The sequence below is a fragment of the Salmo salar genome, chromosome ssa01 (assembly GCF_905237065.1).
Source record: "Salmo salar chromosome ssa01, Ssal_v3.1, whole genome shotgun sequence".
Taxonomy (NCBI): Eukaryota; Metazoa; Chordata; class Actinopteri; order Salmoniformes; family Salmonidae; genus Salmo; species Salmo salar.
The window spans coordinates 84224629-84289130 of NC_059442.1; the positions used below are offsets into that span (position 1 = coordinate 84224629).

At 40.7% G+C, this 64502-nt stretch overlaps 1 protein-coding gene across 1 annotated transcript; it reads left to right on the plus strand.

Moving 5' to 3' along the window:
- The first annotated feature begins 33154 nt into the window (after positions 1-33154).
- LOC106611508 (galanin receptor 2a) lies at positions 33155-42274 on the plus strand. The gene is made up of 2 exons (XM_014211782.2): positions 33155-33501; positions 41512-42274. Exons 1-2 carry the CDS (start codon positions 33155-33157, stop codon positions 42272-42274), a joined length of 1110 nt encoding a protein of 369 aa, XP_014067257.1.
- The last annotated feature ends 22228 nt before the right edge of the window (positions 42275-64502 follow it).

A 64502-nucleotide genomic window follows, 5' to 3' on the forward strand; every position in this document is an offset into this window, starting at 1 on the left:
CCATGATATCTTAAAGGGGCACGCACACACATGGAATTTTAGTTTTATTTTCTGAGTTTTAATTAAACACGTGATTTATTTTGATAAAGGAATGTTCTGGGATGCTGGGATACAACATGTAGAAAATGTTTGACAGTTTTTCTTTAATTTGTCTAATGTAGTAAGAAACACTTCTTTGAAGGGTTAGTGTGACCTATGACCTTTATCATGGCTTTCCATTGTGGTTTGATCAGCCTCATTGGAAAGCCATTTGGATAATGAATTTAAGGTCATCTGTAATACTGATTTTAAGGTAATTTGTGTAATTGATAATTATGATGGAGTTTAAAGTTCTTAGACATATTTGTAATTTGAACCAATGACAAGAAAGAAAGGGCATAGCCTTTGACTAAGGGTAGGCTTCCTTAAGTCTATTTTCCTATGACCATAAGAGTTCAATAATTTCTCTTTGTGGAGTTTTTCAGAGTAGTTGTTTTGATCTGATTATGTGATTTGACATTTTATTTTATCTTTTGACCAGTAGTAGTATTTTTATACATTACCTAGCTAAGTTATATTTTCCCTTAGGTAGTCAGCTGTTGTTATATATAGATGATATCTTTGTGTGAAATTTAACACAACATGATATTTTTGTGTGAAATTTAACACAACAAGGCGGTAAAATCGATATTATAGTATTATCATTTTTTTAATTGAATAAGGTTATAATGTTAGTAAGAATAAGTTTTACTTATTGTAGACTTATGTTAAGTATATAGGACATATGTTAAACCTGAAGGCGTAAGAATAAATGGGGAAAATATTTTGGTCCGTTCAGCTTCTGGACATCAGACAGTGGAAAGACTGTCTGCTCCATTGGTTATAAAACATGAGAAGTCGGGAGGGCTGGCTTGCATTCCAGTCCTTAACTCCAGGTTATGTCTAGTTAATCTGTTGGGAAGAGATACAATGACTCTGTTGAATGTGGCCGTCACCCCCACAGAAAGCCAGAGGCCATAAAAGAGATTACTCCCACCTTTGAGGAATTGGTAGAGGGGGGGTGTAATTAGAGAAGGAGATGCACAGTGCAATTCTCCAATGTTGTGGCAAAGAAAGCAGCCCCAAGCAATGACTAGAGGATGTTATATATACTCGGCTACTATAACGAGTGATTTAGAGTGGGGGCCAGTACGGGCAGTTGAGGATTCTGCCACAGAGGTATTGTAAACCTATTACACATGCTCAGTTGATTTTGAATATACTAGATGCTGTACTTTTGCCAGAAAAGTTAGCTATTGGTAAGTGTGAGGCTCATAATAATGGAACAGATAGTATCAGCCTACCTAAATCACTGTTTAGATATGTGACAATATTGACACATGGGCAGAGCCATGTGTCAACAGGGTGGATGATAGAGCAGGTGGTAGAGCAGGTTAGGAAACACTTCAGGTGAGGAAAGACTTAGTGGACTAGAGGATAACTACTTTTTTTAAAATTGGTAGAATATCCATTCCAACAATTGGAAAGGGACTTCATTGAACTATTCTGAAGTGAGGGAAAGAAGGGGTGTTTAACAATAATAGATAAGTATATTAAATGGGTAGAAGCGTTCCCGACTTACTTGGTGGACATGATTAGGGTAGCTAAAATATTAGGTCCAGATATTATCCCTAGAGTTGGTTTACTAGGATCTATCTCTTTTAATAATGGATTATTTAGCTAATAAGGTAGACCATATAGAATGCCAGAGTTAGGGAGATCAGAACAGGTAGAAATAGAAGTTGAAGATATACTAGCAGAACACATGAGAAGACTGTTTGTTAACCAAACCCGTATGTCCAAGATTTTGTGTCCAACAGGTGAATTACAGGAGAAGGTGATTCATTCAATCCAACCAGGAGACTGGGTGTGGATCCAGTCCCTGAGGAGAAAGGAGGTTCTGTTAACCTGTCTGGGGTATGTGGGATGCTAGCGTCCCACCGGCGGGACACACTGCCAACAGCCAGTGAAATAGCAGGGCGCCAAATTCAAAACAACAAAAATCTCATAATTTAAATTTCTCAAACATACAACTATTTTACACCATTTTAAAGATGAACTTCTCGTTAATCCAACCACATTGTCCGATTTCAAAAAGGCTTTACTGCGAAAGCATAGCATTAGATTATGTTAGGACAGCACCTAGACAAGAAAAACCACAGCCATTTTCCAAGCAAGGAGAGGCGTCACAAAAACCAGAAATACAGCTAGAATTAATCACTAACCTTTGATCTTCATCAGATGGCACTCATAGGACTTCATGTTACACAATACATTTATGTTTTGCTCTATAAAGTTCATATTTATATCCAAAAACCCCATTTTACATTGGCGTGTAATGTTCAGAAATGTTTTTCCTCCCAAAACTTCCGGTGAATGAGCACATCAATTTACAGAAATACTCATAATAAACATTGATAAAATATTAAACTGTAATTCAAAGAATTATAGATACATTTCTCCTTAATGCAACCACTGTGTCAGATTTCAAAAAAACTTTACAGCGAAAGCACACTTTGCAATAATCTGAGAACAGCGTTCAGACACGAAACCAAACCTGCCATTTTGTGGAGTCAACAAAACTCAGAAATAATATTATAAATATTCACTTACCTTTGATGATCTTCATCGGAATGCACTCCCAGGAATTCCAGTTCCCCAATAAATGTTTATTTGTTTGGATAAAGTCCATATATATGTCCAAATACCTCCTTTTTGTTTGCGCGTTCGGTCGAGTACTCCAAATCCGCTGTGCTCGCGCATTAAGTTCAGACGAAAAGTCAAAAAAGTTATACAGTTCGTAGATACATGTCAAACAATGTATAGAATCAATCTTTAGGATTTTTTTTTATCATAAATCGTCCATAATATTCGAACCGGACAAGACCTTTGTCTTAAAAAAAAAAAAGGAACACAGCTAACTCTCACGTGATGGCGCGCCACTGAGCTCATGTCATTTTCTCACTCATCTACTTCCAGGAGCTCTTATTCTCTCCCTATTCATAGTAGAAGCATGAAACAACGTTCTAAGACTGTTGACATCTAGTGGAAGCCTTGAAAAACTACAAACCTCAGATTTCCACACTTCCTGGTTGGATTTTTCTCAGGTTTTTGCCTACCATATGAGTTCTGTTATACTCACAAACATCATTCAAACAGTTTTAGAAACTTCAGAGTGTTTTCTATACAAATCTACTAATAATATGCATATCCTACCTTCTGAGCCTGGGTAGCAGGCAGTGTACTACGGGCACGCCTTTCATCGGGACGTCAAAATACTGTCCCCTACCCTAGAGAAGTTAAGGCCAGATTGTTCAAGATGGCGGGAGGTTACTATGGTAGTGCGCCTGTGAGATTGAGTCTGACTAGGAGAAGGGTTGTCTTCTCTTCCCTAGCCGTTGAAACTCAAACATAGAAAAACAAAGTAAATAGCCAAGAAAGACTAGGACAGAGTCTCACTACAGTAGACTTTAGTTTTAACCTGTTGGGTCTAGGGGGCAGCATTTGCACGTCTGGATAAAAAAAATGTACCCGATTTAATCTGGTTACTAATCCTACCCAGTAACTAGAATATGCATATACTTATTATATATGGATAGAAAACACTCTAAAGTTTCCAAAACTGTTTGAATGGTGTCTGTGAGTATAACAGAACTCATTTGGCAGGCAAAACCCTGAGACATTTTCTGACAGGAAGTGGATACCTGATGTGTTGTATTGACTTTAAACCTATCCCATTGAAAAACACAGGGGTTTAGGAATATTTTGGCACTTCCTATTGCTTCCACTAGATGTCACCAGCCTTTACAAAGTGTTTTGAGTCTTCTGGAGGGAGATCTGACCGAACAAGAGCCATGGAACGATGATGGCCCATTAGACACCTTGCGCGCGAGTTCATCTTGGGTACCCTCGTTCCAATACGTTATAAAAGAGTATGCATTCGTCCACCTTGAATATTATTCATGTTCTGGTTAAAAAGGCCCTAATGATTTATGCTATACAACGTTTGACATGTTTGAACGAACGGAAATATATTTTTTCCCCTCGTTCATGACGAGAAGTCCGGCTGGCTTACATCATGTGCTAACGAGACGGAGATTTTTGGACATAAATGATGAGCTTTTTTGAACAAAACTACATTCGTTATGGACCTGTGATACCTGGAAGTGACATCTGATGAAGAGAATCAAAGGTAATGGATTATTTACATAGTATTTTCGATTTTAGATCTCCCCAACATGACGTCTAGTCTGTATCGCAACGCGTATTTTTCTGGGCGCAGTGCTCAGATTATTGCAAAGTGTGATTTCCCAGTAAGGTTATTTTTAAATCTGGCAAGTTGATTGCGTTCAAGAGATGTAAATCTATAATTCTTTAAATGACAATATAATATTTTACCAATGTTTTCTAATTTTAATTATTTAATTTGTTACGCTGACTTGACTGCCGGTTATTGGAGGGAAACGATTTCCTCAACATCAATGCCATAGTAAAACGCTGTTTTTGGATATAAATATGAACTTGATAGAACTAAAAATGCATGCATTGTCTAACATAATGTCCTAGGAGTGTCATCTGATGGAGATTGTAAAAGGTTAGTGCATCATTTTAGCTGGTTTTATGGTTTTGGTGACCCTGTCTTTGACTTGACAAAACATTACACACAACTCTTGTAAATGTACTGTCCTAACATACTCTAAATTTATGCTTTCGCCGTAAAACCTTTTTGAAATCGTAAAACGTGGTTAGATTAAGGAGATGTTTATCTTTCAAATGGTGTAAAATAGTTGTATTTTTGAAAAATTTGAATTTTGACATTTATTTGGATTCAAATTTGCCGCTCTTGAAATGCACCTGCTGTTGATGGAGTGCACCACGGGTGGCACGCTAACGTCCCACCTAGCCCCAAGAGGTTAAAGGAGATTTCCATTTTTCTTAGTGCCATGATATCTTAAAGGGGCACGCACACACATGGAATTTTAGTTTTATTTTCTGAGTTTTAATTAAACACGTGATTTATTTTGATAAAGGAATGTTCTGGGATGCTGGGATACAACATGTAGAAAATGTTTGACAGTTTTTCTTTAATTTGTCTAATGTAGTAAGAAACACTTCTTTGAAGGGTTAGTGTGACCTATGACCTTTATCATGGCTTTCCATTGTGGTTTGATCAGCCTCATTGGAAAGCCATTTGGATAATGAATTTAAGGTCATCTGTAATACTGATTTTAAGGTAATTTGTGTAATTGATAATTATGATGGAGTTTAAAGTTCTTAGACATATTTGTAATTTGAACCAATGACAAGAAAGAAAGGGCATAGCCTTTGACTAAGGGTAGGCTTCCTTAACCTCTCTAGGCTAGGCGGGACGAATTCGTCCCACCTAAGTAACAGCCACTGCCAGCCTGTGGCGCGATTTTCAAAACCTTAAAAATCCTATTACTTCAATTTCTCAAACATATGACTATTTTACAGCCATTTAAAGATAAGACTCTCGTTAACCTCTTGGGGCTAGGTGGGACGCTAGCGTGCCACCCGTGGTGCACTCCATCAACAGCAGGTGCATTTCAAGAGCGGCAAATTTGAATCCAAATAAATGTCAAAATTCAAATTTTTCAAAAAATACAACTATGTTACACCATTTGAAAGATAAACATCTCCTTAATCTAACCACGTTTTACGATTTCAAAAAGGTTTTACGGCGAAAGCATAAATTTAGAGTATGTTAGGACAGTACATTTACAAGAGTTGTGTGTAATGTTTTGTCAAGTCAAAGACAGGGTCACCAAAACCATAAAACCAGCTAAAATGATGCACTAACCTTTTACAATCTCCATCAGATGACACTCCTAGGACATTATGTTAGACAATGCATGCATTTTTAGTTCTATCAAGTTCATATTTATATACAAAAACAGCGTTTTACTATGGCATTGATGTTGAGGAAATCGTTTCCCTCCAATAACCGGCAGTCAAGTCAGCGTCAGAAATTAAATAATTAAAATTAGAAAACATTGGTAAAATATTATATTGTCATTTAAAGAATTATAGATTTACATCTCTTGAACGCAATCAACTTGCCAGATTTAAAAATAACCTTACTGGGAAATCACACTTTGCAATAATCTGAGCACTGCGCCCAGAAAAATACGCGTTGCGATACAGACTAGACGTCATGTTGGGGAGATCTAAAATCGAAAATACTATGTAAATAATCCATTACCTTTGATTCTCTTCATCAGATGTCACTTCCAGGTATCACAGGTCCATAACGAATGTAGTTTTGTTCAAAAAAGCTCATCATTTATGTCCAAAAATCTCTGTCTCGTTAGCACATGATGTAAGCCAGCCGGACTTCTCGTCATGAACGAGGGGAAAAAATATATTTCCGTTCGTTCAAACATGTCAAACGTTGTATAGCATAAATCATTAGGGCCTTTTTAACCAGAACATGAATAATATTCAAGGTGGACGAATGCATACTCTTTTATAACGTATTGGAACGAGGGTACCCAACATGAACTAGCGCGCCCGGTGTCTAATGGGACATCACCGTTCCATGGCTCTTGTTCGGTCAGATCTCCCTCCAGAAGACTCAAAACACTTTGTAAAGGCTGGTGACATCTAGTGGAAGCAATAGGAAGTGCCAAAATATTCCTAAACCCCTGTGTTTTTCAATGGGATAGGTTTAAAGTCAATACAACACATCAGGTATCCACTTCCTGTCAGAAAATGTCTCAGGGTTTTGCCTGCCAAATGAGTTCTGTTATACTCACAGACACCATTCAAACAGTTTTGGAAACTTTAGAGTGTTTTCTATCCATATATAATAAGTATATGCATATTCTAGTTACTGGGTAGGATTAGTAACCAGATTAAATCGGGTACATTTTTTTATCCAGACGTGCAAATGCTGCCCCCTAGACCCAACAGGTTAATCTAACCACACTGTCCGATTTCAAAAAGGCTTTACAACGAAAGCAAAACATTAGATTATGTCAGCAGAGTACCAAGCCAGAAATAATCAGACACCCATTTTTCAAGCCAGCATATAATGTCACCAAAACCCAGAAGACAGCTAAATGCAGCACTCACCTTTGATGATCTTCATCAGATGACAACCCTAGGACATTATGTTATACAATACATGCATGTTTTGTTCAATCAAGTTCATATTTATATCAAAAACCAGCTTTTTACATTAGCATGTGACGTTCAGAACTAGCATACCCCCGCAAACTTCCGGGAATTCGCTAACATTTTACTAAATTACTCACGATAAACGTTCACAAAAAGCATAACAATTATTTTAAGAATTATAGATACAGACCTCCTCTATGCACTCGATATGTCCGATTTTAAAATAGCTTTTTGGTGAAAGCACATTTTGCAATATTCTAAGTACATAGCCCAGGCATCACGGGCTCGCTATTTAGACACCCGGCAAGTTTAGCACTCACCATAATCATATTTACTATTATAAAAATGTCATTACCTTTTGTTGTCTTCGTCAGAATACACACCCAGGACAGCTACTTCAATAACAAATGTTGGTTTGGTCCAAAATAATCCATCGTTATATCCGAATAGCGGCGTTTTGTTCGATGCGTTCCAGACACTATCCGAAATAGTAAAGAAGTGTCGCGCGCTTGGCGCAATTCCTGACAATAAAATTCAAAGTATTCCATTACCGTACGTCGAAGCATGTCAACCGCTGTTTAAAATCAATTTTTACGTCATTTTTCTCGTAGAAAAGCGATAATATTCCGACAGGGAATCTCCTTTTCGGCAAACAGAGGAAAAAATCCCAAAGGCGGGGGCGGTCGGGGTCACGCGCATAAGCTAGTGTCTCTTGATGGGCCACTTGAGAAAGGCGATAATGTGTTTCAGCCTGGGGCTGGAATGACGACATTCTGTTTTTTCCCGGGCTCTGAGAGCCTATGGAAGACGTGGGAAGTGTCACGTTAGAGCAGAGATCCTTAGTAAATGATAGAGATGGAAAAGAAGTTCAACAAATGGTCAGACAGGCCACTTCCTGTAAAGGAATCTCTCAGGTTTTGACCTGCCATTTGAGTTCTGTTATACTCACAGACACCATTCAAACAGTTTTAGAAAATTTAGGGTGTTTTCTATCCATATGTAATAAGTATATGCATATTCTAGTTACTGAGTAGGAGTGGTAACCAGATTAAATCGGGTATGTTTTTTATCCAGCCGTGTCAATGCTGCCCCCTAGCCCTAACAGGTTAAGTCTATTTTCCTATGACCATAAGAGTTCAATAATTTCTCTTTGTGGAGTTTTTCAGAGTAGTTGTTTTGATCTGATTATGTGATTTGACATTTTATTTGTATCTTTTGACCAGTAGTAGTATTTTTATACATTACCTAGCTAAGTTATATTTTCCCTTAGGTAGTCAGCTGTTGTTATATATAGATGATATCTTTGTGTGAAATTTAACACAACATGATATTTTTGTGTGAAATTTAACACAACAAGGCGGTAAAATCGATATTATAGTATTATCATTTTTTTAATTGAATAAGGTTATAATGTTAGTAAGAATAAGTTTTACTTATTGTAGACTTATGTTAAGTATATAGGACATATGTTAAACCTGAAGGCGTAAGAATAAATGGGGAAAATATTTTGGTCCGTTCAGCTTCTGGACATCAGACAGTGGAAAGACTGTCTGCTCCATTGGTTATAAAACATGAGAAGTCGGGAGGGCTGGCTTGCATTCCAGTCCTTAACTCCAGGTTATGTCTAGTTAATCTGTTGGGAAGAGATACAATGACTCTGTTGAATGTGGCCGTCACCCCCACAGAAAGCCAGAGGCCATAAAAGAGATTACTCCCACCTTTGAGGAATTGGTAGAGGGGGGTGTAATTAGAGAAGGAGATGCACAGTGCAATTCTCCAATGTTGTGGCAAAGAAAGCAGCCCCAAGCAATGACTAGAGGATGTTATATATACTCGGCTACTATAACGAGTGATTTAGAGTGGGGGCCAGTACGGGCAGTTGAGGATTCTGCCACAGAGGTATTGTAAACCTATTACACATGCTCAGTTGATTTTGAATATACTAGATGCTGTACTTTTGCCAGAAAAGTTAGCTATTGGTAAGTGTGAGGCTCATAATAATGGAACAGATAGTATCAGCCTACCTAAATCACTGTTTAGATATGTGACAATATTGACACATGGGCAGAGCCATGTGTCAACAGGGTGGATGATAGAGCAGGTGGTAGAGCAGGTTAGGAAACACTTCAGGTGAGGAAAGACTTAGTGGACTAGAGGATAACTACTTTTTTAAAAAATGGTAGAATATCCATTCCAACAATTGGAAAGGGACTTCATTGAACTATTCTGAAGTGAGGGAAAGAAGGGGTGTTTAACAATAATAGATAAGTATATTAAATGGGTAGAAGCGTTCCCGACTTACTTGGTGGACATGATTAGGGTAGCTAAAATATTAGGTCCAGATATTATCCCTAGAGTTGGTTTACTAGGATCTATCTCTTTTAATAATGGATTATTTAGCTAATAAGGTAGACCATATAGAATGCCAGAGTTAGGGAGATCAGAACAGGTAGAAATAGAAGTTGAAGATATACTAGCAGAACACATGAGAAGACTGTTTGTTAACCAAACCCGTATGTCCAAGATTTTGTGTCCAACAGGTGAATTACAGGAGAAGGTGATTCATTCAATCCAACCAGGAGACTGGGTGTGGATCCAGTCCCTGAGGAGAAAGGAGGTTCTGTTAACCTGTCTGGGGTATGTGGGATGCTAGCGTCCCACCGGCGGGACACACTGCCAACAGCCAGTGAAATAGCAGGGCGCCAAATTCAAAACAACAAAAATCTCATAATTTAAATTTCTCAAACATACAACTATTTTACACCATTTTAAAGATGAACTTCTCGTTAATCCAACCACATTGTCCGATTTCAAAAAGGCTTTACTGCGAAAGCATAGCATTAGATTATGTTAGGACAGCACCTAGACAAGAAAAACCACAGCCATTTTCCAAGCAAGGAGAGGCGTCACAAAAACCAGAAATACAGCTAGAATTAATCACTAACCTTTGATCTTCATCAGATGGCACTCATAGGACTTCATGTTACACAATACATTTATGTTTTGCTCTATAAAGTTCATATTTATATCCAAAAACCCCATTTTACATTGGCGTGTAATGTTCAGAAATGTTTTTCCTCCCAAAACTTCCGGTGAATGAGCACATCAATTTACAGAAATACTCATAATAAACATTGATAAAATATTAAACTGTAATTCAAAGAATTATAGATACATTTCTCCTTAATGCAACCACTGTGTCAGATTTCAAAAAACTTTACAGCGAAAGCACACTTTGCAATAATCTGAGAACAGCGTTCAGACACGAAACCAAACCTGCCATTTTGTGGAGTCAACAAAACTCAGAAATAATATTATAAATATTCACTTACCTTTGATGATCTTCATCGGAATGCACTCCCAGGAATTCCAGTTCCCCAATAAATGTTTATTTGTTTGGATAAAGTCCATATATATGTCCAAATACCTCCTTTTTGTTTGCGCGTTCGGTCGAGTACTCCAAATCCGCTGTGCTCGCGCATTAAGTTCAGACGAAAAGTCAAAAAAGTTATACAGTTCGTAGATACATGTCAAACAATGTATAGAATCAATCTTTAGGATTTTTTTTAATCATAAATCGTCCATAATATTCGAACCGGACAAGACCTTTGTCTTAAAAAAAAAAAAGGAACACAGCTAACTCTCACGTGATGGCGCGCCACTGAGCTCATGTCATTTTCTCACTCATCTACTTCCAGGAGCTCTTATTCTCTCCCTATTCATAGTAGAAGCATGAAACAACGTTCTAAGACTGTTGACATCTAGTGGAAGCCTTGAAAAACTACAAACCTCAGATTTCCACACTTCCTGGTTGGATTTTTCTCAGGTTTTTGCCTACCATATGAGTTCTGTTATACTCACAAACATCATTCAAACAGTTTTAGAAACTTCAGAGTGTTTTCTATACAAATCTACTAATAATATGCATATCCTACCTTCTGAGCCTGGGTAGCAGGCAGTGTACTACGGGCACGCCTTTCATCGGGACGTCAAAATACTGTCCCCTACCCTAGAGAAGTTAAGGCCAGATTGTTCAAGATGGCGGGAGGTTACTATGGTAGTGCGCCTGTGAGATTGAGTCTGACTAGGAGAAGGGTTGTCTTCTCTTCCCTAGCCGTTGAAACTCAAACATAGAAAAACAAAGTAAATAGCCAAGAAAGACTAGGACAGAGTCTCACTACAGTAGACTTTAGTTTTAACCTGTTGGGTCTAGGGGGCAGCATTTGCACGTCTGGATAAAAAAAATGTACCCGATTTAATCTGGTTACTAATCCTACCCAGTAACTAGAATATGCATATACTTATTATATATGGATAGAAAACACTCTAAAGTTTCCAAAACTGTTTGAATGGTGTCTGTGAGTATAACAGAACTCATTTGGCAGGCAAAACCCTGAGACATTTTCTGACAGGAAGTGGATACCTGATGTGTTGTATTGACTTTAAACCTATCCCATTGAAAAACACAGGGGTTTAGGAATATTTTGGCACTTCCTATTGCTTCCACTAGATGTCACCAGCCTTTACAAAGTGTTTTGAGTCTTCTGGAGGGAGATCTGACCGAACAAGAGCCATGGAACGTTGATGTCCCATTAGACACCTGGCGCGCTAGTTCATGTTGGGTACCCTCGTTCCAATACGTTATAAAAGAGTATGCATTCGTCCACCTTGAATATTATTCATGTTCTGGTTAAAAAAGGCCCTAATGATTTATGCTATACAACGTTTGACATGTTTGAACGAACGGAAATATATTTTTTCCCCTCGTTCATGACGAGAAGTCCGGCTGGCTTACATCATGTGCTAACGAGACGGAGATTTTTGGACATAAATGATGAGCTTTTTTGAACAAAACTACATTCGTTATGGACCTGTGATACCTGGAAGTGACATCTGATGAAGAGAATCAAAGGTAATGGATTATTTACATAGTATTTTCGATTTTAGATCTCCCCAACATGACGTCTAGTCTGTATCGCAACGCGTATTTTTCTGGGCGCAGTGCTCAGATTATTGCAAAGTGTGATTTCCCAGTAAGGTTATTTTTAAATCTGGCAAGTTGATTGCGTTCAAGAGATGTAAATCTATAATTCTTTAAATGACAATATAATATTTTACCAATGTTTTCTAATTTTAATTATTTAATTTGTTACGCTGACTTGACTGCCGGTTATTGGAGGGAAACGATTTCCTCAACATCAATGCCATAGTAAAACGCTGTTTTTGGATATAAATATGAACTTGATAGAACTAAAAATGCATGCATTGTCTAACATAATGTCCTAGGAGTGTCATCTGATGGAGATTGTAAAAGGTTAGTGCATCATTTTAGCTGGTTTTATGGTTTTGGTGACCCTGTCTTTGACTTGACAAAACATTACACACAACTCTTGTAAATGTACTGTCCTAACATACTCTAAATTTATGCTTTCGCCGTAAAACCTTTTTGAAATCGTAAAACGTGGTTAGATTAAGGAGATGTTTATCTTTCAAATGGTGTAAAATAGTTGTATTTTTGAAAAATTTGAATTTTGACATTTATTTGGATTCAAATTTGCCGCTCTTGAAATGCACCTGCTGTTGATGGAGTGCACCACGGGTGGCACGCTAGCGTCCCACCTAGCCCCAAGAGGTTAAGTAAATTAGACACATTTTTATGCCTGTGTGCAGCGCTTCTAAAAATGAATTTATGTGCGTACAGCCCCCAGCAAGGCAGTGTTGCAGCACGAGGTGGAATAGGCTATTTACGATTCGTAGTTCTTTGACTTTGTGCGATTTAATTTACCAGCTATGAAACAAAACAGCAGAAATAGACATTTTACCCGCCAATGCCAAAATCTACCTGCATTTGGCAGGGGGTGTGTGTTAACTTTAGGCCCTGTTAGGGTTTACCGAGAATGGTGCGACAAACAAAAACATCCAGTCAGCAGCAGTCCTTTGGGCTAAAACAGCTTGTTGATGAGAGAGGTAAAAGGAGAATGGCAAGAGTCATGCACGCTAACAGGCAGGCCACAAACAGACATAACGGAGCAGTACAACAGTGGTGTGCAGAACGGCATCTCGGAACACAGAACTCGTCGGGGTCCTTGTCATGGATGGGCTATTGCAGCAGACGACCACAGCGGGCTCCACTCCTAACAGCTAAAATAATAAGTGGCTCCAATGGGCAAGCGATCACCAACACTGGACAATTGAGGAGTAGAAAAAGATCACCTGGAACATGACAGCAAGTTAAATTTACTTGAAATGGCCTGGTCAGTCCCCAGACCTCAACCCAATAAAGCATCTTTGGAATGAGCTGGAACGGGCTGTTCGCAGCATGAATGTACCGCTGTCCATCGCGTGATGCCATCGTGTCAGAATGGAACAAAACGTTTCCAACACCTTGTAGAATGCCCCATAGAATTCTGGCTGTTCTGGATGCAAAGGGGGTCTGACCCGGTACTAGATGGGTGTACCTAAAAAACTGACCGGTGAGTGTATAGCTACACACTCAGATATAAGAGTATGGTTACAATACAGTGTTGTTCCCTGGTGTACTAAAAGTCAAAGGTACACATAAGGTACCTTCAGAGGTACACATAGGAACTCACATGGTCCTGGTTGGTACCTTTTAGGGTACATGTGCAGATAATCTACTATAACGGTACATTTTTCTACCCAATATATTCAATATAATGCTGCGTTCATAACCATGTGGGAGGTGGGAATTTACTAGTTGTGAAGTTGGACGCATTCATGTGCTTTGAACTTGTTGACTTTACAGTAGAAGCCTCAAACAAGGTTCTAAAGACTGTTGACATCTAGTGGAAGCCGTAGGAAGTGCAACATGACCCCACAGACACTGTAGTTTGAATAGGGAATTAATTGAAATCCTACAGTCCACTTCCTGTTTGGATTTTTTCTCAGGTTTTTGCCTGCCATATGAGTTCTGTTATACTCACAAACATCATTCAAACAGTTTTAGAAACTTCAGAGTGTTTTCTATACAAATCTACTAATAATATGCATATCCTACCTTCTGAGCCTGAGTAGCAGGCAGTTTACTATGGGCACGCCTTTCATCCGGACGTCAAAATACTGCCCCCTACCCTAGAGAAGTTAAACCACCACCTTTGCCATTAGAATAGCTGAGAGAGTCACTTGGGTCCATGTTACCCACTGCAAAAAGGTATGTACACATACAAGCACTGCTGATCACCCACAGAGTTAGGAGAAGAACTGAGTACCAACAGGGTTCGGGGGTTACCTCCTTAACCTCTATGGGCTAGGTGGGACGCTAGCGTGCCACCCGTGGTGCACTCCATCAACAGCAGGTGCATTTCAAGAGCGGCAAATTTGAATCCAAATAAATGTCAAAATTCACATTTTTCAAACATACAACTATTTTACACCCTTTGAAAGATAAACATCTCCTTAATCTAACCACGTTTTACGATTTCAAAAAGGTTTTACGGCGAAAGCATAAATTTAGAGTATGTTAGGACAGTACATTTACAAGCGTTGTGTGTAATGTTTTGTCAATTCAAAGACAGGGTCACCAAAACCATAAAACCAGCTAAAATGATGCACTAACCTTTTACAATCTCCATCAGATGACACTCCTAGGACATTATGTTAGACAATGCATGCATTTTTTGTTCTATCAAGTTCATATTTATATCCAAAAACAGCGTTTTACTATGGCGTTGATGTTGAGGAAATATTTTCCCTCCAATACCGCCAGTCAATCAGCACAACAAATTAAATAATTACTATTCGAAAACATTGGTAAAATATTATATTGTCATTCAAAGAATTATAGATTAACATCTCGTGAATGCAACCGCATTGCCAGATTTCAAAATAACTTTACTGGGAAATCACACTTTGCAATAATCTGATTACTGCGCCCAGAAAAATAGGCTTTGCGATACAGACTAGGCGCCATCTTGGAGTCATCTAAAATCAAAAACACTATGTAAATAATCCCTTACCTTTGATTATCTTCATCAGAAGGCACTTCCAGGAATCCCAGGTCCATAACAAATGTAGTTTTGTTCGAAAAAGCTCATAATTTATGTCCAAAAAGCTCCCAGGGTTGTGGGTTTGATTCCCATGGGGGGCCAGTACAAAAAAAATGCATGAAATGAAATGTATGCATTCACTACTGTAAGTCGCTCTGGATAAGAGCGTCTGCTAAATGACTAAAATGTAAATGTAAAATGTTAACCTTGTTCTGAACACTAGAGGTTGACCGATTATGATTTTTCAACGCCGATACCGGTACCGATTATTGGAGGGCCCAAAAAGCCCGGTACCAATTAATTGGCCTATTTATATTTTTTTTTTTTATTTTTTTAATATATATATTTTTTTTGTAATAATGGCAATTACAACAATACTGAATGAACACTTATTTTAACTTAATATAATACATCAATAAAATCAATTTAGCCTCAAATAAATAATGAAACATGTTCAATTTGGTTTAAATAATGCAAAACAATGTGTTGGAGAAGAAAGTACAAGTGCAATATGTGCCATGTAAAAAAGCTAAGGTTTAAGTTCCTTGCTCAGAACATGAGAACATATGAAAGCTGGTGGTTCTTTTTAACATAAGTCTTCAATATTCCCAGGTAAGTTTTAGGTTGTAGTTATTATAGGAATTATAGGACTATTTCTCTCTATATGATTTGTATTTCATATACCTTTGACTATTGGATGTTCTTATAGGCACTTTGGTATTGCCAGTGTAACGGTACAGATTCCGTCCCTCTCCTCGCTCCTACCTGGGCTCGAACCAGGAACACATCGACAACAGCCACCCCCGAAGCAGCGTTACCCATGTAGAGGAAGGGAAACAACTACTCCAAGTCTCAGAGCGAGTGACGTTTGAAACGCTATTAGTGCGCACCCCGCTAACTAGCTAGCCATTTCACATCGGTTACACCAGCCTAATCTTGGGCATTGACAGGCTTGAAGGGGTGGGTATAATTTTTGGAACGTTCCAACAGGAATCTGTTCCAAAAAACGTAAAGTAAAAGTTTGCCAACCAACAACGCATACAAAGTGGCAACGCATACAGACCTAGCTAACTAGCTGCCGAATAGGCATCAACTCACCATGTAGCTTATTCTTAATGTTTGTCCATAGGCAACCAGAGTGAGGACAGACATTTTTCGGAATAAACGTGATGAGTGAAAAACGCAATGAAATAGACCACTCACTACCCGGTATCTTATTCTGCTGCTATACAACTTTGTATGTGTTGTTTTTTGGCAACCTTGTTATTTACGAAGTTTTTGGAATAGATTCCTGTTGGAACGTTCCACAAATTATACCCACCCGGCTTGAAGTCATAAACAGCTTGAAACACAGCGAAGAGCTGCTGGCAAAACGCACGAAAGTGCTGTCTGAATGAATGCTTACAAGCCTGCTAGTGCCTACCATCGCTCAGTCAGACTGCTCTATCAAATCATAGACTTAATTATAACATAATAAACACACAGAAATACGAGCCTTTGGTCATTAATATGGTCGAATCCGGAAACTATCATCTCATCTCGTGGAGTGCAATGTAAGGCAGGAGGTTAGAGCGTTGGACTAGTAACCAAGGTTGCAAAAACAAATCCCTGAATCCCCCCTTAACAAGGCAGTTAACCCCCGTTCCTAGGCCTTCATTGAAAATAAGAATGTGTTCTTAATCTGACTTGCCTAGTTAAATAAAGGTGTAAAAAAAAAATTAAAAAATAAAAAAAAAATTAAACCGGCAAATCGGTGGCCAAAAATACCGATTACCAATTGTTATGAAAACTTGAAATCGGCCCTAACTAATCGGCCATTCCGATTAATCGGTCGACCTCTACTGAACACCTCCAAAACAAAGGTCATGTGGTTTGGTAAGAAGAATACCCCTCTCCCCACAGGTGTGATTACTACATCTAAGGGTTTAGAGCTTGAGGTAGTCACCTCATACAAGTACTTGGGAGTATGGCTAGACGGTACACTGTCCTTCTCTCAGCACGTCAAAGCTGCAGGCTAAAGTTAAATCTAGACTTGGTTTCCTCTATCGTAAATCTCCTCTTTCACCACAGCTGCCAAACTAATCCTGATTCAGATGACCATCCTACCCATGCTAGATTACGGAGACATAATTTATAGATCGGTAGGTAAGGGTGCTCTCAAGCAGCGAGATATTCTTTACCATTCGGCCATCAGATTTGCCACCAATGCTCCTTATAGGACACATCACTGCACTCTATATTCCTCTGTAAACCCATCGCAAGACCTACTGGTTGATGCTTATTAATAAAAACCCTCTTAGGCCTCACTCCCCTCCTATCTGAGATATCTACTGCAGCCCTCATCCTCCACATACAGCACCCGTTCTGCCAGTCACATTCTGTTAAAGGTCCACAAAACACACACATCCCTGTGTCGCTTCTCTTTTCAGTTCGCTGCAGCTAGCGACTGGAACGAGCTGCAACAAACACTCAAACTGGACAGACAGTTTTATCTCAATCTCTTCATTCAAAAACTCAATCATGGACACTCTTTCTGACAGTTGTGGCTGCTTTGCGTGATGTATTGTTGTCTCTACCTTCTTGCCCTTTGTGCTGTTGTCTGTGCTCAATAATGTTTGTACCATGTTTTGTGCTGCTACGATGTTGTGTTGCTACCATGTTGTTGTCATGTTGTGTTGCTGCCTTGCTGTGTTGTTGTCTAGGTCTCTCTTTATGTGGTGTTGTGCTGTCTCTCTTGTCGTGATGTGTGTTGTGTGTGTGTGTGTATATATATATATATATACACACACACGGCTCAAAAAAAAAAAAGGGAACACTTAAACAACACATCCTGGATCTGAATGAATTAAATAATCTTATTAAATACTTTTTTCTTTACATAGTTGAATGTGCTGACAACAAAGTCACACAAAAATAATCAATGGAAATCCAATTTATCAAGCCATGGAGGTCTGGATTTGGAGTCACACTCAAAATTAAAGTGGAAAACCACACTACAGGCTGATCCAACTTTGATGTAATGTCCTTAACCTCTATGGGCTAGGTGGGACGCTTTCGTCCTTTATTTAACTTCCCTGGGCTAGGTGGGACGCGTCCCACCCAAGTCAACAGCCAGTGGAATCGCGTGGCGAGATATTCAAATACCTCAAAAATGCAAAAACTTCAATTTTTCAAACATATGACTATTTTACACCATTTTAAAGACAAGACTCTCGTTAACCTGTTGGGGCTAGGGGGCAGTATTTTCACGGCTGGATAAAAAAACGTACCCAATTTAATCTGGTTACTAATCCTACCCAGTAACTAGAATATGCATATACGTATTATATATATATGGATAGAAAACACCCTAAAGTTTCTAAAACTGTTTGAATGGTGTCTGTGAGTATAACAGAACTCATTTGGCAGGCAAAACCCTGAGACATTTTCTGACAGGAAGTGGATACCTGATGTGTTGAATTACCTTTAAGCCTATGCCATTGAAACACACAGGGGTTGATTAATGTTTTGGCACTTCCTATTGCTTCCACTAGATGTCACCAGCCTTTACAAAGTGTTTTGAGTCTTTTACTGTGAGATCTGACCGAACAAGAGCCATGGAACGGTGATGGCCGATTAGACTCTGGCGCGCAAGTTCATGTTGGGTACCCTCGTTCCAATAGGTTATAAAAGAGAATGCATTCGTCCACCTTGAATATTATTCATGTTCTGGTTAAAAAAGGCACTAATGATTTATGCTATACAACGTTTGACATGTTTGAACGAACGTAAATATATTTTTTCCCCTCGTTCATGAGGAGAAGTCCGGCTGGCTTAGATCATGTGCTAACAACACGGAGCTTTTTGGATATAAATGATGAGCTTTTTTGAACAAAACTACATTCGTTATGGACCTGGGATTCCTGGAAGTGACATCTGATGAAGAGAATCAAAGGTAATGGATTATTTACATAGTATTTTCGATTTTAGATCTCTCCAACATGGCCGTTTGTCTGTATAGCAAAGCATATTTTTCTGGGCGCAGTGCTCAGATTATTGCAAAGTGTGATTTCCCAGTAAGGTGATTTTTAAATCTGGCAAGTTGATTGCGTTCAAGAGATGTAAATCTATAATTCTTTAAATGACAATATAATATTTTACCAATGTTTTCTAATTTTAATTATTTAATTTGTGGTGCTGACTTGACTGCCGGTTATTGGAGGGAAACGATTTCCTCAACATCAATGCCATAGTAAAACGCTGTTTTTGGATATAAATATGAACTTGATAGAACTAAAAATGCATGCATTGTCTAACATAATATCCTAGGAGTGTAATCTGATGGAGATTGTAAAAGGATAGTGCATCATTTTAGCTGGTTTTATGGTTTTGGTGACGCCTGGCTTTGAATTGATAAAACATTACACACAGCTATTGTCAATGTACTCTCCTAACATAATCTAACTTTATGCTTTCGCCGTAAAACCTTTTTGAAATCGGATAACGTGGTTAGATTAAGGAGATGTTTATCTTTCAAAGGGTGTAAAATAGTTGTATGTTTGAAAAATTTGAATTTTGACATTTATTTGGTTTCAAATTTGCCGCTCTTGAAATACACCTGCTGTTGATAGGGTGCACCACGGGTGGCATGCTAGCGTCCCACATAGCCCCAAGAAGTTAATCTAACCACACTGTCCGATTTCAAAAAGGCTTTACAACGAAAGCAAAACATTAGATTATGTCAGCAGAGTACCCAGCCAGAAATAATCAGACACCCATTTTTCAAGATAGCATATAATGTCACAAAAACCCAAACCACAGCTAAATGCAGCACTAACCTTTGATGATCTTCATCAGATGACAACCCTAGGACATTATGTTATACAATACATGCATGTTTTGTTCAATCAAGTTCATATTTATATCAAAAACCAGCTTTTTACATTAGCATGTGACTAGCATGTGACTAGCATTCCCACCGAACACTGCCGGTGAATTTACTAAATTATCATGATAAATGTTCACAAAAAACATAACAATTATTTTAAGAATTATAGATACAGAACTCCTCTATGCACTCGCTATGTCCGATTTTAAAATAGCTTTTCGGTGAAAGCACATTTTGCAATATTCTCAGTAGATAGCCCGGCATCACAGGGCTAGCTATTTAGACACCCAGCAAGTTTAGCATTCACCAAAGTCAGATTTACTATAAGAACAATTTTATTACCTTTGCTGTCTTCGTCAGAATGCACTCCCAGGACTTCTACTTCAATGACAAATGTTGGTTTGGTCCCAAATAATCCATTGTTATATCCAAATAGCGGCGTTTTGTTTGTGCGTTCAAGACACTATCCGAAAGGGTAAAGAAGGGTTACGAGCACGGCGCATTTCGTGACAAAAAAAATCTAAATATTCCATTACTGTACTTCAAAGCATGTCAACCGCTGTTTAAAATCAATTTTTATGCCATTTTTCTCGTAAAAAAGCGATAATATTCCGACCGGGAAATCGTTTTTTATTACAAAGAGAGTGAAAGTAAAAGCATGCTATCCCCTCATGCACGAGCCTCAGTCTAATGGCCCTCTGATAGAGCACTTGCCAAACGCGCTGTGTTTCAGCCTGGGGATGGAATTACATCGTTCAGCTTTTTCCCGCCTTCTGAGAGCCCATGGGAGCCGTAGGAAGTGTCACGTCATGCCAGAGATCCCCTGTTTTTGTTAGAGATGATCAAGGAGGGCAAGAAATGGTCAGACAGGCCACTTCCTGTAAGGAATCTTCTCAGGTTTTTGCCTGCCATATGAGTTCTGTTATACTCAGACACCATTCAAACAGTTTTAGAAACTTTAGGGTGTTTTCTATCCAAAGCCAATAATTATATGCATATTCTAGTTACTGGGCAGGAGTAGTAACCAGATTAAATCGGGTACGTTTTTTATCCGGCCGTGCAAATACTGCCCCCTATCCCCAACAGGTTAAAACAAGTCAAAATGAGGCTCAGTAGTGTGTGTGGCCTCCACGTGCCTGTATGACCTCCATACAACACCTGGGCATGCTCCTGATGAGGTGGCGGATGGTCTCCTGAGGGATCTCCTCCCAGACCTGGACTAAAGCATCTGCCAACTCCTGGACAGTCTGTGGTGCAACGTGACGTTGGTGGATGGAGCGAGACATGATGTCCCAGATGTGCTCAATTGGATTCAGGTCTGGGGAACGGGCGAGCCAGTCCATAGCATCAATGCCTTCCTCTTGAAGGAACTGGTGACACATTCCAGCCACATGAGGTCTAGCATTGTCTTGCATTAGGAGGAACCCAGGGCCAACCGCACCAGCATATGGTCTCACAAGGGGTCTGAAGATCTCATCTCGGTACCTAATGGCAGTCAGGCTACCTCTGGCGAGCACATGGAGGGCTGTGCGGTCCCCCAAAGAAATGCCACCCCACACCATGACTGACCCACCGCCAAACCGGTCATGCTGGAGGATGTTGCAGGCAGCAGAACGTTCTCCACGGCGTCTCCAGACTCTGTCACGTCTGTCACGTGCTCAGTGTGAACCTGCTTTCATCTGTGAAGAGCACAGGGCGCCAGTGGCGAATTTGCCAATCTTGGTGTTCTCTGACAAATGCCAAACGTCCTGCACGGTGTTGGGCTGTAAGCACAATCCCCACCTGTGGACATCGGGCCCTCATACCACCCTCATGGAGTCTGTTTCTGACCGTGTGAGCAGACACATGGACATTTGTGGCCTGCTGGAGGTCATTTTGCAGGGCTCTGGCAGTGCTCCTCCTGCTCCTCCTTGCACAAAGGCGGAGGTAGCGGTCCTGCTGCTGGGTTGTTGCCCTCCTACTGCCTCCACGTCTCCTGATGTACTGGCCTGTCTCCTGGTAGCGCCGCCATGCTCTGGACACTACGCTGACAGACACAGCAAACCTTCTTGCCACAGCTCGCATTGATGTGCCATCCTGGATGAGCTGCACTACCTGAGCCACTTGTGTGGTTTGTAGACTCCGTCTCATGCTACCACTAGAGTGAAAGCACCGCTAACATTCAAAAGTGACCAAAACATCAGCCAGGAAGCATAGGAACTGAGAAGTGGTCTGTGGTCTCCACCTGCAGAACCACTCCTTTATTGGGGGTGTCTTGCTTATTGCCTATAATTTCCACCTGTTGTCTATTCCATTTGCACAACAGCATGTGACATTTTTTGTCAATCAGTGTTGCGTCCTAAGTGGACAGTTTGATTTCACAGAAGTGTGATTGACTTGGAGTTACATTGTGTTGTTTAAGTGTTCCCTTTATTTTTTTGAGCAGTATATATTGTTGAATTTTTTTTCCCAGCCCTCGTCCCCACAAGAGGCCTATTGCCTTTTGGTAGGCCGTCATTGTAAATAAGTATTTGTTCTTTTAACTGACTTGCCTAGTTAAATAAAGGTGAAATAAAAAATAAAACATTTAAAAAATAGTATGTTGTATTTGTAACAAGATACACTTTCATGTATATTTTACCCATCTCTGATAGTATGTAGCTATGTGAACAACAGTTAAGCCTTGTTTACACTGCAGACCACAATGCTCAAATCAGTTTTGTTTTTCAAATCCGTGTTGGAATATTGACTGTCCAAACAGCAAGTTACAAGTGACCAAATCATAAGTGTGTGTGTGTTCAAACAGCAGTCATTTGCTGACATGGCTACGCTAGTTGTTATAGTAGCAACAGGTGAGTGCGCAGTGGTGTAGGCTGATTGGTTGTGGTTATCGTGCTTCCTATCACTCAGAAGTTTTGTCACAAGCAAAGGTCAACAATGCCTGCCATCGACGTTTCCCAGTTGTTTTGAATGTTCAAAATCATAGTGTAAGAAATACTTGCAAGCCTCAAAGGATAAGATGATCCAATTTTCAAAACGAGTCCTTTCTGGCTAACCACAACAGTCAACTAGCTAGCTACTGTATGTAGCTGTTTAGGTTTCTAGCACACTCACTAATTTGTTTATAAACAATTAACAAGCTAGTTAGCTGCCACCTGTTCTTGTCTACCTGTCAACTGAGTAGCAGGCAACAAGATATGCCAAATACAGTCTAAAAACCGCTTGAGTGCAATAAAAAAAACACTTAAGGCCGACTTGTGTTCAAACACAAGTAGAATGGCCAATAATCATATTTGTATCTGATTTCAAGCCACCTACGAAGCTGGTTTGAAATGTGGCTTGAAATATCCGACATGTGCTTTTTGGCTGTTCAGACTACAGGAAAAAGTACAGATTCGAATTGGATATGCCCCAAAAATTGGATTTGAGTCACTTCAAACTGCCAATGTGAACAAGGCTTTAGTGCTCCTGCTCCTATCCCAAAGTGATTTGGCTCCAGGTTACCATCAGAAGACCCTGTCCGTCCCTCCGTCTGAACAGCTGCACATTGCTCAGACAAGAACCCATTTTCTCCCCAATCAAGGTGATTGGAGCTCCATTTCCAGTCTGTCTGTCCTTTGAACTCGGGATGCCATGGCCTGAGGGTGTGGGAGGAGGGGGTTGTGGGGGGATTGGGGTGGTGCTTGGCAGACACTTACTATGTTATACAAATGCTTGCTTGCACGGATATGGCCACAAAGCACCCCACTCCCAAGAACTACACCACATCACTGCATCTCATCCATGGTTGTGATGTTGATGCACACCTGCACACGTCGTCAAGACCTGGAAAGGCTCACTCGCACGACAGGCCTTTTTTGTTCATTAACTACCCTTACTCCAAGCTCCTCACACACACACACACACACACACAAAATGGTTTAAAATAGTACCAGATTGGGGTTACCTGGCTTGTAATTATAGCAGAACCCTTTTTTGAAGGTTCCATAAAGAACTATGCTCATACGGTTCTAAATGAAAAAGGTTCTATTTAGCACCAAAAAAAGGATTCCGCTATGGTTATAACCCTTTTTGGGCCAATATAGAACCCTTTTCTTTGGTTCTTTATAACACCTTTATGAAGAATTGTTTTATAAACAACCTTTCATAATTTATTTTTTACTGTGTCAGCTGTATTATATTGTAAAAATTATATAGGTGTTATTTTTGTGTTGTATAAGTGTTATTATCAATATGGTTCCACATAGAACAGAGAGACATTATTGTGCCTTCTTCACGACTGTGATGGTGTGTTTGGACCATGTTAACTCCTTAGTGATGTGGACACCGGGGAACTTAAAGCTCTCTACTCGCTCCACTACAGCCCCGTCGATTTGGAAGGGGGTGTGCTCGGCCCTCTGTTTACTGTAGTCCATGATCAGATTCTTTGTCTCATCAGGCCTAAATCAAGGCAGTGCAGTTGCAGCGTTCCTGAAGTCACCCAGAGGTGTGTTGATTGTTAACCTAACGTAGCAGGCATAAAAGAAATGACTGAGCAGTGTTTCTTTACTTCTGGTCCTGATTAGGGGAAAAAACTGTTGGGGGAGGTTCTCTTCTGCACTGTTCAACCAATCCAGTAAATGTGGAGGAGAAGTTAAGATGGAGTGTCGCCATATTAACGTCAAAAAGAGGAAGTTGTGTCACAGGCTCTCTTTCCATTTCCCCTGAAAACCAGATGCCATCCGACCCCGCAGTGGGCGGTTGACTGTTGACTTCAACAGGAGGTGTGTAGAGAGAGGTGACGTGCTGGCTAGGTGTGTGTGTGTGTGTGTGTGTGTGTGTGTGTGTGTGTGTGTGTGTGTGTACGAAACTGCCGGTGCCCCTCAGGCACCCTCGGGTGGAAGAGCAGCATTCTCACGCTAAGGTGATGCTAACCGTACTACTCATTACCATACCTCTTACATTGATCACTTCCAGGGGATCCCAGAATCCAGACAATGGACGAAAGTGCAGGGCAGTTCTCTCTCATTGACATTATGTTTCTGACCTGTGGAAAAGAGAAGATTGCTGGAAAACTCAAGTCTGTTGCCATTGCATTTGTCCACAGTCACACACAAAATAACTGAGGTTTTAATCAGGCAACATAATCAAACCATACACACAAACAAACACAGATAAACACACACACACACACACTTAAATATAATTGATTCTCTGGTCTCAATCCCAAGCCATACTAAGTGTTTCAGTGGAGCCCAGATCTATGGTCATTTTCACAAGTGGCAATATTGACACATAGGATACAACACACATGAAGCACAATAGACATTCCATGACAGTGTTAAAGCAAACTATGTGTTAAAAGCCTTTCCACAACCTGTTGCCTACATTACCATCCTGTTTCTAAACATATAAAGACAGATGGTGGGCTCTGGACAGCCCAGCTCCACCTGTGGATGATACTGAGGTATTCCCAGAAGACCCACCAACGAGCAGCAGATAATGGTTGCATCCCACATTCCACCCTATTTCCTATATAGTGCATGTATTTTGTCCAGGGCCCATTTAGGGAATAGGGTGCCATTTGGGATGAAGCTAATGTATCAGTACAGACTGCAGAGGCACACAGAACACATAGGTTGTATTCACTATGGTGTTGCTGCCCTCTGCTGGTATGTATACATTTCAGCTCTTCAAAGGTGCCTAATCAAATCAAACAAAGGAGCACACATTGTAACTCCCAAATGGGACCACATTCACTACATAGTGCACTACTTTTGACCAGAGACCTAGGGGCCAGGCACTTCCGCCCTGGATACCCTAAACCCTGTTTTGCTAAACAAGTAGAAAACGGGAGGCAGGCAATGAGATAGAACACCTATTGAAATATAAATATATAACAGTTATATAACTAAGTAGCCATGTGCTTTGTTGCCCTTACATGTATGTAAGGCCCGAGAAGTGTCATAGCCTGTACTTTAGGTAGCCCTTACTGCACATTTATGCACTTTTTATGTAAAATGTAAATGTTTCAAATAGTATTAATAGTACCAACAATCTTTTGACAAACAATCAAAGTTGAGTCGGTCTACACATTTCAACATCGGTTTGGTGTTTGTAGCTCAAGAGCAGGTGCGAATTTAGCTCTGGTCAGGGGCTTCAGTACAGCTAACGTTAGTGAGCTTGCTAACGCTAAACCTTTCTTCACCAAAGCTGAAACTCTTGACTGGTTTAGTGGCTTGATTTAATATTATTTTGTTACTCACCAGCGCCACCTGTAATTTCTCCAAAATACAAAATAAACAACTTGTTTTGAGCATTATTTTTTACCGCCTCCTTTTTTCCGAGATGCAGCCTGCATGCGCGTCCAATGCCAATGGCGTATACTATTTCAAATTTGAAACAAAGAGATTGGATTGGTTGAAATCTGGAACGTCATCAATCGCGGGAATATTAGAAGAAGAAAAAATGGTAGCAAATCACATTTGGAATCTTCAGCTGACGACAGAGCAACAGCTGGATGAAGCACTCGGGGCTCCTGAGTGGAGGAGTGGCACAGTGGTTTAAGGCACTGCATCTAAGTGCTAGAGGTGTCACTACAGACCCTAGTTAGATTCCAGTCTGTATCATAACTGACTGTGATTGGGTTTTCCATTGGGTGGTGCACAATTGGCCCAGCATTGTCCGGTTTAGGGTTTGGCTGGGTTAGGCTGTCATTGTAAATAAGAATTTGTTCTTAATTGACATGCCTAGTTAAATAAAACAATTAAGTGGTGTTGGAAGTTGTTGATATCTCTCTGTAGGTGGGTGGTGTGCTTTGACAGGTGAGTGTTATTTGTTGTTAATTTACTTTAAGGCCTCGAGCTAAGAATTTAACTCTAGAAGAGATGACAAATAACTCAGATTGTAAAACAGCTTTTCTTTTTAGTCATCCATATGGCTAACGACAACATACTTTCTGAATGTGATACTACTAGCCAACTTAGAAAGGAAACACAATATAGCTAGCTAGTTAATAGCTAAACATCCAGCAGCCTTTTCTAGCCTAGGCCCATTGTTTTCTAGCTAGCTAACTAGGTTTTGTCTAGCTAGCTAGCACCTTCCATGCAAACATTCTAGATCAAACTGATTGTCTTGCAGATGGAAAGAACTGGCTGTTGTGGCCTCCCAACTGGTCGATGCATTTACCAACATGAGTCACCTGGGCCTGTAGCTAACTGATTGGGCATTCCTAACTTACTCTTCATAACTCTGGTGAGGTTGGGGCCTGGGTCGAGGTACAGAGGCCTCCTCAGCTGCTCCTTCAAGAAGGTGATTGCGCTTTCAACTCTCCCTGTCTCTGTTACTTGCTTTACTTGTTTGCAATCTTTTCTTCTCATTTTCTCCCTCTGCTCCTTCAAGTTTATTTGTGTGATGTTTGTGTTCCAATGTATAGGATGTGTAGAGCTTGTATTTTGTACTGGTATGGTTGTCTGTCAACTCTCTCCCCCTCCATCCCTAATAGAAAATGTTTACTTCATAAACATACCTCATCTGGTGATTTGACAACATGTGTTGTGGGAAACGGATTACCTGTGAAGGATGACTTCCTTCTAGCATCCCACTCAGATTGTAGGCATACTCTACTTCTATGACTTCTCCAAACCAACACTAGAGGGCAGCCAGCTACTACATCATAACCACAAAGTTGATGTGAGAAATTGAGAATCTTACCATTGCATAGCCAAGCAGGCCTACTAATTTCTGATTTGACAAGCAATGTATTCTATTGCTAGAGTTCAGTGGCACTGCCCTGGTTGAGCCTCAGGTCTGATACCCGGCATAAGTGCGTGTTGCTTCACAGGAATGCTTCGGAGAGAACACAGGGTACCTGGCACAGGTGAAATGGGGTCATCAAACAGACACTGCCTTGGGTGTATCTCAACAATCCACATCCTTGTATCGTTTCTCACATCTGCACTCATCCGATAAAACAGTATAGGTGAAAGTCATATGTAAACAGCCACCTAAGGGGACGTGCATTGACTTATCCTTGACAATAAAGGTTTGCTGTCTGGCCCCATGTGTTTGTTGAACTGAAGTAGATAAGCAGGCATTAGGCTAGTACAAAATGTTTGCAATGTAGTGGTAATATTAATCCAGCGCTTAATAGACAGTAGCTAAGAACATTTCTTTGCATGAAAACAAACTGATACTTGCCAGTAATGTAATTAAATCCTCCAAGACCTTGATTGACTCCCCATGAAGGAGAGGATAGACTTCAAGGTGATACGTCTCCCTTTCAAGGCCCTATGACCCTGCCCCCTCCTACCTCTCACAGCTCCCTCAGCCCCACTGCCCTGACTGTTCAACTTTCAAACCAGACCAACTTGTTTCCATAGGCATGTTAAAGGAAAATTCGACCCCAAAACTATATTTTGGTATTTGTTTCATTAGTCCATTGTTGATATTCAGTCAGGCACCAGATTTCTATAACACATGATGTGTGGTTAGCTGATACGCAAAATACCTATCCAGTTGTTGTAAAATCTACCATGTGTCAGCAACGTCTGAGCAGGGGAACACAACCAAGGTCAACAAGGTGTCATGTCCTGACCTTAGAGATAATTTTATGTCTCTATTTTGGTTGGTCAGGGCATGAGTTGGGGTGGGCATTCTATGTCCTTTTTTCTATGTTTGGTATTTCTTTGTTTCAGCCGGGTATGGCTCTCAATCAGGGACAGCTGTATATCGTTGTTGCTGATTGGGAGCCATACATAGGCAGCCTGTTTTCCTTTGGGTTAGGGTGGGTAGTTATTTTCTGTTTAGTCATTTGTTACTTGACAGAACTGTTTCGCTGTTGTCTTTTGTTTATTTTGTAAAGTGTTCTCTTTTTTCATTAAATTACAAAGATGAGCACTAACCACACTGCGCCTTGGTCTGCTCCATTCAACAGCTGTTACACAAGGCAGCATGACGCGTCGTTCAGAAACATGCATATCTCTTCCATAAAACGTTTGTGTTTTCAAACTAGTTTCCATTGGGAAACAGAATCCTACTCATTAATCCATATGATCAACCTACGTCACTTTTGTTTTGAGCAAACTTCACCCCCGGTTCCAAAACAAATCACTTTTCATCTGGTAATTCGGGCGCTACTGCACTATAAACCAGGGAGTTTCAAACTGGGATCCGTGGAGGTACTGCAGAGGTCCGGGATTACTATTTTATTTAGCAAAACATTTTGTGGGAAGTTTTGTGTGAATATCGCTAGCTATAACAGAATGCCATCGTGGATACCATTTTTATGTCTCTACGTCCAGTATGAAGTAAGCTCGAAGTAGTTTCACAGGCCAATGCTAACTAGCATTATGGCAATGACTGGAAGTCTACAGGAACATTATTATTTATTTATTTGTTTGGGGGAGGGGGGGTAGATCAGTTTTAATATTGCAGATTGTGGCCCTGTTAAAAGGACATTTTTGGAATTTCTTTCCTTCTTAATGCATTTGAGCCAATCAGTTGTGTTGTGACAAGGTCTGGGTGGAATACAGAAGATAGCCCTATTTGGTAAAAGATCAAGTCCATATTATGGCAAGAACAGCTCAAATAAGCAAAGAGACATGAAGGTCAGTCAATACGGAAAATGTCAAGATCTTTGAAAGTTTCTTCAAGTGCAGTCACAAAAACCATCAAGCGATATGATGAAATTGGCTCTCACGAGGACCGCCACAGGAAAAGAAGACCCAGAGTTACCTCTGCTGCAGAGAATAAGTTCATTACCAGCCTCAGAAATCAGCAAAAAAACAGCACCTCAGACTGCCCCTCACAGGGTTCAAGTAACAGACACAATTCAACGTCAACTGTTCAGAGGAGACTGTGTGAGTCCGGCCTTCATGGTCAAATTGCTGCAAAGAAACCACTACTAAAGGACACCAATAAGAAGAAGAGACTTGCTTTGGCCAAGAAACATGAGCAATGGACATTAGACAGGTGGAAATCTGTCCTTTGGTCAGATGAGTCCAAATTGTAGATTTTTCGTTCAAACCGCCATGTCTTTGTGAGATGCAGAGTAGGTGAACGGATGATGTGCGGTTCCCATCGTGAAGCATGGAGGAGAAGGTGATGGTGTGGGGGTGCTTTGCTGGTGACACTGTCAGTGATTTATTTAGAATTCAAGGCACACTTAACCAGCATAGTTACCACAGCATTCTGCAGCGATACGCCATCCCATCTGGCTTGCGCTCAGTGGGACTAACATTTGTTTTTCAACAGGACAATGACCTAAAACACACCTCCAGGATGAGTAAGGACTATTTGACCAAGAAGGAGAGTGATGGAGTGCTGCATCAGATGACCTGGCCTCCACAATCACCCGACATCAACCCAATTGAGATGGGTGTTGAAGCATTTATTTGGGCTGCAATTTCTGAGGTTGGTAACTCTAATGAACTTACCCTCTGCAGCAGAGGTAACTCTGTGTCTTCCTTTCCGGTGGCGGTCCTCATGAGAGGCAGTTTCATCATAGTGCTTGATGGTTTTTATGACTGCACTTCAAGAAACATTAAAAGTTCTTGAAATATTCCAGATAGACTGACCTTCATGTCTTAAAGTAATGATGGACTGTCGTTTCTATTGGCTTATTTGAGCTGTTCTTGCCATAATATGGACTTGGTCTTTAACCAAATAGGGCTATCTTCTGTATACAACCCAGACCTTGTCACAACACAACTGATTGGCTCAAATGCATTAAGAAGTAAATAAATTCCAAAAATGTTCTTTTAACAGGGCACACATGTTAATTGAAATGCATTCCAGAATGCATCTCATGAAGCTGGTAGAGAGAATGCCAAGAGTGTGCAAAGCTGTCATCAAGGCAAAGGGTGGCTTTTTAAATGTAACCTTTGTTTAACTGGGTAAGTCAGTTAAGAACAAATTCTTATTTACAATAATGGCCTACCACGGACGATGCTGGGACAATTATGTACCGCCCTATGGGACTCCCAATCACGGCCAGATGTGATGCAGCCTGGATTCAAACCAGGAACTGCAGTGACGCCTATTGCGCTGGGATGCAGTGCCTTAGACCACTTAGCACCACTCAGGAGCTCAGGAGTCTAACACTTTTCTGGTTACTACATGATTCAATATGTGTTATTTCATAGTTTAGATGTCTTCACTATTATTCTACATTGTAGAAAATAGTAAAAAAATAAAGAAAAACCCATGAATGAGTAGGTGTGTCCAAACTTTTGACTGATACGCTGTCTCCTTCCTAGTCTGACTACGGTTGGGTACACAACAGCCCCAAGTTTCTGTGCAAAGCTCCTCCCACGACTAAAGGGACCTCCAGCATGAGCACCATATTGGAGGCGCTACCAGACTTCAGCTCAACTGCCAGTGACATGGCTTTCGAATGGTCGCTCAACAAGAAACACTCAGACTTTTATCCCCAATGATTTACATATACATTTAGTCATTCCGCAGACGCTCTTATCCAGAGCGACTTACATGTAGTGCATTCATCTTAAGGTAGCTGGTTGAGACGACCACCAGTTTTAATATTAAAGTGGAATAATGTTGTCTTCCTCAGATTCTCCTTGGTACATACCCAGATGAATACTTTGATGAGACGGCCCCCAAGCAGATGATGAAGTACTTGCAGGCAGTTTTCCTTCCTCGGCCAGTCAATCATGGAGAGGAATACCAAGCTTACAGTGCCCTATAACTACCTGAACCCTGCCAAGATGGAGAATAGTGTGACCATATGAGTTCTACGGTTCCACAGAGAATGTTTATCACAGTGTACCCGGGTTGCAGCCAGAGCTATGCAATTAATAATAGTAGTAATAATAATAGCAATAATAGTAATAATAATAGTAATACTAGTAATAGTAATATAATCATAATAGTAGTAATAATAGGAATAATAATAATAGTAAATAATAATAATAGTAATAGTAATAATAGTAGTAGTAGTAGTAATAATAGCAATAATTACCTTTTTGGAGAGATAAGGAATCTAAATTGACACAATTTTGCCATCTTGCCATGGCTTCAGTAATACCAATGACCATGTTTTCTTTCCCTTCCTCTCATGCTGAAATGAAGGAGAGAAGTAGAAGGTTCTCAACCAAAATGAGACGAGGTGCAACCAAAAACTTATATGACCGTTTTTTATGACACACACTTCTGCTAATGTTTGTCTGATTCAATGACCACAATAAGCATTTACATTTAAGTCATTTAGCAGACGCTCTTATCCAGAGCGACTTACAAATTGGTGCATTCACCTTATCATATCCAGTGGAACAACCACTTTACAATAGTGCATCTAAATCTTTTGAGGGGGGGGGGTTAGAAGGATTACTTTATCCTATCCTAGGTATTCCTTAGAGAGGTGGGGTTTCAGGTGTCTCCGGAAGGTGGTGATTGACTCCGCTGTCCTGGCGTCGTGAGGGAGCTTGTTCCACCATTGGAACAGCAGTGTCTATCCTCAATAATTGTTTTATTAAATGTATGTAAAGTTGTCTCTGGTTGGAGCAGCATAAAATGTGTATTTTAATGGAAAATAAATTCAATAAAGCAATCAATGAAGCTTTATTGTTATGAGAAAATAAAAAACTGCAGACAACATCCACAGAAAGAGCTGGATGAAAACAAGAAAGGCATATGGCTCTGGTAAAAAGTAATGGACTATGTAGTGAATAGGGTGTCATTTGGGAAACAGGCGTAAATCTACATCCTTTTGATAGTAACCCCATAATGTACTGTACATGGGCAGATAAAAACATATATATACTCTAGGAATTATACAGAAGATGGGAGGGATTTGAATGTGGCTTGATATTGATAATACGCAGGAGTGAAAATGCAAGATGGTGAAAAGAGATGTTATCGTAGGTGGTGTGTGGCAGAGAGAGAAAGAGAAAGGACACCCCTCCTAGCCCAGCCAGAGACAGAAAACACTATCCCCCTTTTGTCAGAGATAGGAGAACTAGACTAGACAGGGGGGTGGATGCTTAAACTTCCCACCTCTTTGAACAACCAAGTATTTCTCGATGCTTAGAACATGTGCGCGTTATGCAGCATCTGAAAATGATCAACGCATCTATGAGATTCACTAAATAAAGGATTTAAAATACCGAAACCTCAGATTTATGAAGAAGTTTAATAAAAAGTAACAATGAATAACTCTGTGCAGAACCAAACTGGTGCGAACTGGAGAACGGAATCAGTTATCATTTCTCTGGTCTTCTCGCTCATCTTCTTCGTTGGTACCTTGGGGAACGGATTGGTCCTCACGGTCCTCCTCTGGAACGGACAGATGAACACCAAAACAACAAACCTATTTATTCTGAACCTCGGTGTGGCAGACCTGTGCTTTATAGTGTTCTGCGTACCTTTTCAAGCCACTATCTACACTATGGATGAATGGGTATTTGGACCGTTCTTGTGCAAAGTCGTACACTTTATCATCTACCTTACCATGTATGCCAGCATCTTTACGCTCACCGCTGTGTCGTTGGACAGGTGCGTTTCACTTACCGTTAACAACTGTTTGTTTTTTATATATATATACACACAGAAGTTGAAATGGGTCGTATGTTGTGAAAGATAACACTTTAAGTAGTTTAATGATTTTATTGTTATTTTGTCAATATACATTTTTGCTGAAAAATACTTTTTCATTGTGGAAGATCAGTCTTGTTACCCCATTTATATATAGTAAGGTAATGGTATGAAGATGGTCTATAGGCAAATAGCCTACAGAGAGAAAGTGAGAAAGGGTGCATGATAGTCATTCTTGATTATTTTGTTCAGTGACACTCTCTGACCAATTAAAACATTTGAAAGAACACTCTCTGAGTTCCTTAAAAATATGAAAAAAAATGGTGGAGGTGTTGTCTCCACACAGCCAAAGATTATATTGACAAGCTGGTCGAATGACCGCTCTAATGATGGAAATACATGTCCATAAAAGATGGAAGGCAGATGAGAGGATGCGAGATCAGGTGGGAACATTGTAGCCAATGAGCGGGCAGATACGCGTGTGAGCAACAGGCACAACTCCGATATAACATATACAAGTTGCCGAAAAGCAACGTCTTCCACTTAGTCAAAAGTTTGGAAACACCGACTCATTCAAGGGTTTTTCTTTATTTTTACTATTTTCTACATTGTAGAATTATAGTGAAGACATCAAAACTATGAAATAACACATATGAAATCATGTAGTAACCAAAAATGTGTTCAACAAATCAAAATACACTACCGTTCAAAAGTTTGGGGTCACTTAGAACTGTCCTTGTTTTTAAAAGAAAAGCTACTTTTTTGTCCATTAAAATAACATCAAATTGGTCAGAAATACAGTGTAGACACTGTTAATGTTGTAAATTACTATTGTAGCTGTAAACGGCTGATTTTTTTATTGAATATCTATATAGGTATGCAGAGGCCCATTATCAGCAACCATCACTCCTGTGTTCCAATGGCACGTTGTGTTAGCTAATCCTAGTTTATCAATTTAAAAGGCTAATTGATCATTAGGAAATCCTTTTGCAATTACGTTAGCACAGCTGAAAACTGTTGTCCTGATTAAGACTAGTTGGGTATCTGGAGCATCAGCATTTGTGGGTTCAATTACAGGCTCAAAATGGCTAAAAACAAAGAACTCTCTTCTGAAACTCGTCAGTCTATTCTTGTTCTGAGAAATGAAAGCTATTACATGCGAGAAATTGCCAAGAAACAGAAGATCTCGTACAACGCTGTGTACTACTCCTTTCACAGAACTAACACATTGTGCCATTGGAACACAGGAGTGATGATTGCTGATAATGGGCCTCTGTACGCCTATGTAGATATTCCATTAAAAATAGCCGTTTCCACTACAATAGTCATTTACAACATTATCAATGTCTACACTGTATTTCTGATCAATTTGATGTTATTTTCATGGACAAAAAATGTGTTTTTCTTTCAAAAACAAGGACATTTCTAAGTGACCCCAAACTTTTGAATGGTAGTGTATATTTTATATTCTAGACTCTTCAAAGTAGCCACCCTTTGCCTTGATGACAGCTTTACAAAAACTTTGCATTCTCTCAACCAGCTTAACCTGGAATGCTTTTCCAACAGTGTTGAAGGAGTTCTCACATATGCTGAGCACTTGTTGGCTGCTTTTCCTACACTATGCGGTCCAACTCATCCCAAACCATGGGTTGAGGTCGGGTGATTGTGGAGGCCAAGTCATCTGATGCAGCACTCCATCTCCTTCTTGGTCAAATAGCCCTTACACAGCCTGGAGATGTTGTTGTCCTGTTGAAAAATAAATGATAGTCCCAATAAGCGCAAAATAGATGGGATGGTGTATCGCTGCAGAATGCTGTGGTAGCCATGCTGGTTAAGTAAATAAATAAATAAATAATAAATAAATAAATATAATAATAAAAGCAAAGCATGCGCAGACCAACTGGCAAGTGTCTTCACTTACATTTTCAATCTATCCCTGACCAAGTCTGTAATACCTACATGTTTCAAGCAGACCACCAAGGAAGTGAAGGCAACCTGCCTAAATTATTACCGCCCCGTAGCACTCATGTCGGTAGCCATGAAGTGCTTTGAAAGGCTGGTCATGGCTCACATCAACAGCATCCTCCCGGATACCCTAGACCCACACTGCCCTTTCCCACCTGGACAAAAGGAACACCTATGAAAGAATGTTGTTCAACAAACACCATAGTTCCCACATAGCTCATCTCTAAGCAAAGGACCCTGGGACTAAACACTTCCCTCTGCAATTGGATCCTGGACTTCTTGACGGGCCGCCCCCAGGTGGTAAGGGTAAGCAACAACATGTCTGCTACGCTGATCCTCAACACTGGGGCCCCTCAGGGGTGTGTGCTTAGTCCCCTCCTGTACTCCCTGTTCACCCTCGACTGCATAGCCAAACACGACTCCAACACCATCATTAAGTTTGATGAGGACACAACAGTGATAGGCCTGATCACCGACAACGATGAGACAGCCTATAGGGAGGAGGTCAGAGACCTGGCAGTGTGGTGCCAGGACAACAACCTCTCCCTCAATGTAAGCAAGACAAAGGAGCTGATGGTGAACTACAGGAAAATATGGGCCAAACAAGCCCCCATTAACATCGACGGGGCTGTGGGAGGTTGAAATCTTCAAGTTTGTTGGTGTCCACATCACCAACAAACTATCATGGTCCAAACACACCAGGACAGTAGTGAAGAGGGCATGACAAAACCTTTTCCCCTCGGGGGACTGAAAAGATTTGGCATGGGTCCCCAGTTTCTCAAAAAGTTGTACAACTGCACCATCGAGAGCATCCTGACCGGTTGCATCACCACCTGGTATGGTAACTGCTCGTTATCTGACCGAGAGGCGCTACAGAGGGTAGTGTGTACGGCCCAGTACATCACTGGGGCCAAGCATCCTGCCATCCAGGACCTATATACTAGTCAGTGTCAGAGGAAAGCCCAAAAAATGTCAGACTCCGGTCACCCAAGTCACAGACTGTTTTCTCTGCTACCGCATGGCAAGCGGCATCGGAGCGCCAAGTCTAGGACCAGATGGCTCCTTAACAGCTTCTACCCCCAAGCCATAAGACTGCTGAATTATTAATAAAATGGCCACCATATTATTTACATTGACACCGCCTCCATTTTTTTTACACTGCTGCTACTCGCTGTTTATTATCTATGCATTGTTACATCACCCCTACCTACATGTAAAAATTACCTCGACTAACCTGTACCCCTGCACATTGACTCGGTACCGGTACCCCCTGTATATAGAGCCTCATTAGTGTTATTTTATTGTTTTTTACTTAAGTTTATTTGGTAAATATTTTCTTATCTCTCTTGAACTGCGCTGTTTCACGGTAAGGTATACACATGTATTCAGCGCAGGTGACAAATAAAGTTTGATTTGATTTGATAAGCCTCAAATCAGCAATTTGTTGTTGACCAAATTCGATACTCTCTCGTTGATCTCCATACAAAAATACCTGACTTCGTGGTCTTGTTTTTGTGGACAGATTTTTGGCAGAGTAAACCCCCTCGCTTCATTTCTTCCTCTCTAATACAGTCTAATGTCAGTGTTTAGGGTACAATCAGGGCAGGGCAAAGACCTTCTGAGGGGCAGGTGCTCAAAGTGAAAAGAAATAGGGATTATAAAGGGCATTGTGTGACATCACAAAATCTCAAATTTGAATACACCAATGGTAACATGTTATTCTTATTGGGGTGGCCGGTAGCCTCGTGGTTACAGCATTGGGTCAGTAACCAAAAGGTTGCTAGATTGAATCCCTGAGCTGACAAGGTAAAAATCTGTTCTTCTGCCCCTGAACAAGGCTGTTAACCCACTGTTCCTAGGCTGTCATTTTAAATAAGAATTTGTTCTTAACTGACTTGCCTAGTTAAATAAAGGGGAAAAAAATGTCTTACCTAATTAAAATATGTACCACAGAAGTTTTGTTCAAAGGGGTGTGGTTTACATAGCTAGGTAGTGCCAAAATTTTACTGCAGCGTGTCAGTAAATATAATTTGAGATTTTAGGCAAAGATACTTATAGGTTTCCGCTTTCATTTGTGTCTGGTGCTAGCTAGTAATTGGGCGGATTCAATTATGCTGACCTGCGGGAAACCGGGCAAAGGCCCGTTAATGTGATCTGGTGAAAGCGGGGAGGGAGGAGCATGAGTGCCCTTCTCAAATTACGACAGTAATCTATACAGAGTCATTTTTGTCAACAAGGCAGCGTGGTGTATCGTTCAGAAACATACATCTCTTTTCCATAAATCTATTTTTTAAATGTTCTCACTTGTTTTCATTGGGATGGCAGATAAAGCTCAAAAGCAATTACTGTTGCATGTGAAAACACAGAATCCTACTCATTACTCCACATGCTTTTAAAAAATGTAACTAGGAAAGTCAGTTAAGAAAAAATTGCTATTTTACAATGACGGTCTACCCTGGCCAAACCCTCCCCAAACCCGGACGACACTGGGCCAATTGTAAAATTAAAGGACTCCTGATCACAGCCAGTTGTGATACAGCCCAGGATCAAACCAGGGTCTGTGGTGACGCCTCTAGCACTGAGATGCAGTGCTGTAGACTGCTGTGCCACTCAGGAGCCCTCCTATGTCACTTTGCTTTGAGCTGACTTTGCATGGGCTTTGAAAGCGGCACCTGGATCACACTCGGGAGGCAGCCCGGACCCAAAAGGAATGCAATCAACTTTCACCTGGTGCACAACAGGCGCCCGAACAAGATTAACCGAACCCCCTCACTGGCTAGCTAGGTCTTCAGCCAGCATGGAACAAAATGGGAGGAAGGGTTGCCCAAAACTCTTACACAGTTGTCAAGTCATTACATCAAGAGACATGCCAAAACAGAAAATGTACACAAATGTCTTGACATCATTGATAGTCATGATACTATATATGAACATTATCAGACAGTCAATATACTATATATTCAATTAAAAGTTTAAGCGGAAATTGTCAAAGGTGAACTAGCTTGTCAGTGCTGACAGTTCCATTTGGGCTAGTTAGCAAAATTATACAGCCAACATTTTGTCTATATTAATGCTGTTAACCAAACAGTTGGATAAGCAAATAATTTTTGAAACCATGATGTAATGTATGACTGGATTGGATGTTGCATGCAATGTTAATGTTGTTTGAGTTGGTTTGTGTATCAGTGTAACAGTATTGCTTCTGTCCCTCTCCTCGCCCCTCTGCACACATAGACAACAGCCACCCTCGAAGCATCGTTACCCATCGCTCCACAAAAGCCGCAGCCCTTGCAGAGCAAGGAGAACAACTACTTCAAGGTCTCAGAGCGAGTGACGTCACCGATTGAAACGTTATTAGCGCGCACCCCGCTAACTAGCTAGCCATTTCACATCGGTTACATCCGCAAATTTGCTTGAGATAATATCACTGCAACATTGCTCACTGAGTCCATGGTGCTTGACATAGGCATTTTCAAAAAACCGTCAGTCAAAGTCAGCTCCCCACCCACTTAGCCTACTAGCTCCCCGCCCACGTAGTCTGCCTTTTTAAACTACCTGGTAGTTTGACATGAGAGAAAAACTGCACTCTTTCAAAAAAAAATTGCATTTTTATTGTGAAAGAATATTATGGGAGATGTTTTAGTCACGCAAAAGGTTATTTTATATGGGAATCAGAATGACTGTTCGGGACCTTTAAAATTTGTTTATTTTCATTTGTCAAATGGTAGATGCACAGAGCAGAATTTGGTTGCTGGAATTAATTTGTGTGTGGACGAACCTGCACAGGTAGCCTACATGAGCCTTTGATTGTTTGACAATCAGATGAAAACATCATGACTGGTTGTTTTTATGCCACATTAAAAGGTAATACATTTTTGTTAAGTTAATTGACAAATTTGGCCCACACATCTTATGAAATTAAAAGGGATTATATATGTAATTCTATTATTAGGCCCATAGTGCACAACAGCACACAAAAAACAGAGGTTCTCAATAGTAACAAATAGGGGTTATTTGGCTTGTAACCATTGCAGAACCCTTTTTGTTGCTATATAGAACCCTTTTTTGAAGGTTCTACAAATAACCATGCACATAATGTTTTAAATGGAACCTGTATGGTGCTATGAAGCACCATTTTCTAAGGTTTGCCTCATGCAACGCGACACATCCCCTTCGCATAGAGTTGATCATGCTGTTGATTGTGGCCTGTGGAATGTTGTCCCACTCTTCAATGGCTATGCGAAGTTGCTGGATATTGGTGGGAACTGGAGGACACTGTTGTACACGTCGATCCAGAGCATCCCATGCATGCTTAATCGCTGAAATGTCTGGTGAGTATGCAGGCCATGGAAGAATGGGACATTTTCAGCTTACAGGAATTGTGTACAGATCCTTGCAACATAGGTCCGTGCATTATCATGCTGGAACATGAGGTGATGGCAGCGGATGAATGGCACGACAACGGGCCTCAGGATCTCGTCATGGTATCTCTGTGTACTGAAATTGCCAGCAATAAAATGCAATTGTGTACGTTGTCCGTAGCTTATGCCTCCCAACATTGACATCAAAAAAACACTTGGCCACACAACGCCAAACATCTGCACGGTACTGTTGAAACTGGGATTCATTCGTGAAGAGCACACTTCTCCAGCGTGCCAGCAGCAATTGCAAGTGATAATTTGCCCACTGAAGTCCGTTACAACGACGGATTGCAGTCAGGTCAAGAACCTGGGGAGGATGACGAACACACAGATGAGCTTCCGTGAGACGGTTTCTGACAGTTTGTGTATAAATTCTTCAGGTTGTGCAATCCCACATTTTCATCAGCTGTCCGGGTGGCTGGTCTCAGATGATCTCGCAGGTGAAGAAGCCGGATGTTGAGGTCCTGGGCTGGAGTGGTTACACGTGGTCTGCGGTTGTGAGGCCGGTTGGACGTAGTGTCAAATTCTCTAAAATGTTGTTGGGAGGCGGCTTTTGGTAGAGAAATTAACATTAAATTCTCTGGCAACAGCTCTGGTGGACATTCCTGCAGTCAGCATGCCAATTGCTCGCTCCCTCAAAACTTGAGACATCTGTGACATTGTGTTGTGTGACAAAACTGCCTATTTTAAAGTGGCCTTTTATTGTCCAGACCACAGGGTGTACCAGTGTAATGATCACACTGTTTAATCAGATTCTTGATATGCCTCACCTGTCAGGTGGATGGATTATCTTGGCAAAGGAGAAATGCTCACTAACAAAGATGTAAACAAATTTGTTCATCAAATTTGAGAGAAATAAGCTTAATGCGCATCTGAAAAAATTGAGGGATCTTTTATTTCAGCTCATGAAACATGGGACAACACATTGCATTTATATGTTTTATTTAGTATAATTATATAACACAACACATTAAAGAAACTGGATAACACTCTCACTCACGGTTGCACAAAAAGACCTGGGTGCAAACCATGCCCCAAAATATTGTAATGCACTGCCCCTACATTTGAATGATCACTAAAAGAGCAAAGAACCCCTTTGAGAACTTGAAAGAATTATTGAAGCGCTCAAATGGTTCTTTGAGTCATTATGGTTCTAGATAGAACAATCATCCTTCCCTAAGAAGCCTTGAGGAAACCTAATTTTTTGTGTGTAGGAGGTCCCGTAATGGAAATAAATTACATCTACTTTCAACCCTGCTTATAGCATTTCTACGGCTAGGCGCCGGAAGCTTCTGCTTGTGCAGCAGCAGGACGACGACTGCAGTGCACGCTCGCGTGGGGGCAGAGTAGCGGGGAGAGGTGATTTTCCAAGATTCAAAAATGAGAAATTAGCAAGTTTGATGGACAATTCTTTACCAGACAGAATAAAAAATAAATGAAAATGTATTCATAAGAAAATGCTACCAATCTGACAGGGCACTTTTTTCTCATAGGAGGACATACCTGGGTATTATATTATGTATCACTAAGTCCTGTCTGCCCAACTATCTGAGTCCACCTCTTCTTCCTATTGTTGACCCCCAAGGTATCTGGCCATCCGCTACCCTCTCCGTTCCAGGGCGATGAGGACTCATCGTAACGCCCTGACGTCCATCTGTGTGGTGTGGGGTTTGTCCCTGGTCTTCTCTGGCCCGTACCTGAGCTACTACCGACAGATGGACCTGGACGGCACCGTGGTTTGCATCCCCGCCTGGCAGTTCCAGGACAGGCGCCTTATGGACGTCTGCACCTTCTTCTTCGGCTACCTCATCCCTGTCCTCACCCTCAGCCTGACCTACGCCAGAACCATCCGTTACCTGTGGACCACAGAGGACCCCATCAAGGACACGTCTGAGTCCAGGAGAGCAAAGAAGAAAGTCACCAAGATGATTATTATCGTAGCGGTGCTCTTCTGCCTCTGCTGGCTTCCCCATCACCTGGTTATACTGTGTATGTGGTTTGGTCACTTTCCGCTAAACCACACCACCTACGTACTCCGTATCCTCTCTCACCTGGTGGCCTATGCTAACTCCTGCCTCAACCCTATAGTGTATGCCCTGGTGTCCAAACACTTCCGGAAGGGATTCCGGAAGGTGTTTGACTGTGTGTTGAGTAAGAGGGTGGTGAACCGGGTGCATGTGTTTCAGGCGGCGCATGCGGTCAGCACGGTGGAGGTGGGGTCCAGTGAGACGTCCAATCAGAGCCTGGGGTCACAGCGTGGAGATAGTGCCGGACTAACCACATCTGGGGCCCTGGGCAAGAAGAATTTGGAGGCCCCGCTCATGGCAGTGGAGAGATTTTCTTTTTAAGCTAACTTCATGCAATTCCAACTTGGACTCAGGGGTAGACATGACATAGTAAATCTGTCTCCCTCAACATAGCATGATATGTTAAGTTTTGTATAGAATTTATTAATTTGTGGATGTCCATCACCCAGTTTGTATGATATATTACAAATTGCAGTTCATATGATATGTCACAAATTAAACATTTTTGTGGCTAATGTTAGCTAGGTGACTAGTTGGCTAATTTAAGCTAGGCTAGGGGCTAGGGGTTATGGTTAGGGGAAGGATTAGCTAACGTACTAAGTAGTTGCAAATTAATAAATAGTTGCCCATGATGTGAACACTCAACCTTTGCATTGCTAGATGTTTGTGTTATATGCCCTCCCATCATCCCGACCAACTTCACCACCTTTTGTTTTTAGCTTAGTAACCTTATGTCTTATGTAACCATACCAAACGTAACATATCATATTAATTAGAGTGTCACAGATTTACTTCTACTATGTTATGTCTAGTCTTTGAGGCCAGGCTAGTGATTCTAAACATTTTGCCATAGGGCAGAGAGAAAAATATGCTGTTTATAGCAAATTTCCTGCAATTCTACACTTTTTGCCATGGGGCGGAGGGAAAATGTTGCCGTTTTAAATTAGATTTCCTACTATTCCACAAATTTTGCCATGGGGCTGAGAGATGATTTTTAAGTTTTAAAGCATATTTCTTCCTATTCTATACAGTACATTTTGTCATTGGGCTGAGAGAATATGTTCCCGATTTAAAGCTAATTTCTCTTACATCTTATGTTATCTGATCAGGGCAGGCTCTAGCCTTTTGGGGGCACTAAGTTTTGATTGGGGAATAATAATAATGATAATAACTAAGACACTGTCCATGAAACAAACTGTCAGTGAATAGTCACCTGCTGAGGATGATGCTACTGAACCACAACATGTTTGCAATACTAAATTCAAAATGTAAATACTTAAGGGACAGTTGAAAATGTACAAACATTTTCACCTTGTACTGTAAAATTGCACACCCTCCTCCCTCATAGTATTAACATAAAACAATGTTTACAACCACACCATAAATAACAATAACATGGATATCGACTTTTCCACTTTAGTGTGCTTTTATGGCACAGTCGATGCCATCCAGGCGTGTGGGCCAAAAGGTTGAGGGTTTGCTGACCACCATGGATGAGCTAACTCTCCCTGCCTGTTTCAATAGAACTGCAATATGATCAAAGCTGGCTGCAGACAATTATCAGCTAGGTGGAAATCAGATTTTACATTTTGATGCTATATTCATAATTATATAAAATATATGCAACTCATTTTCCATCAACAGGTTTCTATGCCACTGTCTGCACAGTTTGGATGCTGGAAAAATATTTTGGTGAACGTACGCAGGTAGACTATAGGAGATTTTTAAAGTAGCCTAATCAGATTAAAACATTGTGACTGGTTGTGTTTATGCCACACATAAAATGACATACATTTTAAAAGTTAAATAACAAATATTTTGTCTATATTGAAGCATTAGGTGCGCAAGTAATAGGATGGGAAGCAGAGTTAAGCTTTTCTGAATAACTGGGCCTGCTGGGAGCATATTAAGCATATAAGACAACTGATCGAAATGGAATGAAATATGCTATTTACAGAATAGAGTACAATTTTGTGCACATTTGAAAAAAACAATGCAATGAATTATTCATTTCAAGGTGGTGTTGTAGGCTAGTCTGGGTAGCCTTGTCCCTCAACAAGAAGAATTGAACAAGAAAACCATCCTTAGAATGGAATCGGAATTGAATTGGAATTTAGACTGTCTGAATTGGAATTGAATTGGAAAATAAAAACATAATTGGAATGGATTTTGAATAAAACATTGTAATTGTGCAAATTCCATTTACTGGATGTAATGCATTTAGCATTGAAATTGAATGCAGATGTTGTTTAAAGTTAAATAACAAATATTTTGTCTATATTGAAGCATTAGGTGCGCAAGTAATAGGATGGGAAGCAGAGTTAAGCTTTTCTGAATAACTGGGCCTGCTGGGAGCATATTAAGCATATAAGACAACTGATCGAAATGGAATGAAATATGCTATTTACAGAATAGAGTACAATTTTGTGCACATTTGAAAAAAACAATGCAATGAATTATTCATTTCAAGGTGGTGTTGTAGGCTAGTCTGGGTAGCCTTGTCCCTCAACAAGAAGAATTGAACAAGAAAACCATCCTTAGAATGGAATCGGAATTGAATTGGAATTTAGACTGTCTGAATTGGAATTGAATTGGAAAATAAAAACATAATTGGAATGGATTTTGAATAAAACATTGTAATTGTGCAAATTCCATTTACTGGATGTAATGCATTTAGCATTGAAATTGAATGCAGATGTTGTTTAAAATCAAATAACTATAAGTATTACTGTTTATAAATATTTTCTTATTTTGGTCCAATTAAAGTGATAGTTCAGACAAATTACATATAGGTTTCTTTACCCTTAAGCAGTCTATGAACTATGTCATTTTGGTGATGCATTTTACATGGAGGCAGAATTTGAATTCTACTGATTTATTGTTTACTCAATTATTGCATCTACAACATATACATCTACAACATATGCCATTTAGCAGAAACTTTTAGCAGAAGCAACGTACGTATACATTTTTTACCTAAGGGTGTTCCCGGGTATTGAAACCACTATCCTGTCATTGATACCATGTTGCTTGATTCCCACCAGGGACCAGTACAAAAATATATGCACTCACTACTGTAAATTGCTCTGGATATAAGTGTCTGCTAAATGACAAATATGTTTCAAGAGCCATGTGCTACCAATTGAGCAGTGCAACATTCTGTATTGCTTACTTTTAGACTTGGAAAAATACATTTTAAATGATGTCAGGGGGCTGATTAAAATAATTCCCAGCATGCTGTTCTGCTGGTCTATTTTTCAAATAATTTGATTATACACTGCTCAAAAAATAAAGGGAACACTAAAATAACACATCCTAGATATGAATGATTTAAATAATCTTATTAAATACTTTTTTCTTTACATCGTTGAATGTGCTGACAACAAAATCACAAAAAAATAATCAATGGAAATCCAATTTATCAACCCATGGAGGTCTGGATTTGGAGTCACACTCAAAATTAAAGTGGAAAACCACACTACAGGCTGATCCAACTTTGATGTAATGTCCTTAAACAAGTCAAAATGAGGCTCAGTAGTGTGTGTGGCCTCCACGTGCCTGTATGACCTCCCTACAACGCCTGGGCATGCTCCTGATGAGGTGGCGGATGGTCTCCTGAGGGATCTCCTCCCAGACCTGGACTAAAGCATCCGCCAACTCCTAGACAGTCTGTGGTGCAATGTGGCGTTGGTGGATGGAGCGAGACATGATGTCCCAGATGTGCTCAATTGGATTCAGGTCTGGGGAACGGGCGGGCCAGTCCATTGCATCAATGCCTTCCTCTTGCAGGAACTGCTGACACACTCCAGCCACATGAGGCCTAGCATTGTCTTGCATTAGGAGGAACCCAGGGCCAACCGCACCAGCATATGGTCTCACAAGGGGTCTGAGGATCTCATCTCGGTACCTAATGGCAGTCAGGCTACCTCTGGCGAGCACATGGAGGGCTGTGCGGCCCCCCAAAGAAATTCCACCCCACACCATGACTGACCCACCGCCAAACCGGTCATGCTGGAGGATGTTGCAGGCAGCAGAACGTTCTCCATGGAGTCTCCAGACTCTGTCACTTCTGTCACGTGTTTAGTGTGAACATGCTTTCATCTGTGAAGAGCACAGGGTGCCAGTGGCGAATGTGCCAAACTTGGTGTTCTCTGGCAAAAGCCAAACGTCCTGCACGGTGTTGGGCTGTAAGCAAAACCCCCACCTGTGGATGTCGGGCCCTCATACCACCCTCATGGAGTCTGTTTCTGACCGTTTGAGCAGACACATGCACATTTGTGGCCTGCTGGAGGTCATTTTGCAGGGCTCGGGCAGTGCCCCTCCTGCTCCTCCTTGCACAAAGGCGGAGGTAGCGGTCCTGCTGCTGGGTTGTTGCCCTCCTACGGCCTCCTCCACGTCTCCTGATGTACTGGCCTGTCTCCTGGTAGCGCCTCCATGCTCTGGACACTACGCTGACAGACACAGCAAACCTTCTTGCCACAGCTCGCATTGATGTGCCATCCTGGATGAGCTGCACTACCTGAGCCACTTTTGTGGGTTGTATACTCCGTCTCATGCTACCACTAGAGTGAAAGCACCGCCAGCATTCAAAGGTGACCAAAACATCAGCCAGGAAGCATAGGAACTGAGAAGTGGTCTGTGGTCACCACCTGCAGAACCACTCCTTTATTGGGGGTGTCTTGCTAATTGCCTATCATTTCCACCTGTTGTCTATTCCATTTGCACAACAGCATGTGAAATTTATTGTCAATCAGTGTTGCTTCCTAAGTGGACAGTTTGATTTCACAGAAGTGTGATTGACTTGGAGTTACATTGTATTGTTTAAGTGTTCCCTTTATTTTTTGAGCAGTATATGTGTGTGTTTTTGGATGTACAATGATTGTTATTTATATTATGCTAAGTAAAGATAAACAACAAATATTTTTTAAAGTCTACTATAATCTGTTAGTGCTTGGATTTATTTGCACCCGTTACTGAGATGGTGGAACCAGTTAATATGGTTTGGGTTGTTTGGGAACAATATAGTCTTATCTTTGTCTAAATGTATAAAGTTGGTGATGTAGTATTCTAAACTTGACATTTTGCTAGATTTCAGTGGGAATTAAACATCACCCTGAAGAACATAGAAATTTCATGGAATGTGTTGTGTAAGTCCTATACAGTTGAAGTCAAAAGTTTACATACACCTTAGCCAAATACATTTAAACTCAGTTTATCACAATTCTTGACATTTAATCTTTGTAAAAATTTCCTGTCTAATGTCAGTTAGGAACACCACTTTATTTTAAGAATGTGAAATGCCAGAATAATAGTAGAGAGAATTATTTATTTCAGCTTTTATTTCTTTCATCACATTCCCAGTGAGTCAGAAGTTTACATACACACAATTAGTATTTGGTAGTATTGCATTTAAATTGTTCAACTTGGGTCAAACGTTTCGGGTAGCCTTCCACAAGATTCCCACAATAAGTTGGGTGAATTTTGGCCCATTCCTCCTGACAGAGCTGCTGTAACTGAGTCAGGTTTGTAGGCCTCCTTGCTCGCACACGCTTTTTCAGTTCTGCCCTCAAATTTTCTGTAGGATTGAGGTCAGGGCTTTGTGATGGCCACTCCAATACTTTGACCTTGTTCAAATCAAATCAAATCAAATGTATTTATATAGCCCTTCTTACATCAGCTGATATCACAAAGTGCTGTACAGAAACCCAGCCTAAAACCCCAAACAGCAAGCAATGCAGGTGTAGAAGCACGGTGGCTAGGAAAAACTCCCTAGAAAGGCCAAAACCTAGGAAGAAACCTAGAGAGGAACCAGGCTATGAGGGGTGGCCAGTCCTCTTCTGGCTGTGCCGGGTGGAGATTATAACAGCACATGGCCTAGATGTTCAAATGTTCATAAATGACCAGCATTGTCAAATAATAATAATCATAGTAGTTGTTGAGGGTGCAACAAGTCAGTAACACAAGAGTAAGTGTCAGTTGGCTTTTTCATAGCCGATCTTTGTTGTCCTTAAGCCATTTTGCCACAACTTTGGAAGTATGCTTGGGGTCATTGTCCATTTGGAAGACCCATTTGCAACCAAGATTTAACTTCCTGACTGATGTCTTGAGATGTTGCTTCAATATATCCACATAATTTTCCATCCTCATGATGCCATCTATTTTGTGAAGTGCACCAGTCCCTCCTGCAGCAAACCCCCACAATATGATGCTGCCACCCCTGTGCTTCATGGTTGGGATGGTATTCTTCGGCTTGCAAGCCTCCCCATTTTTCCTCCAAACACAACAATGATCATTATGGCCAAACAGTTCTATTTTTGTTTCATCAGACCAGAGGACATTTCTCCAAAAACTACAATCTTTGTCCCCATGTTCCAGTTGCAAACCGTAGTCTGGCTTTTTTATGGCTGTTTTGGAGCAGTGGCTTCTTCCTTGCTAAGTGGCCTTTCAGTTTATGACGATATAGGACTCGTTTTACTGTGGATATAGATACCTTTGTACCTGTTTCCTACAGCATATTCACAAGGTCCTTTACTGTTGTTCTAGGATTCATTTGCCCTTTTCGCACCAAAGTACGTTCATCTCTAGAGGACAGAACGCGTCTCCTCCTGAGCAGTATGATGGCTGCGTCGTCCCATGTTATTTTTACTTGCGTACTATTGTTTGTACAGATGAGCATGGTACCTTCAGGCATTTGGAAATTGCTCCCAATGATGAACAGACTTGTGGAGGTCTACAATTTCTTTTCTGAGGTCTTGGCTGATTTCTTTAAATTTTCTCATGATATCAAGCAAAGAGGCACTGAGTTTGAAGGTAGGCCTTGAAATACATCCACAGGTACACCTCCAATTGACTCAAATTATGTCAATTAGCCTATCAGAAGCTTCTAAAGCCATTACATAATTTTCTGAAATTTTAGTATTATGGAGAGTGAAGTTCCACTGATTTGAAAGAAGTGGACGAATTTACATTCAGGGTATTGGTCTACAGAGGTAATTTAATTATGTACATTTTTGTGACAGAATATTGAATTAAGAATTGTAGTTTTAAATTGACTTAGAGTTAGAATTTGAGATGAGTTGAAATTACTCTGAATTGCAGAACTTCTCTGGAATGTTTTTATTAATTGATGTCATTTATATGGAGAGGGAATTTAATTGGAATTGCATTTGTGGAATTAACCCCAACCCTGCTGGAGTTTTGACTTTAATTGACGGAATTTATAGGGAGAAGTAATTGCATTGGAATTTAATTTGTGCAATTGACCCCAATCCTGCAACACTCCCTAATGTGGACCCCCACCCCAGTAAATTTCTAACTGTCCCTAACTTCAAAATTACACCTTGAGAATTCTACTATTCAAACTCTCAACCGTAAGTTGAAAGCCCAACTGTTTTCCTAGAGCTCGAGGCCCCAGGGCACGTGCCATGCATCCCCTATCAGTAATCAGGCCATACGTGGAGGGCCCAGAGCTAAGGATAAGCTCTGGGCCAAGACAAGGAATGACAATAGTACCAAGAGAAAGAGCCTACTGAACAATGGCTAAATTAACTTCAGTGTGACAAACTCTTGAACACACACTCGCACCTGTGTGTTTGAATGAAAATAGCATTGGGCAAACTCTGACCCTAAACATTGGCGCATGTGGTAAGCATGTGGTCTCTGTAGCTGAAGACAGTCACTATAACGTAGCAAGGCATACACTGATTACATTCTACACATACTCTGTCATTGACTTATGAGGATAGTTAGCTGGTGTCTCCTGAAGTATCTTTCCTGGAAACTACACTTATTCAGTTTCACTTGTAAATATCTGTTACTGTCTGTAGTTATTTGTTTTGTATGTGTTATTTCAACTAGCTCTCACAGTCTAATATCAGAATTAGACATTCATCCATGTTTCTTAAAAATGTCAAAGTTGTTGAAAACGTGTTTATGGTTAAGTTTAGACATTAACTCCACATTTTTAAGGTGAGGGTTAAGTTTAGGCATTAACTCCGAAATCTTAAGGTTTGGCATTAACTCTGAATGCTTATGGTAAGGGTTAAGGTTTGGGATAGGCTTAAAACAAACTCTCAAAAGCAACTTTGTATTGCTGGATTTAAACTCACAACCTTTGGAATCAGAGGCTGATGTTCCCATCCACCAACCCTGTCCACAATGCCCTAGCAAAACTGAAATCTACTTGAAGGTAACACTGTTGCCCCTAGTGTCTGGTTTACACGTCATCTCCCGACATCCTCAGACATGGATGGACGTTGAATACTGACTTGTATCAAGGGTGACCTGGCTGGTATGTATTGTGTTGCTGCAAAATGAATTGCCTCATTGAGGACTTAAAGTGTTCAGTTTCTGAATCTGAAACACAGCACCACTGGCCTGAATGGAATTTACTGTAGAAACAAGGACCCAGAGATCATAAGTCTTGACACACATATACACACTCTTAAGATTCTGGCTTGGAATTTGATGGTGCACTCTGATGTCATCGGCCTCCCCCTGCTTGCAGGAACAATAGAGGAGCAATTGAAGACCAAAGGCCAACCCCCCCACTTGTGCCATGTCAGAGGACACCTGGAACACCTATAAGGCGATCAGTTGAGTTCTAGGGAGGCTGGAGTGGGTCTTTAAAGGCAATGTTCACTAGTTTGCGTAGACTACAATCACGGTTAATGCTGCATATGCTGCATATGTCTGCTCAATCAGAAATTAGCTATACATTTAAATTGTGCTATACCGTATCTCTTCTGCGATAAGGACGGAATCATGCCCTAAATCTTTGAAGTTATGTTTGGTTTTAATTGGGACCATATTTCACATCCCATCCTGGACAGAAAAGCACAAGAGGATCTTAACTTAATGTAAGCAACTGTGGGTGTCTTTGAACTTAAGTTCTAACCCAACCATTATGCAATGTGCATGCCAACCAAATGTACTCTTACTCCTGTATATACTTGTAGTAGGCATAGTACATTCTGGTCTGCCTTGAGAGCTCTCACTTCAGTTTGGAAGTTACTACAGTAATACATTGTGCGAGCCAACCCAAGAATCAAGATGTACCCTTAAATTACCGCTGTATATACTTCTAGTAGTACCCACTGATCCGCCATGACAACTCTCATACGTGTCTCTGTATGAGACCTAGCTGTTAATACCTGTTGCCCAGTGTCAGGGGCCATTAAAACGATGAGCTGGGTGATCTTGTGCTGTCAGTGGAAAAAAGTGTGTTGCAGGCTCATTTAACATCTGTGGTGCTTCAGCGTTGTGTCGGTGAGTGTGACAGTGCCATTGTAACAGCTTGCGCCTTAGAGTCGCGTGGTGGGGTTTTCTCTATCATGGTTGCTGCATATTTAAAGTAATGTCCTCTGTTGTTCAAAATCATTGTGCACTGTAAGAAAAATACCACATTAATTAAAATATATCTGTTTGATATGCATTGAATAGTATCATGCTTGCAATGTGTCGTATTTTACACCGCATCTCAAAAGTTTTGAAAATAAATTAATGTGGTTGTTCAATAACCCAGGTTGTGAATCAATATGTTTGACAGAGTTTCACAGCACAGCAGGATTAACAGGTACAGTGGGGCAAAAAAGTATTTAGTCAGCCACCAATTGTACAAGTTCTCCCACTTAAAAAGATGAGAGAGGCCTGTAATTTTCATCATAGGTACTCTTCAACTATGACAGACAAAATGAGAAAAACAATTCCAGAAAATCACATTGTAGGATTTTTAATGAATTTATTTGCAAATTATGGTGGAAAATAAGTATTTGGCAATTAACAAAAGTTTATCTCAATACTTTGTTATATACCCTTTGTTGGCAATGACACAGGTCAAACGTTTTCTGTAAGTCTTCACAAGGTTTTCACACACTGTTGCTGGTATTTTGGCCCATTCCTCCATGCAGATCTCCTCTATAGCAGTGATGTTTTGGGGCTGTCGCTGGGCAACACAGACTTTCAACTCCCTCCAAAGATTTTCTATGGGGTTGAGATCTGGAGACTGGCTAGGCCACTCCAGGACCTTTAAATGTTTCTTACGAAGCCACTCCTTCGTTGCCCGGGTGGTGTGTTTGGGATCATTGTCATGTTGAAAGACCCAGCCACGTTTCATCTTCAATGCCCTTGCTGATAGAAGGAGGTTTTCACTCAAAATCTCACGATACATGGCCCCATTCATTCTTTCCTTTACACGGATCAGTCGTCCTGGTCCCTTTGCAGAAAAATAGCCCCAAAGCATGCTGTTTCCACCCCCATGCTTCACAGTAGGTATGGTGTTCTTTGGATGCAACTCAGCATTCTTTGTCCTCTAAACACGACGAGTTGAGTTTTTACCAAAAGGTTCTATTTTGGTTTCATCTGACCATATGACATTCTCCCAATCCTCTTCTGGATCATCCAAATGCTCTCTAGCAAACTTCAGATGGGCCTGGACATGTACTGGCTTAAGCAGGGGGACACGTCTGTCACTGCAGGATTTGAGTCCCTGGCGGCGTAGTGTGTTACTGATGGTAGGCTTTGTTACTTTGGTCCCAGCTCTCTGCAGGTCGTTCTTGTGATTATTTTGACCCCACGGGGTGAGATCTTGCGTGGAGCCCCAGATCGAGGGAGATTATCAGTGGTCTTGTATGTCTTCCATTTCCTAATAATTGCTCCCACAGTTGATTTCTTCAAACCAAGCTGCTTACCTATTGCAGATTCAGTCTTCCCAGCCTGGTGCAGGTCTACAATTTTGTTTCTGGTGTCCTTTCACAGCTCTTTGGTCTTGGCCATAGTGGAGTTTGGAGTGTGACTGTTTGAGGTTGTGGACAGGTGTCTTTTATACTGATAACAAGTTCAAACAGGTGCCATTAATACAGGTAACGAGTGGAGGACAGAGGAGCCTCTTAAAGAAGAAGTTACAGGTCTGTGAGAGCCAGAAATCTTGCTTTTTTGTAGGTGACCAAATACTTATTTTCCACCATCATTTGCAAATAAATTCATTAAAAATCCTACAATGTGATTTTCAGGATTTCTTTTTTTCATTTTCTCTGTCATAGTTGACGTGAACCTATGATGAAAATTACAGGCCTCTCTCATCTTTTTAAGTGGGAGAACTTGCACAATTGGTGGCTGACTAAATACTTTTTTGCCCCACTGTATTTTATGAATGCAGGCATAGCAAGCATTTTATTCATGTTACATAGACCCATAACTTTACCAACAACATGTACTAATAAGCCCTGTGGCATTACTAACAGTTTAGGAAGCGTGAGATATTTATATTTTCACTAATGAATGGCTCATCAGTCCATTGGGACTTCTTCTATTTCCCTCCGTCACCATGAAGATTATCTTGAGCAAGTGAGTCTCTCTATACATCACATAGTGACCTTACAATTTACAAAAAATTTGGGCCCAAGTTATTCAGCATGAACGCAGACAAAAATGTATAAGCCCTGTGAAATCAAATCAAATTTTATTCAAATCAAATCAAATTTCATTTGTCACATACACATGGTTAGCAGATGTTAATGCGAGTGTAGCGAAATGCTTGTGCTTCTAGTTCCGACCATGCAGTAATATCTAACAAGTAATCTAACAATTTCACAACAACTACCTTATACACACAAGTGTAAAGGAATGAATAAGAATATGTACATAAAAATATATGGATGAGCGATGGCGGAACGGCATAGGCAAGATGCAGTAGATGGTATAGAGTACAGTATATACATATGAGATGAGTAATGCAGGGTATGTAAACATTATATAAAGTGGCATTGTTTAAAGTGGCTAGTGATACATTTATTACATCCAACGTTTAATTATTAAAGTGGCTAGAGATTTGAATCAGTATGTTGGCAGCAGCCACTCAATGTTAGTGATGGCTGTTTAACAGTCTGATGGCCTTGAGATAGAAGCTGTTTTTCAGTCTCTCGGTCCCAGCTTTGATGTTCCTGTACTGACCTTGCCTTCTGCGAGCGGGGTGAACAGGCATTGGCTCGGGTGGTTGTTGTCATTGATGATCTTTTTGGCCTTCCTGTGACATCGGGTGGTGTAGGTGTCCTGGAGGGCAGGTAGTTTGCCCCCGGTGATGCGTTGTGCAGACCTCACTACCCTCTGGAGAGCCTTGAGGTTTTGGGTGGAGCAGTTGCCGTACCAGGCAGTGATACAGCCCGACTGGATGCTCTCGATTGTGCATCTGTAAAAGTTTGTGAGTGTTTTTGGTGACAAGCCGAATTTCTTCAGCCTCCTGAGGTTGAAGAGGCGCTGCTGCGCCTTCTTCACCACGCTGTCTGTGTGGGTGGACCATTTTAGTTTGTCCGTGATGTGTACGCCGAGGAACTTAAAACTTTCCACCTTCTCCACCACTGTCCCGTTGATGTGAATAGAAGGTTTTATTAGTCGCTGTGGGTACAACATCACCGATGCACCCGCTAATAAACTCGCTCACCAAATCAGCGTATTCATCAATGTTATTGTCCGATGCTATACGGAACATACAGTATCCCAGTCCACGTGATCGAAGCAAACTTGAAGCGTGGAATCCGATTGGTTGGACCAGCATTGAACAGACCTGAGCACGGGCGTTTCATGTTTTAGTTTCTGTCTATAGGCTGGGAGAAACAAAATGGAGTCGTGGTCAGATTTTGCAAAAGGAGGGCGAGGGAGGGCTTTGTATGCGTCGCAGAAGTTAGAGTAACAATGATCCAGGGTTTTGCCAGCCCGGGTCGCGCATTCGATATGCTGATAAAATTTATGGAGCCTTGTTTTCAGATTAGCCTTGTTGAAATCCCCAGCTACAATAAATGCAGCCTCAGGATGTGGTTTCCAGTTTACATAGAGTCCAATGAAGTTCTTTCAGGGCCATCGATGTGTCTGCTTGGGGGGGATATACACGACTGTGATTATAATCGAAGAGAATTCTCTTGGTAGATAATGCGGTCGGCATTTGACTGTAAGGAATTCTAGGTCAGGTGAACAAAAGGACTTGAGTTCCTGTATGTTGTTATGATCACACCACGTTTCTTTAATCATAATGCATACACCCCTGCCCTTCTTTTTACCAGAGAGATGTTTGTTTCTGTCGGTGCAATGCGTGAAGAAACCAGGTGGCTGTACTGACTCTGATAACGTATCTCGAGTGAGCCATGTTTCCGTGAAAAAAAGAATGCTACAATCTCTGATGTCTCTCTGGAAGGCAACCCTTGCTCGGATTTCGTCTACCTTGTTGTCAAAAGACTGGACATTGGCGAGTAGTATACTCGGGAGCGGTGCGCGATGTGCCCGTCTACGGAGCCTGACTAGAAGACCGCTCCGTCTGCCCCTTCTTAATTATTTTTTATTACTCTTAATATCACACATGAGGTTTCCTACACTTTTTCTGAAATAAAATGCAAGCACTGCTATAAGGTTTTTCCAGCACCTCACAACATTGCTACACTATATATCTTAGTTCCTTGAATAAAACACACAAATCCACTTAATCAATTCTTGAATTATTTTCAGTAGAGCATGAGAAAGCAAGTAATAGTATTTGCATTTAGGCTAAGCAGGGCCTGAAACTAAAATAACCCCCATGGAAGCTAGCCCCGGGCCAAGCTGGATGACTCTTTCCAGTACTCTGCCTAAATCTTCTGAAAACACTTTCTTGAAATTTCAAATGTGGTGCTTATACATGCATGTCAATCTCTCCTGGCTCAAAATAGAGAGATTGACTGCATCATAACTTGTCTTTGTGGGAGGTTTTGACATGTTGAGTAGCTGTCTGTTCAAACGACTAGCCCACAGCTCAGACATCCATGCATACCCATGCATACCCCACAAGACACATACACAAGACATGCCACTAGGGGTCTCTTCACAGTCCCTGAGTCTAAAAGAGAGGCTAGAAAACACACAGTACTACATAGAGCCATGACTACATGGAAGTCTATTCCACATTAAGTAACTCAAGGAAGCATTCAAATCAGATTTAAATCAGATAAAACTACACCTTTTGGAACAACACGGACTGTGAAGAGACACACACACAGGCACACACACACGCATAAGCACACACACGCAATCTACAGACACGTATATTATAATGTTGTAATATTGTTGTAATGTAGATATCTAGTAGTAGAGTAGTGGTGTAATAATGTGTTGAATGATGTACTGTTGTTTTTGTGTGTGTGTGTGTGTGTGTGTGTGTGTGTGTGTCTGTGTGTGTGTGTGTGTGTGTGTGTGTGTGTCTGATGTAATTGCCTTGATCTTGTTTGGACCACAGGAAGAGTAGCTGCTGCCTTGGAAGGAACTAATGGTAATACGTAATAAAAACAAAAAATACCTCAGACGGAGGAATATGAACGAGCCTAAAAATAAGGGTTCCTCAAGGGTTCTTTGGGAAGGGTGATGGTTCTATGTGGAACCATAATGACTAAAATAACCCTTTGAGCTCTGCAAGGGTTATTTGCAGTTCACAAAAGGGTTCTTTGCTCTTTTAGTGATAATTCTAGATAATTGTTAGCTAGCTATTCATGGGAGTTTGTTACATTTAATACACAGGTCTCTTCTATAATGTGTGTGTACAATTAGCACTGTATAAATAGAGTGAATGTGTATTTAGTGGTTAAAAAGTAGCTAGCTAAAAGTAGCTAGCTAGAAGGGCGAAATGGTAGACTAGCTAACGCCTAGCGCTGAGCTATAGAACATTAGCTGTTAGCAATTAGCATGTGGCCATTAGATACAAATGTAATAAAAAGTAAACTTCTAAAATAGAATCATTAGCGTGGTTCATATGTACATGTGTAAATTCACTTAATATGAGCCATCATTTGTAAAATATATATACATACACTACCATTCAAAAGTTTCGGATCACTTAGAAATGTCCTTGTTTTTGAAAGAAAATTAAAAAAATTGCCCATTAAAATAACATCAAATTGATGAGAAATACAGGGTAGACATTGTTAGTGTTGTAAATGACTATTGTAGCTGGAAACGGCAGATATTTAATGGAATATCTACATAGGCGTACAAAGGCCCATTATCAGCAACCATCACTCCTGTGTTCCAATGGCACGTTGTGTTAGCTAATCCAAGTTTATCATTTTAAAAGGCTAATTGATCATTAGAAACCCCTTTTGCAATTATGTTAGCACAGCTAAAAACTGTTGTGCTGATTATTAAAGAAGCAAAAAAACTTGCCTTCTTTAGACTAGCATCAGTATTTTGTGGGTTTGATTACAGGCTCAAAATGGCCAGAAACAAATAGCTTTCTTCTGAAACTCGTCAGTCTATTCTTGATCTGAGAAATGAAGGCTATTCCATGCGAGAAATTGCCAAGAAACTGAAGATCTTGTACAAGGCCCATTCCTCCTGACAGAGCTGGTGTAACTGAGTCAGGTATGTAGGCCTCCTTGCTCGCACACGCTTTTTCAGTTCTGCCCACAAATTTTCTATGGGATTGAGGTCAAGGCTTTGTGATGGCCACTCCAATACCTTACTTTGTTGTCCTTAAGCCATGTTGCCACAACTTTGGAAGTATGATTCGGGGTCATTGTCCATTTGGAAGACCCATTTGCAACCAAGCTTTAACTTCCTGACTGATGTCTTGAGATGTTGCTTCAATATATCCACATAATTTTCCTCCCTCATGATGCCATCTATTTTGTGAAGTGCACCAGTCCCTCCTGCAGCAAAGCACCCCCACAGCATGATGCTGCCACCCCCGTGCTTCACGGTTGAGATGGTGTTCTTCGACTTGCAAGCCTCCCCATTTTTCCTCCAAACATAACAATGGTCATTATGGCCAAACAGTTCTATTTTTGTTTCATCAGACCAGAGGACATTTCTCCAAAAAGTATGATCTTTGTCCTCATGTGCAGTTACAAATGGTATGTCGATATAGGACTTGTTTTACTGTGGATATAGATACTTTTTTCCTCCAGCATCTTCTGTTTATAATAGAAAAAGAAAAAAAACATCTGAGACGCCATCTTGTTCTCATTCATTTACAAAGAAAGTTAGCTAGCTTAGCTTGGCTACAATCATATAAATTGGAAAATGTCACACATTTTTCACTCAATCAAAACACTTAAATTATACATAAAAAGGACCAGAAAAGTTTAGATATACAATTTTTCTATAGATTTTGGAAATGAATCCATGCTTATAAATGTTACAAACCTGTCACAACTTCTGCCGAAGTCGATGCCCCTCCTTGTTCGGGTGGTGCTCGGCGGTCGACGTCACCGGTCTTCTAGCCATCTTTGATCCATTTTTCATTTTCCATTGGTTTTGTCTTGTGTTCCTACACACCTTTTTCCAATCCCATTCATTACATGTTGTGTATTTAACCCTCTGTTTCCCCTCATGTCCTTGTCAGAGATTGTTTGTTGTTATGTGCTCGTGTATTTTGTATTGGTGAGCGACAGGTTATTTTTACCCATGTTATTTTATTTATGTATGTTGGTTTTTTGGAGTTTGTTTCATCTTAATTAAACTACTCCAGTTACACCAAGTTGGTTTCTCCTGTGCCTGACTTCCCTGCCACCTACACACACGACAATGACAAAACCTGAAAGCAGGATGAATAAGGAGACACAGAGAGTTGGCTGTTCACTGGGCTTCTCTTCCAACACATGAAGAAGTAGAGGCAGGCGCCTGCAGCCGTTGAGAGTTTACGTGACATGCACAGTCTGTAAATTTCTAGAAACTTTTTAATGCATAATCAGGAATTTCCTATCCCAGAAATACCCGTATCACACAAGTGTTCTGGAATACTCACATGGGAAATTCCCACTCAGGACCTTGTGAATATAGCAGATCGAATTTCACCCAGAAACTGCTTTCATGCAGTGAGATGTTTAAGTACAAAACTACTTTTCAAAGTTTGAAAGGTTATAACCAGAAGTATTTAACTTGACTTGAGTCTGCCTGGAGTCTGAAGAATAAGGGGTCACCAAAGTTCCTTTCTTTCTGTATGTTCACTTTGTGAAGCTTCACCCTTCTTATTCACACATTTTAGTAGTCTTCCTGAGTCTAAGGCTCCAACTTCTAGAGTAACAGTTGGACAGTTCACCAATTAAGAGACTTGAAAATGTATTATTGTGATATAATATCGTCCGTATAAGACATATATTCAATGTCCGGAAAATAAGTATTTTTGATGTCCGGATAAGACGTCTTCTAGCCTTTCAATTAGCGCCTGAAATGCACGATGTCAACGTCTGGAAAATATTGATTTTCAACGTTATTTTGGGCTCTCTAATTCAGAAACTAAAGTGTGCCTCATCTGACCCATTTTACAGATGGCACTACTACTCTGAGACTATTTGCGAATAGGGGCCCTGATCACGGCTCCTCTATCAGACCCTATTAGGACAATCCGGCCAAGGGGGGCCTTACACTGAAGGTAGGTAGAACCCTCCGTTCATTCCCTTCTGAGGCACAACACTCCATTCACTACCCCTGTCTGAAACAAAGGCTGAATCCTAAATGGCACCCTATTCTCTACAAAGGGCCCATAGGGCTCTGGTAAAAAGTAGTGCACTAGGGAATAGGGTGCGATTTGGGATATAGTCGAAACCCTCAGTTCACTACCCCCCTCAATGATGGAGAATGGAGAGACCTGGGTATAATGAGTCTCAGCAGGATGTCCTCAGTCTTTATCATGCAATTGTTCTACAACAACGCAACTCTCCATTATGCGTGTTATTGTGTTATCAGAATCATTCTTAACTCAATGTACCATTATTAGGTCTTTTCACCTTCTTTGAACACATCAGAAGGCTACTGGGGAGAGCTGAACAACATCCATGCTCACAACACACACATGCTGTAAAGATGTAAGGTCATGCATGCAAAAACTCTAAACACGCTGATCAACTCACATCATTCTTCATTACGCAAAGGCACCCTATTGACGACTAAATTGGGTACGGCTTGCTGCTTGCAACAGCAGTACTTTTCTGAAAGTGTCTTCAATCAGATGAAATTTACGCAATGAGGAAAATCTTGAGACAACAATGACAACAACAACAAAAACACTTTAAAGTCGAGCCGGAATCTGTCCCAACAATAAGTCAAAGGTCTCAACTTATAATCAAAGGTAACACCAGCCCTGCTCCTGGAAGTAAACTCTCCATAAACACAATTGCTGGTACATTTTTTGAGACTCTTCTATTAGACAAAATGTCCTATTCCTCATTGTAACTCCTGGAAACAAGTGACAATGACTCAGCTTGTTGATGGATTCTGGAGAAGGTCATTTCTGTCATACTGGTAACTACATTACCATGTTGAGAAACGGAATCAACAAGGCTTTAATATAGGAAAGAGGAGCCAAATGAAGAGTACAACAGAATATTTATTATTGCTCCCATCTGTCACATGCACTTATGTTAGATTTCTCATAAGCTTTAAAACTGGCATTGAATTAACCAACAGACCACTTCAACTACAATAATAATCTTAGTAATGTTTACATATTTTTTATTATCTTGCTATGACTGTATATGTTGTTTTTTTGTCTGCGTTGGTTGAATGCACTGATTGTCAGTCGCTATGGATAAGAGCGGCTGCTGAATGACCAAAATGTAAATGTCAAAAAACAACACTTGCAAAGCATGCTGGGTAAACAAGTACAAATTTGGTCGGTGCGGACCAGATCCAAATCTGAACGAATCATAGATGTCTAGCTATGTTTGACAAGTTTGAACATCACATTTCAAAATGGCAGTTTAGTATAGTAGAGTATAGTATAGTATAGTACGGTATGGTACGGTACAGAACAATTGAGTTTTATTCAGTAGAGTAGAGTAGAGTACAGTATGGTACAGTAGAGTTAAATTCAGTAGAGTACAGTGGAGTACAGCATGGTACAGTACAGTAGAGTTTAATTCAGTAGAGTTTAATTCAGAGTACAGTATTACAGTACAGTAAAGAAAAGTAGAGTATAGTACAGTAGAGTTTAATTCAGTAGAGTTTAATTCAGAGTACAGTATTACAGTACAGTAAAGAAAAGTAGAGTATAGTACAGTAGAGTTTAGTTCAGTAGAGTAGAGTACATTAGAGTAAAGTAGGGTACAATACAGTCACTATACTTACATTTTTTTTACTGTACAGTACAGCATGGTACAGTAGAGTTTAATTTAGTATAGTTTAATTCAGTAGAGTATAGTATTACAGTACACAGTACAGTAAAGAAAAGTAGAATATAGTACAGTAGAGTTTAGTTCAGTAGAGTAGAGAACATTAGAGTAAAGTAGGGTACAATACAGTCACTATACTTTAATTTTCTTTACTGTACTGTGCCGGGGCAAAAATCTGATATCAACTTTGGAGGGGACAATTACATGAAATTTTCTCAAGAGCAATTCCTGAGGGGGACACCAAAAGTAGTGCAGTAACACATAGCCTACATTGTAATATGGTAAATGTATATTGAGGAACCAAAGAAATAAGGTGTTTGCCGTACTCCTAACTACCGGTACCCAAAACTACACAACTAATCACAACAGCAATACCATTGCCTTTAACAAATCTTAGTTCAGTCACCAGTTTAAGTTGAGAGTGGGGGTATCCATGGCATTTTCCAATTATGTTCCTATTTTACAAGTTAAAAAAATTGAGAACCTTTCATAATGTTGCCAAACAAAGACTCAACAAACTTACCTGAGACTCCCTGTCTCTGCCAGTCTGTCCCTGCATATCTGTCCCCAACTCTGCTGTCTGTGTGCCATCTGTTGCCTGCTCTGCCTAATGACATCATTGTGAAACATTTCCATTAGAATTTCATTTCTTTCTTATGAACATTTTATCAACTAGTCTTTGAGATATTAGGCTACTAGGGTTCTTACTTTGCGTTTTGGTGTACTGAAAAATACTCTGATGTCCGTCTTTTATTTTTCTGCCATTTTTCTACCTGGCTGGCTGGCTACACACACACACAGTGTGTAGGTTATTTACAGTAGGAGATGGGCTTCTATCATCTTATCTTTTATCATTCTATTTGGAATTCAATCTAAAAGGTAGCTAGCAAATGTGAAACGGATTAAAATGACAAGAGTTGACAGCTGTATGAGTTCACCATTTACACAACATATGCTGCAACCTTTTGTAATTTAAATAGTTTGTTTCATATTGGCTGGCTTCCAACAATAGCTGAATTTGCAAAGCTAGCGAGCACCAATTCAGTTTCAGTGGTGTTTGCTATAATCTTTGCTACCCGGGTTAAATAAAGGTGAAATAAAATAAATAAATAAAAGTTCCCTTGCGACAATTTAGCTTTTGCAACGAGACCATTAAATATATTTAAGACAATAGTAGAAGAGAGTGTAGTTCTGTTCAGTTTGGACTCCAGTTTATCGCTAACCTTATCACAGGGACTTTGAAGCACTAACTTACATCATCTGCATGCTGATCTTGGAATAAATTGACGATAGCAAAGATTCGATCTTTGACGAGGCCACATAAATGGAATAGGTACTAGCTAGCTTAATAGTTAATATTTGCGCGCTAGCTCTGCATATTCAGCTAGTGTGTGTGTGCGATTGGCGAGGAAATCAAGGCCGGTCCGGAATGCACCAAAAGAAAATCCAAAAAAGACATCCTGACCAAAATAAGACGTCACCGTCAGTAAATGCTTAGTGGGTAGTGTAGGCCTATACTCGTTCACTAAAGTACTTCCCACAAATCTAAAAGCAGGATCAGTGGAATTCTGGGCTAGTAGAAGGAAATTCCACCATATTGCTTTGGCTAACAGCCATGATGTTTCACGGTCCTGGCTGCCATCACATTTCTGACACCAATGTGACGAACAACAAACCCGGGTCATGGCGTGAAAGGCATACACCCTTCTGGCCCAATTTTGACGTCTATATTTTGGCCAAATCATGCCCAGTCAAGAACGGACCAAATCTGAACCAATCATAGACATAATATTTTGGGGTCAAATCAAGGCCGGTCCGGACCGGACCAAATGTGAACCAAATATAGACGTCTATGACATGGCACCAAAAAAAATTATAATAATAAAGACAGCCGGTCCGGACAGGACCAAATGCCTAGTGGGAGAGCAGTGACAAGAACACCCAAGATAGGTTGAGTCCTTTATGCTGTGCTGCCACCTCTACATTTCTACACTATATATACACAAATGTATGTGGACACTCCTTCAAATGAGTGGATTTGGCTATTTCATTCACACCCATTGCTGACAGGTGTATAAAATCGAGCACACCGCCATGCAATCTCCATAGACAAACATTGGCAGTAGAATGGCCTTACTGAAGAGCTCAGTGACTTTCAACGTGGTACCGCCATAGGATGACACCTTTCCAACAAGTCAGTTTGTCAAATTTCTGCCCCTGATAGAGCTGCCCCGGTCAACTGTAAGTGCTGTTATTGTGAAGTGGAAACATCTAGGAGCAACAGTGGCTCAGCCGCGAAGTGGTAGGCCCCACAATCTCACAGAACGGGACCGCCGAATGCTGAAGCACGTATTGCGCAAAAAATATCTATCCTTGGTTGCAACACTCACTACCGAGTTCCAAACTGCCTCTTTAAGTGTAACAGTGTAGGTTCCGTCCCTCTCTTCGCCCCAACCTGGGCTCGAACCAGGGACCCTTGCACACATCAACAACTGACACCCACGAAGCATCGTCACCCATCGCTCCACAAAAGCCGCGGCTCTTGCAACGCAAGGGGAACAACCACTTCAGGTCTCAGAGCGAGTGACGTCACTGATTGAAACGCTATTAGCGCGCACCACCGCTAACTAACTAGCCATTTCACATCGGTTAAATAAGCAACGTCAGCACAACAACTGTTTGTCGGGAGCTTCAAGAAATGTGTTTCCATGGCATAGCAGCCACACACAAGCCTAAGATCACTGTGCACAATGCCAAGCATCGACTGGAGGGGTGTAAAGCTCGCCACCATTGGACTCTGGAGCGCAAACGCCTTCTCTGGAATGATGAATCTGATGGACGGATCTGGGTTTGGCGGATGCCAGGAGAACGCTACCTGCCCGAATGCATAGTGCAAACTGTAAAGGTTGGTGGAGGAGGAATAATTGTCTGGAGCTGTTTTCAGGGTTCGTGCTAGGCCCCTTAGTTCCAGTGAAGGGAAATCTTAACGCTGCAGCATACAATGACATTCTAGACGATTCTGTGCCTTCAACTTTGTGGCAACAGTTTGGGGAAGGCCTTTGGGATAAATTGGAGCGCTGCTGCGAGCCAGGCCTAAACGCACAACATTAGTGCCTGACCTCACTAATACTCTTGTAGCTTAAATGGTAGAGTGGCCAGACGGAAGCCACTCCTCAGTAAAAGTCATATGACAGCCCACTAGGAGTTTGCCATAAGGCACCAAAAGGACTCAGACCATGAGAAACAATATTCTCTGGTCTGATGAAACCAAGATTGAACACTTGGGCCTGAATGCCAAGCGTCACGTCTGGAGGAAACCTGGCACCATCCCTACGGTGAAGCATGTTGGTGGCAGCATCATGCTGTGGGGATGTTTTTCAGCAACAGGGACCGGAAGTCTAATCAGGATTGAGGGAAAGATTAATTAA

Bases quoted from the DNA above. Each gene is read 5' to 3' on its own strand.
- LOC106611508 (XM_014211782.2), top strand. From the start codon at position 33,155: ATGAATAACTCTGTGCAGAACCAAACTGGTGCGAACTGGAGAACGGAA. The intron at 33,502-41,511 runs GTGCGTTTCACT...TTGACCCCCAAG, and splicing joins ACCGCTGTGTCGTTGGACAG to GTATCTGGCCATCCGCTACC.